This window comes from Achroia grisella, unplaced genomic scaffold (assembly GCF_030625045.1).
Source record: "Achroia grisella isolate CSIRO2021 unplaced genomic scaffold, CSIRO_AGI_Agris_v1 utg1360, whole genome shotgun sequence".
NCBI lineage: Eukaryota > Metazoa > Arthropoda > Insecta > Lepidoptera > Pyralidae > Achroia > Achroia grisella.
Genome location: NW_026712626.1, coordinates 3356794 through 3428882, shown reverse-complemented (window position 1 = coordinate 3428882; position 72089 = coordinate 3356794). Strand labels below are relative to the sequence as shown.

Genomic DNA, 72089 nt, shown 5'->3' with positions numbered 1-72089 from the left:
CTCAAACTGTGAGTTGAGGTAATTAGTAAGTAAGTTAGTAACAAGAAATAGAAAAATGAAAAAAATTAAAAATGGCCTTTTATTTCCTAAAATGATAAGAATAATACATGCAGTTACTAATTAAATAATTTAATTAATAATAATAATAATAATATTTGTTTGAATAAGTGTTTGAATATATTACCCCCGTAAAAAGGGAGATATAATAAATATATATATATATGTAATAATAATAATAATAATCTCAGGACAATTCACACAGCGCCATCTAGACCCAAGTTAAGCTAGCTAAAGCTTGTGTTATGGGTCCTAGACAACTGATACAAATACATAGGTAATTTTTTTTTTTCGTAAATACATACATATTATACGTAGAAAATACCCAGACCGATACAAACAATCATACTCATGAATACAAATGTTTGTGCCGTGCGAGGAATCGAACCCGCGACCATCGGTCGTAAAGCGGTGTGCTAGACCGCTAGACCACCGAGGTCGTCTAATTTAATTATTTATATACATATCATATTATTGATTTACACATTATATTTGTTATTTAATTATATTATATTATTTTATCTACATTAAATATATTATTAATAACATGCAATGATAATAAACATTTCATTTCTTTTATATTATAATTTTTTATTTAGGTATCCATTTAAGGATATAGGCCTCTTAGGAAATAGAAAAATGAAATAATCTTTATTCAAATAAACTCATTACAAGCACTGTTGAATAGTCATATATTTATTTTACCACTCATTCGGAACGTAGATTCATCACAAGAAGAATGAGGAAGAAACTTGTGTGTTGCTCTTTTGGATGGATGTTTTTTTTAAGTACTGGTGAAACATAGACTTATAGAAAACAAATGAGAGTAGCAATTTCTTAACTGGAGCCCCGGTTTTAGAAGATATGCTCTGAAAAGCGAGCACACACTTCGCATTGTGTTTTGTTTTGTATGCGCCAAATAAATATATATTTCTTTCTTTCTTTCTTTCGTTCTTTCTTTCTTTCTTTCTTTCTTTCTTTCTTTCTTTCTTTCTTTCTTTCTTTCTTTCTTTCTTTCTTTCTTTCTTTCTTTCTTTCTTTCTTTCTTTCTTTCTTTCTTTCTTTCTTTCTTTCTTTCTTTCTTTCTTTATTTCTTTCTTTCTTTCTCTCCTTCCCATTGACCAACAGGTTACATAAAGATCTCTTATTACGGCTGGCAACGGCAGTGAATTAGGTAAAATAAATAAAATAACTCACCAAACTTATAGTGATGTATTTAGTGGTAGAATATATGACACAATGTAGCAAAACAATATAGTAAAAAATATATGGCAAAAATTGTGAATAAAAAATGTATGGTTTAAAAATAGAAGTAGTTATAAAAAGTGTAAGCGACGCGTTCTGTGCCTGAAAAAATAAAATAATTAAAATGATGTTTGGTCTATGTTATTGTCTCTGCGTGCTGTGTCTTGGTCGTTTTAAAAAAAAACTTATAACCGGCGCAACGGACGCCGTGAATATATATATATATATATATATATATATATATAGTCTCATGAGTTATAAGTTTTTTTTTTATAAACTAATATTAATAGTAATACTAAAATTGTATGTAAAAGTATTTTTAGGGGTTCGGTTGAGGGGCGAAGTAAAAATGGCGTCACAATATCAATAAGTTGGGGGGAAGGTGATAGTTAGTAATGTGGACTGATGATCCCATTGCTAGCAATGTACCATGTCAGATCGACCACACGGTTACCCCTGGAAACCATCGTGATACATTCCCGGTGAATTTGTCACGTTGAGCTAAGTTATCTGACTTCATGTTCATCCTACAGTAATTTTTGTAGCTGTGACGTGGTCGTGTGGAATGAGTAGTCATGCTCACTAAAATGTCCAGACATGTGGCGGCGTGGTGGGCCGGGTCATTGGGCTCCCTAAAATATGGTCGAGCGCAGTGATGGCTGGCCCATCCGTCATAACGAGTGCTGCTTGTAGGGACTGGTCTGCTCTTATCACTACGACTGATTTAATCTTATTGTGTTTTTATATTTGAGCCTAAATAAATTAGTGCTGGTTGGTAGTTTGTATTCACACGTTTCGACTTGTAAAATGTGAACTTACAAGGATTGTTTAAAAGAGCAACACACAAGTTTCTTGCTTATTCTTCTTGTGATGAGACAGCTTTTCGAATAAGCGATAGATTTAAAAAAATGTTGACTATTCAAAAGTGCTTAAATTAGGTTTATTTGAATAAATGATTTTCTATTCTATTCTATTCTATTCCTATCATCCTCCACTGGTGCTCCGCCAGCGTAAACCGATAGCGCAGGCGGGTGCAACATTCCATTATCATTCTTTAAAAAAAATGTTCATAAGTTTGGGAAGCGCTGGTCTAGGAGATTGATATGTTAACATAATGTATCTAGTGTCAAACATCTGATAAGGACATCTCAGTGGACAGGCTGATAAGCTATCATTGGAACTGATAAGTGAATTGAAATCAATATTATCTTTATTCATAGATACCTGGTATTTGACAGCCGCGGTGGTTTAGCGGTTAAGCGGCAGTGTGCTTTACTTCTGACGGTCCTGGGTTCGATTCCCCGCACGATTTTGTATATAAATGACATAGTGGAGTAACTTGAAACAGTCATTCTCGCTATAAAGTTCAAACTTGTGACGGCATGGTGGGCCGTGATTTTAGGTTACGGTTACTGTTTACCATCATATGGGACGTGTATGTGATTGTTACATCGTGGTATAAATATATCATTATAAATATATCATTACATAGTATAAAACAAAGTCGCTGTCTGTCCCTATGTATGCTTAAATCTTTAAAACTACGCAACGAATTTTGAAGCGATTTTTTTAAATAGATAGAGTGATTTAAGAGGAAGGCGGGGCGAGTAGCTAGCCAAATATATAAAATTCTCGTGTAACAGGTTTTGTGTATATTCCGAAACGGCTTGACCGATTTTGATGAAATTTTATATACATGTTCAGTAGGTCTGAGAATATGTTTATAACAAATTTTTATAAGTTTTAAGGGCGACCCACACCAAATGTTTTTTTTTCATTAATCGCAAAATAATATATGTAGCATTAAACATATCATACAACCCACCATTCACCCTTCTAGCAGCAACCCCTATTTTTTTAATAGCGATACCAATTTATATAGCAAAACGGCCCATCTGATGTCACATTTTTTTGGCAGGTAGCTGATGTCATTACATCAGCTACCTGCCAAAAAAAGACCCGTCAAAATCCGTCCAGCTATTTCAGAGATTTGCCGCAGACAGACAGACAAAAGTTGTAAAAATGTTATTTTGGTGTATGTACCGTAAAAAACGGTTATTTCAATATTACTGAAATATGTGAGACTAATGTACACGTAGAGGCCTTTAAAAAAACGTAAAAAGACCGGATAAAACCGCAGGTCAGCCTAGTATAAATAATTATAATGAAATTAAATACTAAATTCTATCGGAAAGGCTTTGATACCAGTTTGCATGTTTCTGCTCTCTCTGTCCCTAAGTTTTGATAGCTTTTATTAAATATAAGGAATTTAATATAACAGGGAATGGCAGGCAATTATATCCGATGGAGTCGACACGTGCCCCGTAACGAGGAGTCGAACCCACTGCCCTCCTCATTACAACTTGCCTTAGGGCCACTATAGTTTAGGGGTCTTTGTTATTTTTGTTAATCTTAATATATATTATATAAAGATTAACAAAAGTATTATACATATAAACCTTCCTCTTGAATCACTTTATCTATTAAAAGAACTGCTTCAAAATCCGTTGCGTAGTTTTAAAGATTTAAGCATACATAGGGACGGACAGCCAGCGACAGCGACTTTGTTTTATACTATGTAATGATGATGATTATATTTTAATACGATATTGAAACCTTCAAGAAAACTCTTATTCCTTCTTAAAAGGCTGGTAACGTACTTGCAATTCCGCTGGTGTTGCGGTTGCTCATGGGCGGCGGTAATCATTTACCATCAGGTGAGCCGCAAGCTCGTTTATACAAGAAACTGTAGTGGAATAGAATAGAATAGAATAGAAAATAATTTATTCAAATAAACTTAATTTAAGCACTTTTGAATAGTCATAACAATTTATTTTTTATCTACTGAACGGACCAAAAGGACCGAATGCAAATTTGATTTGCACATTGTGTGCAATTTGATCCAACTTGAAAGATAGGATAGCTTACATCTCAATTTATAGTCGCAATATTATTTAACCGTAGCCATAGCAACCCGTGGGCGTGTCAGCTAGTAAATGTGTAATGTGTAGAATAGAATAGAAAATAATTTATTCAAATAAACTTAGATACATTGAAGTATTTTGAATTGTAATAATTTTTTTTTTCAATCTGCCACTCATCACAGGAAAGCTGTCTCATCACAGGAAGAATGACCAAGAAACTTATGTGCTCTTTTCTTATTTGAGCATCATCATCATCTGCTTCTTCCTTATCCTATATCTTGAGCATAATCCTTACTAATATTTTAAATGCGAAAGTAACTCTGTCTGTCTGTCTTGCTTTCACTCCAAAACTGCTGAACCTATTTAAATGAAATTTGGTACAGATAGTTAGTCTAGACCCTGAGAAAGGACATAGGCTACTTGTTAATGCGAAAAAGGGGTTGTAAGGGGTTCAAAGGAAAGTTTGTATGGAAGTATCGTCATTTTTAAAGCTAGAGACTTGAAAGTTAGTTTTTAGGTGTTGATGTTGTTTTTTAGGCTCTAAATAAGTGTACAAAACAAGTATGGACGTGTATGGATGAAAAGGAAGAGGACGCCTTAAAAAAAGATGGATGGATTGTGTGAAGGTGATATGAATAAAAGAAGAGTATGTTCAGATATGACGGCCGATAGAGAGCAGTGGAAGAGAATGACATACTGCGCCGACCACAAATAATAGGTACAATAAATAAATAATAAATGCCAACAATAAATAAGTAAAATTAATTAATTAAATAGAATAGAATAGAAAATCAATTATTCAAATAAACTTACATTGAAGCACTTTTGAATAGTCATCACATTTTTTTTATCTACCGCTCCTTCGGAAAGCTGTCTCATCACAAGGAGAACGAGCAAGAAACTTGTGTGTTGCTCTTTTAAATAATTTTATTCTTACTTTACAATTTAAGTTTAAGTGTGTGAATGCAAACTACAGATTAGCACTAATTCAATTAAATAATCAAAATATCCGGAACCCTACACATGAATGTATGTCGCACTTGACGGATATATCGAGGGGTGCAACATTGGGGCAAGTGGGCCAATGTGTTATAGGGTTCACATCTTAATGGGTCTAGGTTGCAATACTACCCCTCGTCTATGATAATCAGAAGGGGATGCTGACAGGCCGCGTCTTCGATTTCACCGACATTACATTTTTTTTTATTTTGAGTTCGAAGTCAATGTCTATCTTCGTTGGTACACGATTTTAGTGATTTTTGTTCCTTTTTTATAATAATAATAATTTATTTATTTGCCTGCTACATGGTAATTTTGATCTTACAATATAATGTAAGTACACATCATGCAGCAGCGTAGAGGTATGCAAATATTGAAAATGATATCATAATTACAATATGTCATTATATTTCATTAAAACATTATAATAGGTACCGCAATAAAGTAACAAATGTCACAGTATTCCACTAATGTCAATCAATATTATTAAAACTATAATTACATGAAGTCAGAGTTCGTATGTCAAATAATACCTTATACTGTAGAAGTTTATTATAATTAGCCACTCATGTAACCTTGCCCTAAAATGCCTTATATTATATATAAGATAGATATATATATAGTATCAAGATATTACATTGTTTGATAGTTGCAAAATACCAGAGTCTGTTATAAATCTGCCAGAAAAAAGATTTAAATGTCAAATAAAACAGTTCCTTTGCAAAAAAGCTTACTATAAAATTGAAGAATTCGTTAACGATAATAATTTTATAGAAAAACTTTAAATCTATAGCACTGACAATATTATCTGATTACATTAATAATGAGTGCGTAGCGACTTCTATGTTGATTATCGCATGCCTCTTACTTGTTACATTGTAATTATTTATATAAAAAAAAACATCTATTAAAAAGAGCAACACACAAGTTTCTTGCTCATTCTTCTTGTGATGAATCTGCATTCCGAATGAGTGGTAGAATCAAAATATGACTATTCAAAAGTGCTTGTAATCAGTTTATTTGAATAAAGATTATTTCTATTTCTATTTCTATCAGGAACTTTATTATAAATTTTAATAAACATAGCAGTGCTATTATTTTGGTACAGGGATGTTCTCGGGATAATGTCTAAAACTAACCTCTCTGCATTAAGAGTGTTACGTACATATATCCATATATCCTTGGCTTACGTAAAAAGTTCATCAGTATCAATATCAAAAATCAATCTACATTCGCGAGCAACCAAATCGACTTAAGTGCTACCTCTACATTCAGATATTGTTCCAAATAAAAATATGCACCATTTAAATAAAAATTATTTGGTATTTGAAAGTTAGAAACTTCAGCTTTTATGTACATGAATACTTTTTTTACTATTGGTGTCTGAACTTAAATGGGGGTGAAATGGGATTTTGGGTATCGGAGTTGTGTTCAGAATTGACACAAATAAAACTGTTTTTTTATTCTTACGAAGAATAAATTTTTTTGGTTTGTGATGACAGGAGCTGTGGTGAGAGTAAACGCACGCAGTAGGGTGTAACTTGTGTATTAACTGTTACATCTTGAATTACTCTAGCTTAGACTAATTACATAAACTATATATATATGAGGTACTGCGTGACCTACCTGTCGTTATACAAAACTACACTGGCACAATCTTTTACTGAACGTGCTGATTTGCATCACTATACCACAGGTTCAGTATTTGGTTGCTATTGGTAGTATTGCCCCCTAGCATCTAACAATATTTTTTTTATATAGTTTTTGTGTACGAAACAGTGTACGAACTCAAATGTTTATGTATCTTTTGTTCTGGCAATAAATAAATATTTTTATTATTAAGAAAGCATCGTGGTCTAGTGATTTATATCCCAAAGATATATTTAGGTGCTTAAAGGTCGTAGGTTCAAATCCGGCGAGAGAAGAGTTTATTCCTTCTTAAAAGGCCGACAACGCATTTACAATTTTCCCAGTGTTGCGGGTGCTCATGGGCGGCGGTAATCACTTACCATCAAGTGAGCCGCTCGTTTGTCCCCTATACTATAAAAAATAAGAATGACAGAATCCAATATTCTTCTATATGAAGTAATAAACATAAATAATATATATATAGAATGTTATGTCGTGCAGGACACGAATGTGATTGGTTTAAAGCTGGACATATATGATAATGTTGTTGACATTTAATTATGACCCCTCCGATCGATCCCCCGTCCAATTCAAACGGGGAACGATGTTACGACGGCCTGAGCCGAGGTTCGAAGTCCTAGCGGTGCCCATAGACTAAAGTCGTATCCGTCAGGCGGGAGTTGGCCTTCAGACGCTCCATAAGTCCTTCCTTTAGTTTAGAGTGCTATCTGCTCTCGCCCTCTATCGTCCGGTGAAGCTGTAAAGGCCAGCTGCGGCCAACAGCATTAGAGTAGTCCGAAAAAAAATTTTGTTATCAAGAAGAAAATATGTTGTATTATTCTTGATTCAGATATGGTGGAAAATGCAAGAGTATTTTACTAATGCACAAAGTATTTTTTTATTTCTATCAACCTCGGATTTGTTCTTTAGTCCTTCGAGCCGGATAAGTGAAAAAATCTTTTTCCTGTATAAATCTACGTTATATGTGTGCAATATGGACTATAGATAGATAGATAATAAATTTATTTAATAAATTTGAATTTAAATGTATCTGTATTATTGTAAACATGTACAACATTTTTTGAAAAAAATACGAGCTGAGTTTCTTGTTAGTTCTTCTCATCTCGAAATCATTCCGAACTGACGGTATATTTTTGACATATCATAAGAGTCTGTAATAGACCTACATGAATAAAGATATATTGAATTTGAATTTGAATAAAAAGTAAATACACACGTAACTCCGCGGTATATAGCAGGTCGTTAATAACGAGAAAACGTCCACAGATTCTCGTTTATCTGGAGACTTAGTGCTCATTTAGCTCGGGATAGGTCGTTTTGTAGCGAGGGTGCGTGGCGTATCGACGCATTTACATATAACGTATATATACATATATGTATATGTAGGGTTAAGGACCTATTTATTTTTATATGTTCGACGACCTCCGATGCTCGTTGATTAAATATACATCGCGCTGAAAGACTATTTATATTATACTAGCTGTACTCGCGACTTCGTCCGCGTGGAATTTAACTTTATTTTTCTAAAATAAAAGTAGATTAAGTTATTCCTTATTACAGCAGTGTGACAATCTAGCAACAAATTGTGTATGTATATCCCAGCAGTATATTTACTACTAGTATCTTCAATGTAGGTTTATGGGTCAGATATATAAAATTTTAGTAGTCCCAACTCCGTGCATTTTTCAGACGTTGAAAGCCTTTGAAACATTGTTATTAAAATGTAAAATAAATATATAAGAAGAATAGAATAGTATAGAAATCATTTATTCAAATAAACTTACATTGAAGCACTTTTGAATAGTCATTACATTTTTTTAATCTACCGCTCATTTGGAAAGCTGTCTCATCACAAGAAGAACGAGCAAGATACTTGTGTGTTGCTCTTTTAAATAATTTTATTATTACTTTACATTTTAAGCTCAAGTGTGTGAATACAAACCACCAATTAGCAGTAATTCAATTAAATACTCAAATAGAAAAAATATTGAATATATAACCAACTGGTTAAACAATTAATAAGAGGAAATCAGTCATAGTGATTTGAGCAGACCGGTCCCTACAAGCAGCACCCGTTCACGAGTATGACGGATGAGCCAGCCATCACTGCGCTCGACCATATTTTAGGGAGTCCAATGACCCGGCCCACCACACCGCCACAAGTATATAATCCGCGAAGTAACTGGAATACTGTGATATTTATTATTTTATTGTGGTACTTTTATTATATTGTAAGATCAAAATTATCATGTAGCAAGCATGTAATTTTTTTTTAAACTTAAAAGAATTCTCATCTCCCCTCTTAAGGAGAGGAAATGGCAACTTACCCCCGGCAGAAGCACAGTCGGCCGGGGTTCAGGTCGACAGGGAGATTATTATTATTAAAAAAAAACTATATAAAATCCTTATATATAAAAATTACGTGTCACGTTGTTCATCCGCGATGGACTCCTGAACTACTGAACCGATTGCAAATTTGATTTGCACATTCTGTGCAATTTGATCCAACTTGAAAGATAGGATAGCTTACATCTCAATTTATAGTCGCAATATTAATTTATTTAAGAACCTTAGTTATGGCAACGCGGGACCGGGTCTGATAATATATGTATATATAAATATAAATTATACAATTTAAATTCTAATAAACACTTCCGCTGTATGGACTCGTTGCAGAAGTCTTACGAATTAATAAATTCATATATATGTTTTAATAACTTAAAAAAACTGTCATACTCGTGAACGGGTGCTGCTTGTGGGGACTTGTCTGTTCAGGTTGCGAACACTGATTAGATTTTTTGTTTTTTGCAATAGCATATGCATATGGTGGTCACTCTATTCTTCTGAATTTGAATTTTAATGACTGTGTATTATTGTAAACATGTACAACATTTATTTGAAAAGTATACGAGCTGAGTTTCTTGTCAGTTCTTCCCATCTCGAAATCATTCCGAACTGACGGTAGATTTGACATATCATAAGAGTCTGTAATAGACCTACATAAAATGAATATTTTTAATTTTGAATTTTCTGTAAGTTACGTTTAATGTGTATTGTGTTATATTTAAAATTGTCTATTTTTGTTTCAGGTAATTTATATTTATTTGCACCTTTGGTGGGACAGTGCTAGAGTCCATAATACATCTCAATATTCAAAGGTGACTGACGTAGTGATCTATCAATGCACAGCGCAAACCACTGGACGGATCGGGCTGAAATTTGGCATGCAGGTAGATGTTATGACGTAGGCATCTGCTAAGAAAGGATTTTGATTAATTCTACCCCCAAAGGGATAAAATAGGGTATGAAAGTTTATATGAAAGTTTGTTAATTTTAAACCGATCGGGCTGAGACTTTGCATGCATAAAGCTACTATGACGTAGGCATCCCCTAAGAAAGAATTTTGATAAATTCCACCCCTAAGGGGATAAATTAACGCGAGTGAAGTCGCGGGCGGCGGATCGGGCTGAAATTTGGCGTGGAGGTAGCGTTTCCAGGTTGAACCGCGTAGAGGTCAACCTGACACCATGTCATGTACCATGTACCAACATTGCTAGCAATGAAATCATTAATCCACATAAACCGCGGCAATAATCGGATATGCAGTACTAACCGCTAGACTATAGAAGTCGTCGAAATGTGCATCGAACGACATAACTGTCCCCTCCCGCCCCCTGTCGTTCACGGGGTAACTAACGAAGATTCATGGTTGTGAAGTGCCCTAATGAAATATCGAACCGGCACCCCTGATGTCGAAATGTCTTCCGTCTGTCAACACCACTGCTGAGGAACGTAAATAAGACATGTTTAATAATGATGGCGACTTATTTCTTACTTTGTTTTATTTGTTACTGGCTACTCGTCCCGGCTTCGTACGGGTGTACATGTATCTAAATATATAGAACTCAAAGGTGACTGACATAATGATCTATCAACGCACAGCCCAAACCACTAGACGGATCGGGCTGAAATTTGGCATGCAGGTAGATGTTATGACGTAGACATCCACTAAGAAAGGATTTTGATTAATTCTACCCCCAAGGGGATAAAATAGGGGATGAAAGTTTGTACGAAGCTTTGTCAATTTTAAACCGATCGGGCTGGGACTTTGCATGCATAAAGCTACTATGACGTAGGCATCCCCTAAGAAAGGATTTTGGTAAATTCCACCTCTAAGGGGACAAATTAACGCGAGCGAAGCCGCGGACAAAGTTATATATATAAACCTTCCTTTTGAATCGCTCTATTTACTAAAAAAACCGCTACGTAGTTTAAAATTTTTAAGCATACATAGGGACGGACAGACAGCGACAGTTTTGTTTTATACTATGTAATGATAATGAAGAAAAATGTTAAAAAAAATATTTACTTCCTTAAATTGCTTGCCCAAGTTTAGCGAACACTTAATACACTTTAAAAGCGACCCTTTCCATCTAATTTTAAAGCTCATAGTCCTTTGTTTATACATAATTATGCAATTTAAGTGCTAATGATCACTCCCACCTAATCTGTTCTCGAACGCTTCGAGCATAAACGGTTTTATGAGTCGTATTGCGATGGCCGTAAAGGCTGGAATTGCTTGGCGGCGTGCTGTTATGGCCGGATATTGACGGAGTAGGCAATTTTTAACTCGATGCATAATTTATCGGTATTGGAAAAAGGGAGTAAATACGCGTAAATGAGGTAAGGCACGTACGGTGGATATTGAATTTTGATCTGGTGCGGGACGGTTTTTTAGGGGTGCGGTGTTTTGATTTGTTTGTTACGGGTGTTTCCATCAGCAGTGAGTAAGTGTCAAAAATAAAAAATCAGGTCAAGAATGTCCGTGAAATTGGATTACTTTCAGCCTGAAAGAAACTGGAAATGTAACATCGAAATTTGAAGTTTTTATATTCATTTAATTACGTGACCGCGCGTTTGTAGGTAATTTTGATTTTTGTATGTTTGTTTTATACAATGTATGAACTCTAAACCGACTTAACTGTATTAAGACAAAAATAATAAATTTTGGGAAACCTACTTTACGATTTTGCTTTAAGGTCGAATTTCCAAAGATTGTATTAAATTTTTGAAAGTTGACTACGTTTTTTCTTTAAGTTTGTATAGTTAGTCTAAAGTTACAAACTAATACATGGTTGGATGTAGTGAGTGACATAGGCTCCACGAACAGTGCCGCAATATACACCTAGTCACAAATAAAATCGCTAATGGCCTTTAAAAAGTGTATAAAGTTAAATTGAATAATTTTTTACTAAAGATTGATCGACTGGTCCGGACACTTCCGGACACTTTCGGACGGTTCCGGACTGCCCCGGATGTCTCCCCTGCAGTTGACTGGCGCAATTTGTCCCCAGCTGAACTCACAATGTGATTAATTAACTCACAGCATCATGGCGGCTCTGTGTAGGATAGCCAACACTAGTTGTGATTTTTTCGGGATATAATGATTAAAATCGGGACGGAAAAATTGTATTCAAAAATTTTTAAGTGAAATTTCTATATAGACGGTGACTCAGTCGTCTGCTGGTCCCTATGGACCGCCGGGTACGGGCCTCGAGTATACGCTCTTTACCCGGGCGTACTGCTGGGGTGTGCCGCCCCAGCGTCGTTCGTTTAGCCGGCCGGACAGTAAAATAGACGGTGTGTATTAGGATTATTCGGTCACGAAAAAGCGTTACCGTCGCGTGGAGAGCTTGTGGCATCGGAGAGGGGACATGAGCCGCTTTTTTTCGGACTACTCTAATGCTGTTGTCCGCAGCTGGCCTTTACAGCTTCACCGGACGATAGGGGGTGAGTGCAGATGGCACTCCAAACCAAAGGAAGGACTTATGGAGCGGCTGAAGGCCAACTCCTGCCTGACGGATACGACTTTAGTCTGAGGGCACCACTAGGGGTTCGAACTTCGGCTCAGGCCGTCGTAATTTCGATCCCCGTTTGAATTGGACGGGGGATCGATCGGAGGGGCGCCCGAGGGCGTCGGTGTGGAGCGCCCGGGCGCGCGCAGGTGCCCTGGCGGTTACGACTTTAGTATGAGGGTACCGCACCGTAATTTTGATCCCCGTTTGAATTGAACGGGGAATCGATCGGAGGGTGAATATAATGATAAAAGCGGTGCTAAACCGCTAGACCACCATTACGATATCGTTGGGACACGGGACACAGGGACCAACTACGGGACGTCCAGATAAAATCGGAACAGTTGGTAACCCTACATCTTGTCTAATAATAAAACATGATTTCTTGACTAACAGATGGAGAAGAATGGAAACAATTTATTTATTTCTTTATTTTTGTGAGAATGATAAATTACCACACCTGATGGTAAGAGATTGCCATTAGCGAGAAATAAAAAAAAATACCCCACAAAGGGCGTGACACCTTAACTCCCTGCTCGCGGTTTCACCCCCGAGAAATTAATTATTAGGCTATGTGTTATTCTGATGTATAAGCTATGTTATTGTAAAGTTTCCATAAAAACCTTCAGTAGTTTTCGAGTGAGAAAGTAACAAACATCCATCCATTCTTCATACTCGTGAACGGGTGCTGCTTGTGTGGACTGGTCTGCTCTAATCACTATGACTTATTTTCTCTTATTAATTGTTTAACCAGTTGTTGTATATTCAATGTTTTTCTATTTTATTATTTCATTGAATTAGTGCTAATCGGTGGTTTGTATTCACACACTTAAACTTAAATTGTAAGTAAGGATAAATTATTTAAACGAGCAACACACAAGTTTCTTGCTTGTTCTTCTTGTGATGAAAGACCATTCCGAAAGAGCGGTAGATTAAAAAAAAATGTTATGACTATTCAAAAGTGCTTCAATGTAAGTTTATTTGAATAAATGATTTTCTATTCTATTCTATTCTTCTATCCATGGTACATAATAGGTGACCCATGCCATGTTGCCGACCCCTAAGAAACCTGAATATACCCTTCTTGAGAAACTCCATCGGGTGCACCATTTCATTATCATCCATGAAAGAAAAGGTGTCAATGAATGGTGAAATAAATGGTGGTATATTTAACAGTATTTATCCGTCATACTCGTGAACGAGTGCTGCTTGTAGGGACTGGTCTGCTTTTATCACTACGACTGATTTAATCTTATTGTATATTTATATTTGACCCAAAAAAATTTGTGATCGTTGGTAGTTTGTATTCACACGTTTCGACTTGTAAATGTGAACTTACAAGGATTGTTTAAAAGAGCAACACACAAGTTTCTTGCTCGTTCTTCTTGTGATGAGACAGCTTTCCAAACGAGCGGTAGATAAAAAAAATTGTTATGACTATTCAAAAGTGCTTAAATTAAGTTTAATTGAATAAATGATTTTCTATTCTATATTTAACAGTAGTGGAATGCAGACATTACTCCTTAAAGGTTCTTGTTCTAGAAAAATAAAAATGTCTGCTATATAACTAAATGATCTGCGACAATTCAGCGCACGTCGCGCGACAAACTCGAGCGACAATTGTCGCGTGCAATTACATCGGCGATTGCTCCCGTCTAGACAGCGGTAACTGTTCTATTAGCTTTATTTCAGCGGCTATTTGCAGCCGCTTACTTGGGATTACATCTTGAATGACTGCGACGCTGCAGGGATAAAATGAAGCTGAGTTCATCACAACATTTGATGAAAAACAACGTGAAAGTCAATTGTCTATGCTTTATTTCAGCGGTTACTTAGGAGTACATCTTGAAAGACTGCGACGCTGCAGGGATAAAATGAAGCGGAGTTCATCACAACATTTGATGAAAACCAACGTGAAAGTCAATTATCTATGCTTTATTTCAGCGGCTATTTGCAGCCGCTTACTTAGGAGTACATCTTGAAAGACTGCGACGCTGCAGGGATAAAATGAAGCTGAGTTCATCACAACATTTGATGAAAAACAACGTGAAAGTCAATTGTCTATGCTTTATTTCAGCGGCTATTTGCAGCCGCTTCCTTGGGAGTACATCTTGAAAGACTGCGACGCTGCAGGGATAAAATGAAGCTGAGTTCATCAGGATTTTCTGAAACACGACATTTGATGAAAAACAACGTGAAAGTCTCTTTATCTTAGTGAATCTTCATGAATTCTTAGATAATTTGTGATTTACTAATTCCATAATCAAGTGTTCGCCATTTTGCAATGATAATCTTCTTCTATATATATAAAAATGAATTGCTGTTCGTTAGTTTCGCTAAAACTCGAGAACGGCTGAACCGATTTGGCTAATTTTAGCCTTGAAACATTTGTGGAAGTCCAGGGAAGGTTTAAACGGTGATAAAATATGAAGAAATTGTAAATAGTATATTATTTTCCCATACAAACTGATGATACCCGTCAAACACGGTGCGTCCGGAAATTAATTGTGTAACTATACTGCAAAACAGCGTTGACATGGTTAATTTAGAGGAGGAATGGAGATCCCGGGGTCAGCTAGTGAGTAATAAAAAGGCGCGAAACATCGCGGAATTCGCGATATGGCGGCGCGAGAGGTCTTCCTAGTTCTCTTTGTTTACCTTCACATGCACACTCGCGTGGAAGCGCATTCGTGAATGAAAGCATGTATGTATAGAAGTACTAGGTCCAGGATTTGGTCTCGTATCCGCCAGACAGGAGTTGGCCTTCAGCCGCTTCATAGGTCCTATCGTTGGTTTGGAGTGTCATCTGCACTCGTCCCCATCGTTCGGTGAAGCTGTGCCAAAAGCTTTAGAATAGTTCGGAAAAATACGGTGTTTGGTCTGGCCCAGGATTTGGTCTCATATTCGCCAGACAGGAGTTGGCCTTCGGCCGCTTCATAAGTACTATCGTTGGTTTGGTGTGTCATCTGCACTCGCCCCCATCGTTCGGTGAAGCTGTGACAAAAGCTTTAGAATAGTTCGGAAAAATACGGTATTTGGTCTGGCCCAGGATTTGGTCTCGTATTCGCCAGACAGGAGTTGGCCTTCAGCCGCTTCATAGGTCCTATCGCGGAGTGTCAGCGTCACCCGTTCAGTTATTAGAAGTTCGAAGAAATTCAGTATTTGGCCCATCAATCCAAGTGCGATTTCTAAATACATATAATCTAAAATACAAACGTCGTCATTATCAAATAAAAGATTAGGGAATAACTCTCTCAGAACGTCCCTTACTGTATGAAAGTGTGTTGAAAACCACACAATTTGCGGCGGTGGCAGCATCCTCATCTCATCTCACGGTGCGGAAACGCAATGTGTCGCTCGCAGGAAATTGTCGCCCGCATGACCGTTTGACCCCATTCATCTGTCGGACTTTCAGATGTGGAAAGATCTAATGGACTATGCTATCGGCCCGGGTTCATATTTTATAGGACCTGTAATAGATAGTTAGATAAAAATCTTTATTTTTCAATTTTATCTATTTTATTATCCTGTAAAACTCCCGTCGGTGTTTGTCTGCACGTAGTTCGCTCTTATCTAAAAACAATACATGGCGAGGGGATTGTTAGTAATGTGGATAAATCTTCTTAATTGAATCTGTATATTGAACTAGACGGTAGGGAAAAATTACTACAAAACATTTTGACGTTCATAAGCCGCTAAAATGTTCTACATGAATAGTTTTTATTTGTATGTTTATTTGTTTTTATTTGTGTGTTTATATATATATATATATAGAAAACACCCAGACCGATACAAACAATCATATTCATGAATACAAATGTTTGTGCCGTGCGGGGAATATAACCCGCGACCACGGAAAGTAAGGCGGTGTGCTAAGCCGCTAGACCACCGAGGCGGTTAAATTTTGCTATTTCATCATCATCATCTGCTTCTTCCTTATCCTATTTATTTGGGGTCGGCGTAATATCTATATAACAGTCTGTATTCTCGCAAAATCTTAAAAATGTATTCATCGTCTATCACAATACAGTGTTTGTTGGAAGAAGAAATTGAGAAGATGAATAGTTGCTATGTTTAAGTTGTTATAATATTGAAACAAAATGATTAGAATTTACTGTACACTGAATTTAATAGTGACGTCACGGAATATTCGAAAAGAAGTGAAGAAATGTTTATAAAGTTCAACGAAACATCGGTGTGCGTGTTGTGTATTTTTATACTAGCTGTTCCCGCGACTTCGTTCCCGTGGAATTTAATTTTAGTTTTTTAAAAAAATATATTTTTTTTAAATGAAAGTAGCCTTAGTTACTCCTTATTACCGTACATCAGCTATCTGCCAAAAAAAGTCACGTCAAAATCGGTCCTGCCATATCAGAGATTAGCCGGAACAAACAGACAGATAGACAAAAATTGTAAAAAATGTTATTTTGGTGTATGTACCGTATTTATATTCCTATGCATGCAAAAAACTGTTATTACGATAAATAAACGTCTGTTTGTAATATTGTAGTAACAGTTATTTTCAATTTTATTTATATGTGTAGATGTATTATGTGGCTATTTACAATCGCAAACGGACAGTAATGATTTTTTTTTTTATGTTTTTTTAAGTTACTAATCAACGTAATTTTTTTAATTTAGGGTTGTCCAAGTCATGTGGTGGTAATAGCCCTAAGTTTTCTGCCCTCGGCGTAAAACCGCGAGATCGACAGGTATTTCAGTCACCTGCCCCTACGCCAGGGGAGCGGCCGGTAATTTAATAACATTCCACTGGCGCAAGTTTGTACGTCGTCACGTATTTGTGGTTATTTGCTATCGACTGCGTTTTAAAAGGCCTCCATGGTGTAGGGGGTTTAGCACACCGTCTTACTTCAGATGGTCACGGGTTCGATTCCTCTTTGTATTCATGAGTTTGATTGCTTGTTGTTTGTATTGATGTGGGTGTTTTGTATGTACGAGTATATTATGTATTAAACACATATTCCTGCACTAACGGTTTACACCAGTGGAGAATGATAAGATGAGTATGAGGCCAGGTCAGTTAGCACATCGTGACAAATTCACTAGGAATTTATCACGATGGTTTCCAGAAGGAACCGCGTGGAGGTCGACCTGACATGGTACATTGCTAGTAATGGAGACTAGTTTCTATTACTAACAAATCTCATCCGCATGTAAAAGCTTTTAATTATTTATATCAGTTGTTTAGTACTGCACACAAGCTCTGCTTAGCTAGCCACTAGATGGCGCTGTGTATATACAAACAGACAATATTGTCCTGGGATGTTATTGTTATTAGGTGGGTGTGCTGTTTGATTCTTTGTCAGTCCAGTTATACAAACGTTGAAACTGAAATTTAGAAAAGCCTTCTTTCGTTTCATCGGCAACTAAATATATTTTCCCGAGAACGTTGCGACGACTTTTGCGCATTCTGTCGCACCTCTTAGATCTATCTTTGTGCAGGATGTGGGCACAAAGGATAGGCCAATAGATGGGCCATAGTCTGGGATGGCGCTCCGCAGTCACAGACTTCCTTTGAAGCGACACCCCATTTTACCAAGTTGTACCTGCAGCGGCCCATCTGGGTTCGCAGTCTGCTAAGCGATTTCCAAGTGGGCCATTGCAGGTGCTTTGCGCTACCTGGGGGCAGGTGTTCGGCTGGTTGAATCCATAGCACTGACAATACTATCTAACTACACTAATAATGAGTGCGTAGAGATTTCTATGTTGATTATCGCATGCCTCTTACTTGTAATACTGTAATTATTTATACAAAAAAACATCTATCAAAAAGAGCAACACACAAGTTTCTTGCTCATTCTTCTTGTGATGAATCTGCATTCCGAATGAGTGGTAGAATCAAAATATGACTATTCAAAAGTGCTTGTAATGAGTTTATTTGAATAAAGATTATTTCTATTTCTATTTCTATTGAAATAGAATCGAGTGGTAGATAAAAAACAAATTGTTATGACTATTCAAAAGTGCTTAAATTAAGTTTATTTGAATAAATGATTTTCTATTCTATTCTATTCTATTGAATAAAGTCCAAAGGAGCAGGATGATTTAACTTCCATAAGTCTACTTTGGCTTTATGTGGGTCGTTGGTCAAAGCTCTTGTTCTTAAACTCTTCCTGTTTTTTAAGCGGACATCGAGAATAGAGTGGTTATGAAGTGGATGGCGGGAATCGGTTTCTGGTCTCATTTTTTCTATCTCGCACAGCATCTGTTGAGTAAAAACTATAACTAAGGCTTTTTTAATTTAAACACAAAAGTATTTTGTGCATTTCTACTTTAACAGTAAACCTCAGTAAGTTTCGTTTAAAATACGTAAGTACACTCAGACGTGCTCATGGCTACAAATGATTATATTGTGCGGGCATCGAACCCGCGACCATTTGAAGGTGACACAGTCTATTAAACTGTTGCAGTCGTCAAACGTCTCGACTCACATGTCATGATCATATAGTCTAATATCACAACAACAAATTCAAATTCAAAATATCTATATTCATGTAGGTCTATTACAGACTCTTATGATATGTCAAATCTACCGTCAGTGCGCAATGATTTCGAGATGAGAACTGACAAGAAACTCAGCTCGTATTCTTTTTCAAATTAACTTGTCCTAGATTACAGAACTAAATATTCATAAGAGTCTGTAATACATGATCTACATGATTAAATATATTTTGATTTGATTTGATTTGATAATAAAACCATAAATTGTCGAGTCATTTCTGTATATTAAATATTTTCTTTTCCAATGTTGACATATTATTCGACGTGGGAGGGTGTTGCGAACTATTTTTTTTGATGCCTTTTTTATTATCTATGTTTTTAATAACATTATATTGTTTTACACGTTTTTTTTATATTAGGACAATTCACACAGCGCCATCTAAACCCAAGTTAAGCTAGCTAAAGCTTGTGTCATGGACACTAGAGAACTGATACAAGTACATAGATATTTTTTTTCGTAAATACATATATATTATACATAGAGAACACCCAGACCGATACAGACAATCATATTTATTTTCATGAATACAAATATTTGTGCCGTGCGAGGAATCGAACCCATGACCATCGGACGTAAAGCGGTGTTATAGACCGCTAGACCACCAAGGTCATCTAATGTGACATAAGTCAATATATTCTGCGACTAAATCGGTGCCGTTGTCTTTGCTCGTCTCGTCTTGATCTCCTTCGTACACAGAGGGCTATTGTAAAACAATTTCAAATTTGTCAAAAAGACACATAAAGCTGTCAAATTCACCATCCCGCGTCGTTGCAAGCTTCCGTCCCGACGCGAGTCAGCCATTATTGGACCCTTGTCAATCAGAGGTACATTTGTGTCTATTTATTAGGGTCCTAATCTGATTTATAAAGGAGCGAGCGACCTCAGTAACTAGGTTAAAAGGTGAAATGTTCCTTGGCCGGAAACTGTTGTATTGTAGTCGACGGCCGCGGTGGCTCAGTGGTTTAACACGCCGATGGTCGTGGGTTCTATTCTCGTATGATTTGTATATCGGTTTAACACTTATTAGTGGGGGGGGGAGGGGATTGTTAGTAATGTGGTCTAATGCTCCCATTGTTGGCAATGTACCATGTCAGGTCGACCTCCACGCGGTTCCCCCGGGAAACCATCGTGATAAATTCTTGGTGAATTTGTCACGATGTGCTAACTGACCTGACCTCATGCTCATCTTATCATCCTCCACTGGTGCCCCGCCAGTGTATACCGTTAGCGCAGGCGGGTGCACCATTCCATTATTACCCATAAAAAAATAACACTTATTAGCGATCGTCGAACCCGCGTCCTCATAAGTGTTGTTTTTTTCGGTCTCGTATTTATTGTATTATTTATTTATTTAATTAACACAATATAAACTTACAGCTAATTGCCAACACGTTTATATTTTAAAACTATTTATACTGCTTAAAATTATACGATGATAAATATATTCTTATTTTAGTAATTATGGAAGGCTAGTATTTATATGATTTGTACTTGTGAGTATGGTTGATTGTATCTGTCTGAGTGTTTTCCCGTACATGTTGTTCCATCTTTATAAAAATATCAGAATAAATACAAATGTTTCAGGTACGTATATAAAGTGATTTGATGGTCTCGGTGGTCTACCGGTTTAGCGCACCGCCTTACTGCCGATAGTGGCGGTTCAATTCCTTGTATTCATGAGTATGATTGTTTGTATAATCTGCAAGTTTTCTATGTATAATATGTATATATTTACAAAAAAAAAAATCTATGTATATGTATCAGTTATCTAGTACCCATAACACAAGATTTCGTTAGCTTAACTTGGGTCTAGATGGCGCTGTGTGAATTGTCCTGAGATTATTATTATAAGAGTCTGTAATACATGAATAAAGATATTTTGAATTTGGAATTTCATATAATATATTTTATTAAACCTTTTGTTTAACAAACGTAAAGTTGTAAGTAGTGATATCCCTATAAAATTACCAATTTTTTTATAAACCATCCCTGCATCTCAGTGTCAAATGCTAAGTAACATTTATTATAAACGATTAAGTGATTACTAAGTTTTATTTACCTAAAATTAATTACATTAATACATACAATAAAAAAAAAAAGATAAAAAAAAAAGCACCTAAAAGTTAATTGCTATGATTGTCCCGTATCGTACCCGGCTTAAAGGTTCCCATAACGCTCGCAGCATTTCCACGTTGAATTGCTAGGGAATTTGGAATTGAATTTGAATACAAAGTCAAATCCATACTCGGTGTATATTTCAAATGCGCTTTGTGAAATTCGCACTGTCATCTTTACCCGCGCTCTACCGCACAGATATTGGCGGGCTTTGACGCCATGTTCCAATTCTATTTTCAAATATTTCAATTTCAAATTGAGAACAATACGCGGATTATACACCATTGTCACAGATAATAAAACTCTTTTTTTTTTAAACGAATATCATAAAAGCATAAACAATTCGTTTTTTTTAAGTAACTTGGGAATACAATTCCAAATTCAAAATATATTCATGTGGGTCTATTACAGACTCTTATAATAATAATAATAATAATCTTATAACGGTCTTATCCCAACCAGTTGCCATCTCCTCTCCATAAGAGGGGAGATGAGATTTTTTTTTTGAAGAGTAGAAATAATAATCTCAGGACAATTCGCACAGCGCCATCTAGACCCAAGTTAAGCTAACAAAAGCTTGTGTTATGACTACATAACTGATACATATACATAGATACTTCTTTTTTATAAATACATATATATTATACATAGAATACACCCAGACCGATACAAACAATCATACTCATGAATACAAATGTTTGTGCTTTGCGAGGAATCGAACCCGCGACCATCGGTCGTAAAGCGGTGTGCTAGACCGCTAGACCATCGTCGATGTGTGTCTTATGATACGTCAAATCTACCGGAAGTTCGGAATGATTTCGAGATAGAACTGAAAAGAAACTCAGCTCGTATACTTTTCAAATAAATGTTGTACATGTTTGCAATCATCATCATCATCATCATCATCGTCACAGCCCGGAAGACGTCCACTGCTGCACATAGGCCTCCCCCAAAGATGTTTACAATAATACTAATTATTTTTTAAATTCAAATTTGGGAGTATATAGTGACCACCAGCATATGCTATTGCAATTTGTCAAAAGGTGATAGTATAATCAGCGTCTGATATCGAAATAAATGCTGTAAATCGAATAATATTAGTGTAATTGTATTTTCCTTTCTGAAACAAAACTATTGACTATTCTAAGTAGAAAAACCTCAGTCCGCGTTCTTTTCAAATTACAAATGAATCTCAAACGGAGCGTTACTATGTCGTGATTGCAAAATGGCGGCCGGAAGTGGAGCAGCCGTACTGGGAGCGCAGGTTTTACAGTTCACCGCACAATAGACTATTTCAGGGATTTCTAAGCTTTGTTTTTTGACGACCTCGGTGGTCTAGCGGTCTAGCACACCGCTTTGCGACCGATGGTCGCGGGTTCGATTCCTCGCACGGCACAAACATTTGTATTCATGAGTATGATTGTTTGTATCGGTCTGGGTGTTTTCTATGTATAATATGTATGTATTTATGAAAAAAAAATCTATGTGTATGTATCAGTTATCTAGTACCCATAACACAAGCATTAGCTAGCTTAACTTGGGTCTGGATGGCGCTGTGTGAATTGTCCTGAGATTATTATTATTATTATTAAAGAGGTAATTTCTTAGTAGTAAAGGGAGGGAATTAGGATATCCGCAGAAGAACCAGAGTGACCGAAGAATTGTAACACTGAAGTGTCAATAGGGAGGGTACATAGCTTGTAGAACAGATAGCCGTTGGGGCAGTAAAGTCCTCGAGTGGCGACTGCGGACCGGAAGACGCAGCGTGGGAATACCTCCAGCAAGGTGGACCGACGATCTGGTCAAGATCGCTGGAAGGCGAAATAGGAAACACCCAGATCGATACAAACAATCGTACTCATGAATACAAATCTCTGTGACGTGCGAGGAATCGAACCCGCCACTATCAGAAATAAAGCGGTGTGGTAAACCGCTACACCTCGGCCGTCTAGTTTATTTGAATAAAGATTATTTCTATTTCTCATACGAAACCAACATATTCTCCTCCGATCGATCCCCCGTCCAATTGAAACGGGGATGGAAATTACGATCGCTTGAGTCGAGGTTCGAACCCCTAGCGGTGCCCTCAGACTAAAGTCGTATCCGTCAGGCGGGAATTGGCCTTCAGCCGCTCCATAAGTCCTTCCTTTGGTTTTGAGTGCCATCTACACTCACACATACACACATAATATACTCTTATTAATTGTTAAAGTCTGTGTTTAAATTGAAAATAGATAAATATTAATTGTCTGTCATCATCATCATCATCGCAGCCCGGAAGACGTCCACTGCTGGACATAGGCCTCCATAAGTAAGCATACAGACATAATTGTCTGTATGCTTACTTAATGTTAAATTAATTATGGTCAAATTTCGACCACTCGGTACCCCTCCGATCGATCCCCCGTCCAATTCAAACGGGGATCGAAATTATGACGGCCTGTGTCGAGGTTCGAAACCCTAGCGGTGCCCTCAGACTAAAGTCGTATCCGTCAGGCGGGAGGTGGCCTTCAGCCGCTCCATAAGTCCTTCCTTTGGTTTTGAATGCCATCTACACTCGCCTGCTATCGTCCGGTGAAGATATGATACAATGATAATGACATAATGTAAATTTAATATTGTAATGGGTGAAAACTGTGATCGGTACAGCCTATGCTGTAAATAATATAATTGACGTAGTGGAGTAACCTGAAACGGTCATGCTCGCTATAAAGTTCAAACTTGTGGCGGCGTGGTGGGCCGGGTCGATGTGCTCCCTCAAATATGGTTGAGTACAATGATGGCTGGCTCATACGTCATACTCGTGAACGGGTGCTGCTTGTGGGGACTGGTCTGTTCAGGTTGTGAACACTGATTAAATTTTTTGTTCTTTGCGATAGCATATGCTGGTGGTCACTCTATTCTTCCAAATTTGAATTTTAATAACTTTATCATAAACATGTTCCACTATTATTTGAAAAAATACGAGCTAAGTTTCTTGTCAGTTCTTCTCATCTCGATATCATTCTGAACTGACGGTAGATTTGACATATCATAAGAGTCTGTAATAGACCTACATGAATAAAGATATTTTGAATTTGAAATTGAATTTGAAGCTGTAAAGGCCAGCTGCGGCCAACAGCATTAGAGTAGTCCGAAAAGAAATCGAGAGCACCAATGAACTCCCTGAAGGAAGCTTAAAAATAAAGACAAAGAGAGACAAATTGGACTTGAAAAATACATTACCTTGAAGTGGGCGTCAGTAGTGGAGTGCGGCGGTGACAAATGGACGGACAAATTGGATTTTATTTTCACTCTTAATTATTTCACATTCAGACGTAATAACGTTGTCGACCACCCTATTGTTTACATTTTAATCTTGTCAGAAACGGATGCTGGGATGGATTTTTTTGTAGGTGGGTTTGTAGGAATTTAGTTGATACATATACCTGATGATACGTAGTAACCGTCGTTGGAGGGTCGTTCCGTCGAATGAGATGAACAGGGGCTAAAGGGGATTGGTGGACTGTTGATCCTATTTTTTTTATGGATGATAATGTTACGCTGGCGGGGCACCAGTGGAGGATGACAAGATGAGCATGAAGTGGAATTGTTCTTCTGCTTATGACATATTTGACATTATTTTACCATATATGATAGCTTTATGCTTGAAAGAAAGAAAAATATTCTATTCAGTGCAATGTAAAAAATACAATATAAACAAGAAAACAAGATAATATGAACATGAGGTCAGGTCAGTTAGCACATCGTGACAAATTCACCAAGAATTTATCACGATGGTTTCCAGGGTGAAACGCGTGGAGGTCAACCTAACATGGTACATTGCTAGCAATGGGGTCATAAGTCCACATTATTAACAATCTCCTTTCCCCCCTGTTGATCTTATTTTTTATAAACTAATATATATATGAATCTTCTAAATATATATAACTCAAAGGGGACTGACTGACATAGTGATCTATCAACGCACAGCCCAAACCACTGGACGGATCGGGCTGAAATTAGGCATGCAGGTAGATTATGACGTAGGCATCCGCTAAGAAAGGATTTTGATTAATTCTACCCCAAGGGGATAAAATAGGGGATGAAAATTTGTCAATTTAAAACTGATTGCGCTGAGACTTTGCATACATAAAGCTACTATGACGTAGTCATTCCCTAAGAAAGGATTTTGATAAGTTCCACCCCTAAGGGGATAAAATAGGTGATGAAAGTACTGTAAAGCCGCAAAAACTATACCTATTAATAATACTTCTTAACGCGAGCAAAGCCGCGGGCAAGAGCTAGTTAATATTATAAAACTAATATATTGTTATTGTCTGTATGGTCACGGTACTGGCGACGGCAGTCTGCCACGGTAGCGCCGATATACCACACCCTTCGGCCAGTAGTCCTCCTTCATGAGAGTCATCATGTTGGTGGGGACCCGGAACACAAACGTCTTGGAATTTAGTAATAATAATTAAATTTATATGGCAAAATAACGTTAGGTGGATGAGCTAGTTACTTAATAAAGTTAAATTCACGGGCAAAATAACGTTAGGTGGGATGAGCTAGTTACTTAATAAAGTTAAATTCACGGGCAAAATAACGTTAGGTGGGATGAGCTAGTTACTTAATAAAGTTAAATTCACGGGCAAAATAACGTTAGGTGGGATGAGCTAGTTACTTAATAAAGTTAAATTCACGGGCAAAATAACGTTAGGTGGGATGAGCTAGTTACTTAATAAAGTTAAATTCACGGGCAAAATAACGTTAGGTGGATGAGCTAGATACTTAATAAAGTTAAATTCACGGGCAAAATAACGTTAGGTGGATGAGCTAGTTACTTAATAAAGTTAAATTCACGGGCAAAATAACGTTAGGTGGATGCGCTAGTTACTTAATAAAGTTAAATTCACGGGCAAAATAACGTTAGGTGGATGAGCTAGTTACTTAATAAAGTTAAATTCACGGGCAAAATAACGTTAGGTGGATGAGCTAGTTACTTAATAAAGTTAAATTCACGGGCAAAATAACGTTAGGTGGATGAGCTAGATACTTAATAAAGTTAAATTCACGGGCAAAATAACGTTAGGTGGATGAGCTAGTTACTTAATAAAGTTAAATTCACGGGCAAAATAACGTTAGGTGGATGAGCTAGTTACTTAATAAAGTTAAATTCACGGGCAAAATAACGTTAGGTGGATGAGCTAGTTACTTAATAAAGTTAAATTCACGGGCAAAATAACGTTAGGTGTGGATGAGTAGTTACTTAATAAAGTTAAATTCACGGGCAAAATAACGTTAGGTGGATGAGCTAGTTACTTAATAAAGTTAAATTCACGGGCAAAATAACGATAGGTGGATGAGCTAGAAACTTAATAAAGTTAAATTCACGGGCAAAATAACGTTAGGTGGATGAGCTAGTTACTTAATAAAGTTAAATTCACGCACGTAGTCGTAGCTAATAGCTAGCACATAATAATCTTACAAATTCACAAATCTTAAGCCCCTTATCTTAACCATGAGCAGATATTATCGAGAAATGTGTACAAAATTTCCCTTGAGCACGATAAATGATGTTAAAAGGTCGAACGAGGTTTGAACCGGCGTGGGTGAGGTCGAGAAGCCACCCCCTCGTTTAGCTGCCCACTTAGTACTATTAAATTCAAATTCAAAATATCTTTATTCGTGTAGGTCTATTACAGACTCTTATGATATGTCAAATATACTGTCAGTTCGGAATGATTTCGAGATGAGAACTGACGAGAAATTCAGCTCGTATTCTTTTCAAATAAATGTTGTACATGTTTGCAATCATCATCATCATCATCATCATCGTCACAGCCCTTGACGTCCACTGCTGCACATAGGCCTCCCCCAAAGATGTTTACAATAATACAGATTCATTTTTAAATTCAAATTTGTGACAATAGAGTGACCACCAGCATATGCTATTGCAAAAGCAAATAGTCTAATCAGTGTTCGTAACCGGAACAGACCAGTCCCCACAAGCAGCACCCGTTCACGAGTATGACGGATGAGCCAGCCGTCATTGCACTCAATCATATTAGAGGGAGCACATTGTCCCGAATGAAGTTAATTTACTTCCATCCATAATGACGAATAAAATGAATAAATAATGAATAAAAAAAACTTGACGTTCATAAGCGGCTAAAATGTCCTATAGGAATAAATGATTTTTTTATTTGAATGTATGTATGTATGGTGTTCTGGCGCAATTCGGCGTCTCGTGGCGGTATCCGTCAAGATCCGCATATTTATCCGAGATAACTTGGATGGTCTAAGTTCGATGCGGTTGTTCGGAAGTTTGATGTATTCACTGGGACGAGACATCCACTCGACGACTCGACGTCCAAGGAGTAGTAAATATATGCAGAGTGGAAACTTGAGCACTAGAACAGTTTAGGAAGTGGATAATTAAACAGTAATATAAGTTAAATATATCTCAGGACAATTCACACAGTGCCATCTAGACCCAAGTTAAGCTAGCTAAAACTTGTGTTATGGGTACTAGATAACTGATACAAATACATAGATTTTTTTTTTTAAATACATACATATTATACATAGAAAACACCCAGACCGATACAAACAGTCATACTCATGAATACAAATGTTTGTTGCGTGTGAGGAATCGAACCCGCTACCATCGGACGTAAAGCGGTGTGCTAGACAGCTAGACCACCGAGGTCGTCACTCGTATAGAATGGTGTAGAATCGTATACCAGTTTTGTATTGCTGTAGCACACACTTGCAGGTTTACCCTTATTGAATTGTTATATTATAGGTGTGCACTAAGATACAAACAAAAACTTTTATCTATCTATCTATGTATTGAGAAGCAACCCTCCGGTGATGACAACCCTCTCCATTTTGAAATCTGCTCAAAAAAACTTCATACGTCCAACAATACATATGAAATCAATACAAATCAAAATTAACGATTTCCATTAAATGCCACACAATTTGTAGCAATAAATAATTGTAAAGGACACTATTGACACTATTGTAAGCCCGCATGCGCGCGCGCAACACAAGTAGTTCAGCAGATGAGGGTGGGACAGACGGTAAATATTGTGGATAGCTGGACAAACAGCAGATGTTCTGTTTAATTGATGAATTTAGGATGCAACTGTTTTAATGGCCTGTGGTAATGGACCACGCTGGGGTCTGGATGATGGTGGGATCAGTGGATGATGCAGTCAGGTCAGTTAGGAGTTTATCGGCTAAGTGACATCCCTGAAATATATTATATACTAGCTGTACCCGCGAATCGTGGAATTAACTTTATTTTTTTTAAATAAAAGTAGCCTAAGTTACTCCGTATTACATCAGCTACCTGCCAAAAAAAGTCCCGTCAAAATCGGTCCAGCCATTTCAGAGATTAGCCGGAACAAACAGCAAGACAGACAAAAATTGTAAAAAATGTTATTTTGGTGTATGTACCGTATTTATATTCATATGCATGTAGTAAAAAACGGCTATTTCAAAATTACAAACAGACACTGCAATTTTATTTATATGTATAGACTAGCTGTGCCCGTGGTTTCACTCGCGTGAAATTTAACGCCTATGTGTTAATCTGATGTATAAGCTATATCACTGTTAAGTTTCAACAAAATCAGTTCTGTAGTTTTTGCGTGAAAGAGTAACAAACATCCATCCATACTCACAAACTTTCGCGTTTATAATATTATAAATACTATTAAATAAATTGATTAAATTATTATATAGGTTGTAAGTTAGTTATACTGTAAAAATTCACATGCCACAAATAATATTCTTTTATGAGGTCGGTTAAAAATAAAGTGAAAACATCGTAGTATACAAGAGCGCAGTGGGCGCACTCGAGTGAATGAGTCAGCAGATGTTGCTATTAGGTCAATTGGTAAACCACTCGCCGGAGTTACCGTCTACCGTCTACCGTCCGCCGTCCGCCGTCGCTCTTCAATTAACTCCACACGAGTTATGTTTGGTATAGTAATTAATTAATTATTGAGTAATACATTAAAAGTGTTATGTTTATTTATAGTTATGCATTTAGATTTGAAGGTAACCCAAGGTTTTGAAGATAATTTCATTTTATAGATAGATAGTACTACTTTACAGCTTCACCGGATGATAGGGGACGAGGCACTCTTTTGATAGATGCATGTTATTTTTCTGTTTTAATAAAATTTTCAATATTTCTATTATAATAATAATAATCTCAGGACTATTCACACACACAGCGCCCTCTAGACCCAAGTTAAGTTGTGTTATGGGTACTAGATAACTGATACAAATACATAGATTTTTTTTGGTAAATACATAGAAAACACGCAGACCGATACAATCATAGACATGAATATAAATGTATGTGTGCCGTGCGAGGAAACGAACCCGTGGTCATCGGAAGTAATTCGGTGTGCTAGACCGCTAGACCACCGAGGTCTAGCGTCAATTTTTTTTTTCGTTTGTTGTTTATGTTGTATTTTTTACATTGCACAGAATAAAATATTTCTTTTGTTTCTTTCTTTCTTCTTCAAATATAGGTTGTTATCTATTTTTTTGTAGCCGACGTGATAAGCGTGGCCCACCCATAAGTACGTTTTTTATAATAATAATAATTACCCCATCTAAGGGAGAATATATATATATATACCTTAATATACCCTTCTTGAAAAACCCCATGCTGTAGTCTCGTGAGAAAACCTCAGTATTGATGTCGGTTAAGAATGTGTACTGACGGAAAAGCTGCATGTAATTTTCAGTGTTTATTGCTAGGACTGGGGGCTGATAAAACTACAATGTTACAGATATTACAAGTGTACAGTTAGGGGTTGGAACCCCCGCGGCGTTCCGGAAACAGCTGATTCGCAGGGAGCATAAATCTAACTTTACGATTGTACACCCCCGCCAAAGTATCGTGTTTTATTGCGTCGTCTTAAATAAAAATGTTGCCCCGAATATGGAAGTTATGGTTTTGGCGCCAAGGATGAGGTCTAGGAAGAATGAACAGTAATAGCCCAGGACAATTCACACAGCGCCATCTATAAATGAAAATGTTGCAGCAAATATTGTAGTCAGTGAAGCAGTTATTTTTGGCGCCAAGGATGATGTCTAGAAAGAATGAACAGTAACATTATCATCATCGCAGCTCGGAAGACGTCCACTGCTGGACATAGGCGGGAGGCCTATGTCCAGCAGTGGACGACAAGATCTCCACCACGATCGGTCCTGCGCTGCTCGCATCCAATGCCTTCCAGCGATCTTGACCAGATCGTCGGTCCACCTTTCTGGACGCCTTCCCACGCTGCGTCTTCCGATCCGTGGTCGCCACTCGAGGACTTTATTACCCCAACGGCCATCTGTCCTACGAGCTATGTGCCCTGTACAGTAATAACCCAGGATAATTCACAAAGCGCCATCTATAAATAAAAATGTTGCCTCGAATAAGGAAGTTATGGTTTTGGCGCCAAGGATGGGGTCTAAGAAGAAAGAACAGTAATAGCCCAGGACAATTCCCACAGCGCCATCTATAAATAAGCATGTTGCAGCGAATATTGAAGTTATGGTTTTGGCGCCAAGGATGAGGTCTAGGAAGAATGAACAGTAATAGCCCAGGACAAATAATAAATTCACACAGCGCCATCTATAAATGAAAATGTTGCAGCAAATATTGTAGTCGGTGAGGCAGTTATTTTTGGCGCCAAGGATGATGTCTAGAAAGAATGAGCAGTAATATCATCATCATCGCAGCTCGGAAGACGTCCACTGCTGGACATAGGCGGGAGGCGTGTGTCCAGCAGTGGACGACAAGATCTCCACGACGATCGGTCCTGCGCTGCTCGCATCCAATGCCTTCCAGCGATCTTGACCAGATCGTCGGTCCACCTTTCTGGACGCCTTCCCACGCTGTATCTTCCGATCCGTGGTCGCCACTCGAGGACTTTATTACTCCAACGGCCATCTGTCCTACGAGCTATGTGCCCTGTACAGTAATAACCCAGGACAATTCACAAAGCGCCATCTATAAATAAAAATGTTGCCTCGAATATGGAAGTTATGGTTTTGGCGCCAAGGATGAGGTCTAGGAAGAATGAACAGTAATAGCCCAGGACATTTCACACAGCGCCATCTATAAATGAAAATGTTGCCCCGAATATGGAAGTTATGGTTTTGGCGCCAAGGATGAGGTCTAGGAAGAATGAACAGTAAAAGCCCAGGACAATTCACACAGCGCCATCTATAAATGAAAATGTTGCCCCGAATATGGAAGTTATGGTTTTGGCGCCAAGGATGAGGTCTAGGAAGAATGAACAGTAATAGCCCAGGACAATTCACACAGCGCCATCTATAAATGAAAATGTTGCAGCAAATATTGTAGTCGGTGAAGCAGTTATTTATTGGCGCCAAGGATGATGTCTAGAAAGAATGAACAGTAACATCATCATCATCGCAGCTCGGAAGACGTCCACTGCTGGACATAGGCGGGAGGCCTATGACCAGCAGTGGACGACAAGATCTCCACGACGATCGGTCCTGCGCTGCTCGCATCCAATGCCTTCCAGCGATCTTGACCAGATCGTCGGTCCACCTTTCTGGACGCCTTCTCACGCTGCGTCTTCCATCGTCGCCACTTGAGGACTTTATTACCCCAACGGCCATCTGTCCTATGAGCTATATGCCCTGTACAGTAATAACCCAGGTAATTCACAAAGCGCCATCTATAAATAAAAATGTTGCCTCGAATATGGAAGTTATGGTTTTGGCGCCAAGGATGAGGTCTAGGAAGAATGAACAGTAATAGCCCAGGACAATTCACACAGCGCCATCTATAAATGAAAATGTTGCCCCGAATATGGAAGACATGTTTTTGGCGTGTGGCAACACAGCCACTAAGAAAATCTTTAGACTTTACTTTAGCTGATACTTCCGACAGCGGCCGTCACCAAAAGGAATAGAAGTTTTCCCGCGAACCGTAAAAAACGAGACTGTATCAGAGATCATTTTCCCAATAGATATATATCGTCCAAAGGCGCCAAAGATGTAGTCTAAGGAGAATGAACAGTAATAACTCTGGACAATTCACACAGCGCCATCTATAAAAGAAAATGTTGCAGCGAATATTGTAGTCGGTGAAGCAGTTATTTGGTGCCAAAGATGAGGTCTAGAAAGAATGAACAGTAACATTATCATCATCGCAGCTGGAAAGACGTCCACTGCTGGACATAGGCCTCCCCCAAAGATCTCCACGACGATCGGTCCTGCGCTGCTCGCATCCAATGCCTTCCAGCGATCTTGACCAGATCGTCGGTCCACCTTGCTGGTGGCCTCCCAACGCTGCGTCTTCCGATCCGTGGTCGCCATTCGAGGACTTTATTACCCCAACTGTCAACTGTCCTACGAGCTATATGTCCTGTACAGTAATAACCCAGGATAATTCACAAAGCGCCATCTATAAATAAGCATGTTGCAGCGAATATTGAAGTTATGGTTTTGGCGCCAAGGATGAGGTCTAAGAAGAAAGAACAGTAATAACCCTGGATAATTCACACAGCGCCATCTAGTGCCAAACTAAGCAGAGCTTGTGTTATGGGTCCTAGACCAGTTAAGAAGTAAGGCGGTGTGCTAAACACGCTAGAACACCGATGCTGTAAAATAATGAAATAAAGAAAGAAGATACCTTCATACTTATAAACATATATATACATACATATAGTATAAATACTTAGTACTACTGAGATTAATAATATATAATAATCTCAGGACAATTCACACAGCGACATCTAGACCCAAGTTAAGCTAGCTAAAGCTTGTGTTATGGGTACTAGACAACTGATACATATACATAGATAAATTTTTTTTCGTAAATACATACATATTATACATAGAAAATACCCAGACAGATACAAACAATCATACTCATGAATACAAATGTTTGTGCCGTGCGAAGAATCGAACCCGTGACCATCGGACATAAAGCGGTGTGCTAGACCGCTAGACCACCGAGGTCGTCAAACAATATATGTATATAAGTATATATTTAACACAAATATATTATATGTACCTATAGAGACAAAATTTTTGTTTCTTGTATACTTGTAAGTATATTTTCTTTATTACTTATAATTTAACTTTATTTAGAAATTTGTACATTTACAAACTAAATATACAAATTAAATTAAAGATTTTGTACTCTTTTATACAAAAATTACGCAGATGAAAGAATGTTTGTCTTTTTATTGTTTTCTCACGACTAAACGGTACCATAATGTCTGTTTTTTTTCGGACTACTCTAATGCTGTTGGCCGCAGCTGGCCTTTACAGCTTCCTGACCTTTACCAGACGATAGGGTGCCAGTGCAGATGGCACTACAAACCCGGGGAAGGACTTATGAAGCGGCTAAAGGCCGACATACGACTTTAGTATGAGGGCACCGCTAGGGGTTCGAACCTAAGCTCAGGCCGCGTAATTTCGATCCTCGTTTGAATTGGACGGGGGATCGTAGGGTAGATATCTGATGTGAAGACGAATTGTTACACGGTCGGATATATCATTAGGATTTTTATTTCAATAAAAGTAGACGAAGTCGCGGGTATCACGTTGTTTAAAATGAACCGCTTTCTCAAGTTTCGAAAGTAATCGATAATTCCAAGTAATCTTTAAACGTACATTAAAGTTAATTATTAAGTGGTAGAACGTTCCAGAAATCGCGCTACCTCTAATGGCTCTCCAGATATTTCCTGGTAATTTAAATGCCGGGTTCCAAGTTCCGGAGCGTTGTGATTCAACCGTGCCCTGTTGATGTCATTACGTTTGTTTATTATAGCTTTACGACTGAAATTAAAGGTAGGGTAGATAGAGTAATTACTAACGTAATTATAATAGTAACATTGACCAATTCCATACCGTCATTTAGTATGTATTGTATTGTGTGAGCTTGTGATATATGTACTACAGAATTAATAGCAAGACTAAGTATTTTATCTTTTTTTTTTTACTACTAAAACGTTTACATATAAGCCAAATAATAGAATTAAATAAAGTTGAAGTGTCTGCTTGTAATTTTAAATTAACAGCTTTTCACTAAATGTATATGAAAGTATATACGCCACTACCATATGTTAATTTTTGTAACGGATAGACCGATTTTGATGTGACTTTAAATCGCAGATAGCTAATGTTATAAGGAGTAACTTTGGCTAATTTTGTAATAATGAAGAAAAAGATAGCTGTGCACGCGGTTCCACCCGTATGAAATGTGATATTCTGATGTCTAAATTTTTTTTGTTAAAGTATTAACATAATATACGTAGAAAACATAGAGACCAATACAAACTATCATAATTTATATTTGTCTTTCTGACTATATAATAGTTTAAGTTTTTGAAATTTTCTATGTATACGAGTGATGATGAAATATCCCATGAATATAAATTATTGAGTGGTGTGCGAATAGAACCCGCGACCATTGGAATTAAAGCGGTATGTTAAACTGCTGGACTAAAGGAAACGCCACTACACATCCTATGTGGTTGTAGTCCACTCATGCATAAACGAAATATCTCCTTTGGAAAGTTGTATCTGTATCCCGAGGAGATAAAAACCATCGCTCCTAAGAATATCCTTCAATTCTCGTCCCTGACGTGTCTAGGTAGCGAAATTTGAAAAAGGGCACGCACAATAGATCTATGTAGGTCGCAGTGATACAGGTGCTACAAATATCTGACAATAGCCCAAACAACCCCATAAAAAAAACCGCTGGACAACAAAAAAAGACCAACAATATTCTCAAAATTTTGATACTAAAACTTGTCTTCAAGTGTCGTTCATATTTCCCACACTATGGGTCGCGACCCTAAGTTGTTAAAGTTTTACGTAACTGATAGCCGAAGAAAGTTTACCTTGTGCCCAACATTGCTAACAACGGGACCTCAAAGTCCCAAAGTTTTTTTCCCCAAAGGAATAAAACTTTTCTAAATACTAATGTGTCAAGCCATTGTCATGTTGCACCCGCCTGCGTCAACGGTATACGCTAGCGGGGAATCTGTACAGGATCATAGGACGAGGATGAGGTCCCATCACTTAGCACATCTTGCTGAATTTAATACGAATTATTCACTATGGTTTCCATAGTTTTTGCAAAGAGAGTTTAGCTTTGGGTATATTGCCAACAACGGGACATCTAGGTCCCAATAAGGAACAAAAAGTTCTTGGTACTAATCGAGTTCTTTGAAAAACCAACGTGTCAAGCCATCGACATGGTACACCCACCACAATTGGGCACCAGTGGAGGATGATAGAATGACTATGCAGTCGAGGCAGTTAGCACAGTGTGGCGCATTTGCTAGGAATTAAACACGAAGATTTCCTAAAATATCCGAATGAATGTTTACCTGATTGGGCACATTGCTAGCAACGGGACCTCTAGGTCCCAATAAGGAAAAATAACTTCTTGGTAATAACAAAGTTTTTGGAAAACCAACGTGTCATCAAGCCATGATCATGGTACACTCACCACAATTGGGCACCAGTGGAGGATGATAGAGTGACCATGCAGTCGAGGCAGTTAGCACAGCGTGGCGCTTTTGCTAGGAATTAGACACGAAGATTTCCGAAAATATCCGAATGAATGTTTACCTGATTGGGCACATTGCTAGCTACGGGACCTCTAGGTCCCAATAAGGACAAAAAGGTATAGGTAATTTAAAAGGCATACAAGCTGACCAATAGTCGTATTCGTCGCCTATATATATATAAACACTACTACGGACATTGCGTTATCATCTCGCTTGATACCACTCATACGCTGCAATTCCAAAGGATTAAGATGTCAAGCCTCCAGATGCTGTAATATCTCATCTCTAAACCAAGACACATCTTACAAAGCAGGCCTTTGTTACACTGGTAACGATGTAGCCAACTTACGACGGCCTTGGTGGTCTAGCGGTTTAGCACACCGCTTTACTTCCAACGGTCGCGGGTTCGATTCCTCTCACGATGTAAACATTTGTATTCATGAGTATATTTGTAGCGATCTGGGTGTTTTCTATGTTATGTATTTACAAAAAACATATATTTTATTTACATGTATTTTCATAACATAAGTTCTGCTTACCGTGGGACTAGATGGCGCTGTGTTAATTTTTTTTTTGATGATAATGGAATGGTGCACCCGCCTGCGCTAACGGTTTACGATGGCAGGGCACCAGTAGAAGATGATAAGATGAGCATGAGGTCAAGTCAGTTAGCCCATCGTGACAAATTCAACAAGATTTTATCACGATGGTTTCCAGGGGGAACCGCGTGGAGATCAACATGGCATGGTACATTGCTAGCAATCCCCTTTCCCACCGCGCTGTAGTAATTGTCCAAGGTTATTTATGACTAGCTGACCTCCCAAACGTTGTTTTGTCATATAAATTAAAATCGCTTAAATATAGGGGTTGATGATAGAAGGGCGAAAATTTAGGGTTGTATGCATTTTTAATGCCACATACAAATAAATAAATAATAAAATTGTTGTTAGTAGACAACCCTTATCACTTAGTGGTATGAAAAATAGATAGTACCCGATTCTCAGACCTACGGAACATGCATATAAAATCTCATAAAAATTGGTCTAGTCGTTTCGGAGGAGTATGGTAACTAACATTGTGACACGAGAATTTTATATATAAAACTAGCTCGCCACGTTGTTTTACTATATAAGCTAAAATCGCTATTAAAAAATAAGATTTGATAGATACATAGATAGATAAGTTCCTTATTCAACAATTACAAACACAGCATACATGAGATACATTTTATAAATAGAAATAAAGTTTACAAATTAAATAGTACAGAAATATAATGTTGCAAATTAAAATAAAAATGGAGGTGGCTTTATGTGTCGCAATGATGAAGAGGCAACCAACTCAGCATAAAGCTACAGATAAGTCTGCAGCGCTGATATTCTGTTGGCTCCTATAATTAAATACATACTTACATACATATATACGTGAATGTTTATATATTACACTTCGAGCTCTTAAACAATTATACAATTACAAAACATTATACAATATATAAATAGATTAAAAATGATGTGATGTGTTATGTTATACATATATTGTTAAGCTATACATACTACGTACATATATAATAGGTGTTAGCATATATAAGGTCGCTGGCTAAACGCGCCGTGAGTCAGATATTATTGTTCCTGACCATGCTTACAGACTTCGGTCGTTGAAAAAGACTCGTCAGATAAAGGACCTCCTATTTAAAGTCAGTTGTTCAGACAATAAGTGTTTTTTTAAAAGGTTTTTAAAATTCACTTTAGTTTTTATATAGCGAATGGGAGGAGGTAAGTTATTCCAACACTTGGAGGCCAAATATCTGAAACTGCCTCTGAAGGCAGTAGTCCGATAGTGATGGTGATAGAAGAGTGAAAACTTAGGGTTGTATATATTTTATAACGTCACATTATAAAAATATTAAAATTGTCAAAAAAACAAATGTTGGACAGGGGTGGACAACCCTTATCACTTAGGGATATGAAAAATAGACACGCTATTTTTCATTATATAAAATTTCATAAAAATCGGTCAAGTTTCGGAGAAGAATGGTAACTAACATTGAGACACGAGAATTTTATATATAAGATTATTATTTACCACTGTAGCCGATTCTCAGACCTACTGAATATGCATATAAAATTTCATAAAAATCGATCAAGCCGTTTCGGAGGAGTATGGCAACTAACATTGTGATATGACACAATTCCTAGACCTACTGACAGCCTCGGTGGTATAGTGGTTTAGCACACCGCTTTACTATCCATTGGTCGTGGGTTTGATTCCGCGCACGGTACAAACATTTGTATTCATGAGTATGATTGTTTGTATCGGTCTGGGTGTTTTCTATGTATAATATGTATTTATTTACAAAAAAAATGTATCCATGTATTTATATCAGTTGTCTAGTACCCATAACACAAGCTCGTCTTAGCTTGGGACTAGATGGCGCTGTGTGAATTGTCCTGAGATATTATTATTATTACTGAATATGCATATAAAATCTCATAAAAATCGCTCAAGCCGTTTCGGAATATGGTAACATTGTGACACGAGAATTTTATATATAAGATTATTATTTACCACTGGTCTAATTTTAACATGACTAAGCTTTGGGTTAAATTGGAAAAACTTTGTACAAGATAACGAGTTTTGTTCAGTTTGCAAACTAACGAAGATAGACAAGTCTCTTGTAGGGCTGATGTAATTATAACAGGATGCCTGCGCAGCCATATCGTTAAATATATTTACGTCATTATTCTGAGGATATTACTTGTAGAGTGGGTTATGGTCGAGCGCAGTGATAGCTGGCTCATCTGTCATACTCGTGAACGGGTGCTGCTTATAGGGACTGATCTGCTCTAATCACTACGACTGATTTCCTCTTATTTAGTTGTTTAACCAGTTGGTTGTATACTTAATATTTTTTCTATTTGAGTGTTTAATTGAATTAGTGCTAATTGGTGGTTTGCATTCACACACTTAAACTTAAAATGTAAAGTAATAATAAAATTATTTAAAAGAGCAACACGCAAGTTTCTTACTCGTTCTTCTTGTGATGAGTCAGCTTTCCGAATGAGCGGTAGATTAAAAAATAATGTGATGACTATTCAAAAGTGCTTAAATGTATAATAAAATATTCTTATTATTTTAATAATTAACCTTGACACTTAGGGATATAAAAATAGATAACCTATTTTCAGAACTACCGAGTATACAGATAAAATTTCATCAAAATTGGTTAAACGAATTCAGAAATTCAATAGAGTTTCCGGTTCAGTTCGATCTATATACTGAACTGGAAATTGACGGTAGGGAAAAAAAATATAATATAATACAAAAAAACTCGCCGTTCATATGCGGCTAAAATGAATAAATGATTTTTAAATTTTAATTTGATTTTGCGGTTTCGAAGTATGACAACTAACGTTGAGACACGAGAATTTTATATATACACTAGCTATTGCTCGCGGCTTCGTTCGCGTTGATTTATCCCCTTAGGGGTGGAATTTATCAAAATGCTTTCTTTGGGGATGCCTACGTCATAGTAGCTTTATGCATGCAAAGTCTCAGCGCGATCAGTTTAAAATTGACAAAGTTTCATACAAACTTTCATCCCCTATTTAATTCTACCCCCAAGGGGGTAGAATTAATCAAAATCCTTTCTTAGCGGATGCCTACATCATAACATCTACCTGCATGTCAAATTTCAGTCCGATCCGTCCAGTAGTTTGGGCTGTGCGTTGATAGATCACTACGTCAGTCACCTTTGAGTTATATATATTTAGATATAGATAAGGTAGCAAGGATTTCACTACAAGTACTAAAAAGAAAGTGTTTGAATAAATCAGACGAAATAAATAAGTAATGGTTCTTGAAACGGCGTACAAAGTTGTAAAACAAGCAAATCCACCAGTATTTATAAATGAACGACGCTGTTTGATCTAGTCTTCAAGAGACACTTGAGACCTGAGAGAGGTTCTCGACGAAATGTAAAAAGACACGACTTTTACGACAGACTTTTATTGTTATAAAATACTAGCTTTTGCCCGCGACTTCGCTCGCGTTAATTTATCCCCTTAGGGGTGGAATTTATCAAAATTCTTTCTTAGGGGATGCCTACGTCATAGTAGCTTTATGCATGCAAAGTCTCAGCCCGATCGGTTTAAAATTAACAAACTTTCATATAAACTTTCATACCCTATTTTATCCCTTTGGGGGTAGAATTAATCAAAATCCTTAGCGGATGCCTACGTCATAACATCTACCTGCATGCCAAATTTCCATCCAGTGGTTTGGGCTGTTATGTGTTTAGATATGTTATGATATTTAGATATCACTTCACTGTGACTGTGACCTTATGACGTAGGCATCCGCTAAGAAAGGTTTTTGATTAATTCTACCCCCAAGGGGATGAAAGTTTGTATGAAACTATGTCAATTTTAAACTGATCGCGCTGAGACTTTGCATGCATAAAGCTACTATGACGTAGGCATCCCCTAAGAAAGGAAACAAAAGTAAAGCCGCAAAAACCATACCTAATTAATAATAATACTTCTTAACGCGAGCGAAACTGCAGGCAAAAGCTAGTCTATGTATATATCTAACTTGTTTCCATCAATCGCGTTGATCCTTGAGCTTAAATTGATTTACTTTTGTTGAGCCATTGTACAGAAACTCCATCAAAACTGTGTCGCTTGAATTATGTACACAATAGAGCCGGTGGTTGCAGTGAACTTGTGATGAATCTGCATTGTTTACTGCATCCGCAGCCGACAATCTGCATTTGCAATGTGCATTTGAAAAACTAATAAACTCGCTCACGTTGGAAGGTATTGCATTTTAGTTTTTAAACATGTAGAAAGACGAATAGGTGAGACGATACTATGGTATACTGTGTGGATTTAAACTTGACAAGTCCTGAGTTTGATTCTGGCGATTGGGAAAAAATGTTAAGCTACAAAAGCAAACTTATCTTAGGGTAATTACAGTATCCACCGAGCATAAAAAAAAAAATTATAAATATAAAAAAACATATATGTTTTTTGTTCACCCTTTATATATATGTACATATATGTTTCTTATTCAGACAGGGAATTCATCTCCACACACTGGGACCTAAATTGTCTCGGACAGTGCGGTTTCAGAGGAGCTTCCCCCCGCGTACACTTAGATTGTGGAATGAACTACCTGCCGAGGTTTACTATAGAGACTACAGCATGGGGTTTATCAAGAAGGCTTTATTGAGGTTTCTTAATGGTTAGCCACGCGCACGTGTCACTCCTGGTGTTTCAGGCGTCCATAGGCTACGGTAACCGTTTACCATCAGATGGCCGTATGCTATAAAATTTTAAAGATTCCTTAAAAGGACTAAAAGATCTCGTTTAGTCATAATACCCTTATTTTTCAGGTGGAGACGAACAGTTAGACCCAGGAGTACGATTCCTATCAGAACCTCAAGATGCGGTGGTGGTGGAGGGAGACAGCACGATTCTGGCGTGTTCAGCAGCCTCACACCACACCACGAGGCTCTCCTGGCGGCACAGTACTTCAGCGCCCCCTACGAGGGACCATACCCTCTCCGGCACTGACAAATACAGGTAATGTTCAAGTAATATGGCTGGCTCATCGTTATACTCGTGAAAGGGTGCAGCCTGTAGAGACTGGTCTAGTCTGATAACTATGACTGATTTATGCTTTATGGACTGATATGAGATTTTAAGCAATACAGCAATAATTTTTATCCCCATTATGTATCTTAAATACATTGTCCATTTAATATAGATCAATATGGCCCGATGTATAATTTACAGCAGGTAATTTCCGAAGATATTACAGATTAAAAATGCAGGGACATAGCGATGCAGCGGTACCGGCCCGGCCGGCGGCGCGTGTCTATAAAGCATTGCACCCGCGCGAAGCCAGGGCGGGTCTCTAGTTATGTAACGCTTTATCCAATATGTATTTATAGCAGGTATCCAGTCACCTCAACATCCGCTGTGTTAGGTTGACTGGATGAGATCTCTGCTAGGGATAAGTCCATATATGCTCATCATCATCGCAGCACGGAAGACGTCCGCTGCTGGACATAGGCCTCCCCCAAAGATCTCCACCACGATCGGTCCTGCGCTGCTCGCATCCAATGCCTTCCCGCGATCCTGACCAGATCGTCGGTCCACCTTGCTGGATGCCTTCCCACGATGCGTCTTTGCTCATATAGTCTCCGAATTAGTCAATACTGCACTGTAATAAATATATTATAAATATTAATATGGATTTTGTGCATCAAAGTGTACAACAATCTTCCAAGAGAGATTAAAGAACTGGGGTCTCATACGTTTTTCAAACGCAAAACTAAAGAATTGGCTGTCACTTGGTAATTTTTACAGTGTCCAAGAATATTTAAGTAACACAAACACCTTCACGTAATTTGCATGCCTGTATGGTAAATATTGCTGATCAATCAATTTCATGTAACATCATATTAATTATAATTCGCAAATAAATTATTTCATTTCATATTTCATTTCATATTTCATTTCATATTTCATTTCATTTCATTTCAGAAAGCAACAAACAAACGGATCGCTGGTCATTGAGAAGATGTCAGCGGCAGTGGCGGGGCAGTACCAGTGCGTGGCGACGGTGGACGGCGTCGGCACCATCGTGTCCAGAGTCGCCACAGTTTTTTTAGCTGGTAATTGTAACCTTAAGAATAACATAACATTTACCAAAAAATTAAAGTACAGTAAGACTCCGCTTAACGAAACAGCGTCTTATTCACCTTTCTTTTCTTCAGAATAACTACTATCAATATTTTTGTTTTCTTCTTAGAAATAGAAATAATCTTTATTCAAATAAAATCATTAGAAGCACTTTTGAATAGTCATATTTTGATTCCACCACTCATTCGGAATGCAGATTCATCACAAGAAGAATGAGCAAGAAACTTGTGTGTTGCTCTTTTGTTTCATCTTCCAGAGCTGCCAATTCTGACGTCTTTACTAAGGGAATTAAACAAAATAATAATAATTGTTGTCTTAAATTCCAGAGCTGCCAATCCTGACCCCTGGGCCCAGGTCAGTGCTGGGTGCTCTAGGTGGTATGGCACTCCTCACGTGCACTATGAGGTCGACACAGGAGGCGCGCGTGGCGCTGCGAGTGCTCCTTCCAGCGACCTCGACGCCAGATCGAAGGGTGTACGGAATTGCTCGACCCCACACTGCTCCGCCAACACTTAAAGTCAATGTGAGTACAGAAGGGGCTTTTCAAGAAGGGTATATTAAGGTTTCTTAAGGGTTGGCAACGCGTACGTAACATATCCGTTGCTTCAGACGTCCATAGGCTACGGTATCGATTTACCATCAGATGGGCCGTATGCTTGTTTGCCACCATCGTAGTATAAAAAAAAGTGTTTGAATAAGCGTAATTGTCCACTTGTAGCGCGGTGCTTATGACCTCACCACTGTACTAGGTCACCACAAACTAAACTAGGTCAAAATTTTTCGTTATCATATTGATTTTACTTATTTTTGTTGACTTTGGTAAATTCAAATTCAAATGCAAAAATCATTATTATTTCTTTTTGTCCTTACCGTCCAGTTCGGTATATAGATCCAATTGAGAAGAACTGGCAAGAAACTCAATTGAGTTACTTTGATTTTAAAAGCCAGTTTATTTACAATGTATAGGTATTTATATAGGTGACTATTTCTAACATTAAATGAAAATACCGTGCATGAACAACTATTGCCATGCACGCTCGTCATTCAAGTAATCGATTTGCTCAGTAAATATGATTTAACAGATGTTTTGAAGTTATTTAAGGGTAATTCCAATATATGGTATCTTATTGTAAATTTTTATACCTATTCCCATAAAAGACCTATTGCATTTTTCTAAACGATACTTGGGGACAGTAAGTCTGTCTTTAAATCTAGTATTAATATTATGAATATTGCTGTTTTTTTGGAAATAAGTGAAGATCTTTGTGAACATATAGAATATTTAAGTATAGAAATTGTGTCATACTTTCATTCGTCCTACATACTATTATACATCATTCTGTGGTACTTGCAGGTGACTTGGTTGAAGAACGGCTCCCCAGTACGGCTAGAAGAAGGACGGGTATCAGTGACGGTGAGTGGTGCCCTCGAGGTGGACACGCTACGGCTCGACGACCAAGCTTCGTACTCCTGCCGGGTCGCTCTACAGAACAGGCCGGATCGATACATGTAAATACATTATTTATCATATAGCAACATCAAGTATTTTCTACACGTGCCACCTTTAGTCCTCTTAACTGTATTTCGGAGAAGTCATATCGCACGGCACGTGTAACTCATTAGCAGCGTGCAGCGGCGTGTGTATTACACGTGTAAATTAGTATCCAAAACCCAAACATTGCAATTAAATGCAGCCTGATCGAGGCCCATCCAATTCAAACGGGGATCGAAATTACGACGGCCTGAGCCGAGGTTCGAACCCCTAATGATGCCCTCAGACTAAAGTCGTATCCGTCAGGCGGGAGTTGGCCATCAGCCGCTCCATAAGTCCTTCCTTCGGTTTGGAGTGTCATCTCTACTCGCCTCCTATCGTTCGGTGAAGCTGTATATGCCAGCTGCGGCCATCATAAGAGTAGTCCGAAAAAAATATTAATCAAGTCGAGAGACAGATTAGAAATATGTATTTCTAATCTTTAGAAATATGTTTGTTAACTAACGTTATTATATTGTTTATGTTCATTGTTATTGTGGTCGCGCTGGGTCACCCGTAAGCCTGTTTACGAGCTGCTAATGGATTGATGCCAATGCAATTCATTCATATTTTGTACAAGTTGAAATGTAAATCTACCCTTTTTTGTTCGGACTACTCTAATGCTGTACGCCGCAGCTGGCCTTTACAGCTTCACAGTTAGGGGGCGAGTGCAGATGACACTCCAAACCAAAGGAAGGACTTATGGAGCGGCTGAAGGCCAACTCCCGCCTGACGGATACGACTTTAGTCTGAGGGCACCACTAGGGGTTCGATGTTTTTATAATCTAATGTTTTTATAGAAAAACTTTAAATCTATAGCACTGACAATATTATCTGATTACATTAATAATGAGTGCGTAGCGATTATCGCACGCCGTTACTTGTTGTTCTGTAATTATTTATATAAAAGAACATCTATTAAAAAAAGCAACACACAAGTTTCTTGCTCATTCTTCTTGTGATGAATCTGCATTCCGAATGAGTGGTAGAATCAAAATATGGCTATTCAAAAGTGCTTGTAATGAGTTTATTTGAATAAAGATTATTTCTATTTCTATTTCTATAAATTCTTGGTGAATTTGTCGCGATGTGCTAATTGACCTGACCTCATGTTCTTATCATCCTCCACTGGTGCCCCGCCAGCGTAAACCGTTAGCGCAGGCGGGTGCACCATTCCATTATCATCTACAAAAAAAAAACCACGTAACACCAAGCTCTGCTTACCGTGGGACTAGATGGGGCAGTGTTAATTATTTATTTATTTATTGTCATTTCAGCACGGGCAAGCCCACAGAGCTGGTGGTGAGTGCAGAAGCTGGTAACGCGGAGTCACCACCGCGGTTCATCGCCACGCCGCAGCCAGTTACCGTCATGGAAGGTCACCATCCCTACCTCACTCTCTACTAACCGCTTACATAATAATAATCTCAGGACAATTCACACAGCGCCATCTAGACCCAAGTTAAGCTAGCTAAAGCTTGTGTGAATTGTCCTGAGTTGTTTATTTATATATGAATTTGATTGTTTGTATTGATCTGCATGTTTTCTGTATAATATGTTATCTAGTATCATAACACAAGCTCTGTTGTAGCTTGGGACTAGATGGCGCTATGTAAATTGTCCCGACAGATCTGCTTGTTCCTTATCCCATTTATTTGTGGTCGTCGTAATATGTTTTTCTCTTCCATTCATCCCTGTTCGCAGTCATCTCGTTATTTACTTCCTTTCTCACCATATCATCTTTCACACAGTCCATCCATCTCTTTTTCGGTCTTCCTCTACCCTTATAACCTTCCACATCATATGTAACACCGTCCTTAGGATATGATAAATTGTCCCAATATATTATTATTATTATTATTATTAATGTTGTAGGTGCATCTGCAACATTCGACTGTGCGGCAACTGGCAACCCTAAACCGGAGATCACTTGGCTTAACAACGGCATCGCTATAGACCTCAAGTGAGTCAATTTTTTTAACTACTCTAAGGCTGTTATCCGCAGCTGGCCTTTACAGCTTCGCCGGACGATAAGGGGCGAGTGCAGATGGCACTCCAAACCAAAGGAGGGACTTATAGAGCGGCTAAAGGTTAACTCCCGCCTGACGGATACGATTTTAGTCTGAGGGCACCGCTAGAGATTCGAACCTCGGCTCAAGCCGTCGTAAAAATAATTTATTCATGTAGGACATTTTAGCCGCTTATGAACGTCAAGTTTTTACATTATATTTTATTTCCCTACCGTCCAGTTCGGTATATAGATCCAATTGAGAAGAACTGGCAAGAAACTCAATTGAATTACTTTTTTTTTTAAAGCCAGTTTATTTACAATGTATAGGTATTTATATAGGTGTCTATGTCTAACATTAAATGAAAATTCCGAACATGAAAACTATTGCCATGCACGCTCGTCGTTTAAGTAATCGTTTAAAAAAAAAAGTAATTCAATTGAGTTTCTTGCCAGTTCTTCTCAATTGGATCTATATACCGAACTGGACGGTAGGGAAAAAAATTATAATGTAAAAACTTGACGTTAATAAGCGGCTAAAATGTCCTACATGAATAAATGATTTTTGAATTTGAATTTGTAATTTCAAGCCCCATTTGAATTGATGGGGGAACGATCCTAGGGGTTATATTATTGATAATGTAATGGTGCACCTGATGCTGATGGTTTACGCTGGCGGGGCACCAGCGGACGATGATAAGATGAGCATGAGGTCAGGTCAGTTAGTCCATCAAAGTAAATTCAACATGAATTTATCACGATGGTTTCCAGGGGGAACCGCATGGAGGTCAACCTGACATGGTACATTGGTAGTAATGGGGTTATTAGTCCACATTACTAACAATCTTAACCTCGGTGGTCTAGCGGTCTAGCACACCGCTTTACGACCGATGGTCGCGGGTTCGATTCCTCGCACGGCACAAACAATTTGTATTCATGAGTATAATAGTTTATATCGATCTGGGTGTTTTCTATGTATAATATGTATATATTTACAAAAAAAAATATCTATGTATATGTATCAGTTATCTAGTACCTATAATACAAGCTTAACTTGGGTCTAGATGGCGCTGTGTGAATTGTCCTGGAAAAAAAATCTTCCTGTTTTAAACTTGACGCGGTCATTATTCTCGTGAGTACGGTTTGCCGAGATGAATATCGAGCGAGTTCCAGTAGTAGCAACAAACGAAGACGTGTGAAGGTAGACGCATATGTCTGCCCATAAAAAGATTTCATTTTCCATCTACCCGCTGCTCTTCAGTTTACCCGTGATCATGGTGGTTGAAAGACTACCGAAATATCGGTAACTCAGCAAATAAATATAAAACGTGGTAAGATCCCATGATTTTTACTAATTATACGTATAAAAATCTTCCTGCCTTCCCTTTCAGTTGCGGCCCGGGGCATGTATTTTAAACATGGTTGAGAATTAAATAATGTTTGTTTGTTCGTAGCGACCTGGACTCCCGCTTCTACCTGGTGGGGTGGGGCTCGTTGCGCGTGCAGTCTGCACGTGCTCTAGACGCGGGCGTGTACACGTGCCGCGCGCACTCCAGGCTGGACTCCACAGACTTCAACACGCAGCTGCACGTGTTGGTCAGTATTGTTTTTTTTTTTTTTATGTATTTGGCAAAGGAAACGAGCTTATGCTGTAGTTCAGGGTAGGCGAACCAATGGCACGCGACATAATCTTTTGGGCACGTCGTCGATCATAAAACTGTTTGAAGAATCTGCCTCATGCTATTTTAACAATATTTCCACCTACCTATGCCTGCGAGTCATTATTTTCAGAGATGAATAACATTAAAAACTCGGTTAGAAACCGTTTGACAGATGAATCCAGTTCAGCATGCATTTTGCTAAAAGTAACATCGTACAAGCCTGATATAAATTATTTGTCATCTAACCTGCAGCAACAGAAGTCACACTAATGTTACAGTAATTTAATTTATGCGTGTAATGAAAACAATCCAAAATGTACCTCTTTTGTTTACTTTATTTCATAGAGAGTTTTGATAGTATTATTTTCCAAATAATCAGAAAGTCAAAATTATTTGATGGCACGTCAATGACCCCATTAAACATTTTTTGGAAAAAATTGCCTATATACATGAATAGCGTTTCGTAGTCTCGATAACATGTGGTTTGGTTGACGCGTATTTTTTTATATATTTTTTTTATTGGGTTGTTTGGGCTATTGTCAGGTTTTTGTAGCACCTGTAGCACTGCGACCTACATAGATCTATTGTGCTCGCCCTTTTTCAGAGTTCGCTACCTAGACCCATCAGGGACAAGAATTGAAGGATATTCTTAGGAGCAATGGTTGGCGAGCTCCTCAGGAAAGAGTGTATACTTTCCAAAGGAGATATTTCGTTTATGCATGAGTGGGCTAGGTTACTCAGTCATTTGGCGCGTGGGACAGTTGAGAGGAGAGTGAGAGAGTGAGGTTAATGAAAGTTGTGGCAATCACTACAAACAGTGCCACCACTGTAGGAACAGGCCGACCAATTCGGGACACTCGCGGCCGCCCGCACGCTCGCTATTTTATAAATATCTCAACTGTACCAATAGGATAACTAGTGTATTCCTTGCAGTTAGTTAACACACACACAGTTCCATCGGCATAAAGTTTTGTGTAGTTTACCAAATGAAACAGCTTTCGATAAGAGGGCCTTTAGAGTAGCACCATAAAAAACCCTGAGATCCTCAGGTCCATACAGATTTAATACATGATGAGATATGTAATATTAATATTAATATTAATATTAAGATATGTAATATTTCAGTTAGTATGGCATTTTAATTTATATTTAGTTTATTCTATTTAACTTTAAAATTATGTATGTAGTTTATGTAAGTGTATCTAGTTTAATATATGAATATTATTGTGTACATAAATTTTAATTCATATAATATTTATTATTATTTTTCTTTATTATCATTATATATTTGTTACCTTTTAGTTTTCTCCTGTTCATGTCATTTTACCTACCTGTTCGATGTTTCAATCCGTTTCCCTAAGGTTGCCTTGAAAAGATTGCTTTTAGCAATAAGGCCGCCTTATTGTAACGATACATGTGTCTTTTGTTATATTGTTTGTGCTTCTTCTTTACTGTACGTTGCAAATAAAGTATATTCTATCTATCTATCTCTATCTAATATTAAATGTAGGATCCACTAATTATGATGACGACTTAGGTCGGATTTCACCAAAGAAACTGATCACGTTTAGTTCGTACTGAACGCCATTAATTTATTATTACATATTATTTTGTAGCTGTGACGTGGTCGTGTGGAATGAGTAGTCATGCTCACTAAAATGTCCAGACATGTGGCGGCGTGGTGGGCCGGGTCATTGGGCTCCCTAAAATATGATAGAGCGCAGTGATGGCTGGCTCATCCGTCATACTCGTGAAACGAGTGCTGCTTGTAGGGACTGGTCTGCTCTTATCACTACGACTGATTTAATCTTATTGCATATTTATATTTGACCCGAAAATTAGTGCTTGTTGGTAGTTTGTATTCACACGTTTCGACTTGTAAATGTAAACTTACAAGGATTATTTAAAAGAGCAACACACAAGTTTCTTGCTCGTTCTTCTTGTGATGAGACAGCTTTCCGAACGAGTGGTAGATAAAAAACAAATTGTTATAACTAATCAAAAGTGCTTAAATTAAGTTTATTTGAATAAATGATTTTCTATTCTATTCTATTCTATTCTTAACATGTTAAACGTGTTCAAAGCTTCATTTTGCATTTCGCCACTACAAATTCCGCTAAACACGTTTATAAATTCTGAACGCCTGATTTCCTACAGTTAACTCTTTAAATTTATTTAAAGCAGCTGTCAGTTGTCAAACAGTCATCAATCAAATTTTTGACAATACAATATCGGGCATAAAAAGAAAATTGCCAGTAATATAAAAAAAAATCCTCAATAAAATATTTTTTTACTAGTTTATAGGTAAAGGTTGTTGTTTTATACTTTGTAGTCGACGGTACTTATTAAATTAAAAATTAAAAAACTTATCCTAATTATCACATGATTGAATTATAAATATTTCTTAGAATTATTTTATTTAAATTACCCATTGCATCGAATATTATTTTATGAGCGTGTAACACTGTGAACGAATGAAAATCTAAACTTCATTTTGATAAACGCGATCTGTATAACGCTGGTGAATTTCATTTAAAGTAAAACGAGATCAACGTCGTTCTTTTTTTCGAGTTCACGCTGAACTCCGTTTCCTTGAACGTATTTATGCTATGATTTGTGAAATCCGACCTTAGACTTTGAAGCCGGATACCGGAAGAGACACCCCAAGTAGCGGATGTGACTTGTGACACGGGTGTAGGTTGATAAAGCCAATTGGTCGTAGCGTAATGTTATATAGCTTAAAGCTATCGACAAATGGACTATTCAACACAAAAATAATTTTTCAATTCGAACCAATCATTTCTGAGATTACCCCGTTCAAACAAACAAACTCTTCAACTTTATAATATTACTATCTACTCGCCCCGGCTTCGCACGGGTGTACATGTATTATACATATAAACCATCCTCTTGAATCACTCTATGTATTAAGAAAATCGCTACAAAATCCGTTGCGTAGTTTTAAAGATTTAAGCATACTGATGGTGACAGGACTATGTACTAGGATCCCTGGTCGTATGGTCGGACGGCGAAGTAAAAATGCTCGGTTGTTTGCACTTAGTAGGAAGGCACCTATCGGGTCGCTGTCTCGCCAGTGAATTTTTTTTTTTTTCGGACTACTCTAATGCTGTTGGCCGTAGCTGGCCTTTACAGCTTCACCGGACGTTATGGGGCGAGTGCAGATGGCACTCCAAACCCGCGGAAGGACTTATGGAGCGGCTGAAGGCCAACTCCTGCCCGACGGATACGACTTTAGTCTGAGGGCACCACTAGGGGTTCGAACCTCGGCTCAGGCCGTCGTAATTTCGATCCCCGTTTGAATTGGACGGGGGATCGATCGGAGAGGACCGCCAGTGAATGCGGACCGCGCTCTTTATATAGACGCCCGACGGGTGGCCTTCCCTACTGCAACTGTACGTTGCGCTTGATTTATTATTATTAACAAAAATGATCTTACTTATATACAAATTTTGCTTATACTAATTATTTATATCTAGGGGAATAAAAGACACTATATTATATATTTTATTGATGATAACTTATTATACTAATTACTTTCTAATTGATTCCGTCGTGTACACATTCATAGAACGGACAGACAGCGACAGCGACTTTGTTTTATGCTATGTAAGAATGTCACTTTTATATCTCAGGAATTTTTCTTATGTCAACGTGTAAATATTATCATTTTAATTCATTTTAATATTCTATTTACTGCTGAATTGGTTCGAATTGAAAAATTCTAAAATGTAATAGACCTACATGAATGAAGATACCTTCAATTTTGAATTTGGATATTGTTTTACAGACCCCACCTCGAGTGCACCTACCATCTGCTCCAGTGGTTACGGCGTACACGCGTGGCGACGTACTGCTACGGTGTGAGGTTCGAGGCCGGCCAACTCCTACAATTACGTGGCTGAAGGACGGGGAGCCGCTCACGCCAAACAACCACGATATATCTATTGTCGATGGGTAATTATTCATTTAATTGATTGCTTGGGGACTGATCTGTTCAAGTTACGAACACTGAATAATTTTTTTTGTTGTTTGTGATAGCATATGCTATATCACTATATTCTCCCAAATTTGAATTTAAATCAATCTGTATTATTGTAAACATGTACAACATTTATTTGAAAAGAATACGAGCTGAGTTTCTTGTCAGTTCTTCTCATCTCGAAATCATTCCGAACTGACTGATTTTCGCATATTCGTCAGATTATGTTATCAATAAAATGATTATGCGTTCCAGAAGTCCTTTCGCGGCTTTAAAGTGCTATTTCTACTCGCCCTTTAAAGTTCGATGAAGCTTTCAAGGCTAGCTGCGCCCAAAAACATTAGATTTGTTCGAAAAAATAAAAAAAAATTCCAGGTAACTCGAGTCAACTCGAGTCATGTTTATTACGAGTTAGCACATCTCTACTGTCTTTCGTGTTGACCTTGTCTACATTTTAATTGCACTGCCCACATACATCTCTGTTTGACGAATGGTTGACTGGGAGAAAATATCTCATGGTGTTAAGTCTGCCATATGCATCTATATGTATTTAATAATAATAAAAACTCTTTATTGCGCATAAAAAAAAATAACAAATAATTACAAAAAATAAAGAAAGAAAAATATGCGAACAAAAGGCGGCCGTATCGCTCAAAGCGATCTCTTACAGACAACCAGGGAGATAAAAGTATTGGAGGGAGAGGTAGGTGGCGCACTAAAGAAGAGAGTTAAATATTATATGAATACTAAATACATATACATATTAAGGTATATATATATAGCCTTGGCCAAAAGTATTAGGCACCCCAGAAAAATGCACAATTCATGTTTACCAATTAAACAATGAATAAATGTTTATCTTAGATGGCACATCGGGGTCATAAATACCTTCTTATAAAAGCAAACATCTATTTTTTATGGTCTTAAAAGACCTGGTGACTGAAAAGAAAGGATTCGATTTTTTGCGTTATTTATTAGTCAATGTTTGGTCACTTGTATTCAAGACTCTAACGAGTAAACAAGTTTTTATTTCTAACTCAGTGATTAAATTGACGCCTAATTTACTTAAAAATACAGAAAATAAGTGAAATTAGTTTGGAAAATCGAGTAAAAATATAAGTTCTCCATGAACAGGGGAAGTCGCAAAAAGAAATTACTAAGTTAGTGAAATGTTCGCGTTGCGCCGTGCAATTTGCCATCATACGGTTTGCTCAGGCTATATAGTATAAAGTATAATTTTATTATAATTTTTATTATTTCAGGCTGTATAATTTAAGTAATATAAATAGTTTTAAAATATAAACGTGTTGGCAGTTAGCTGTAAGTTTATATTGTGTTAATTAAATAAATTAAAAAAAAAAATATATATATATACATATATATATATATAGAGGATAGAGATATAAATATAGAGATATATCTGTTAATAGAGTGTCGGTGTGTGGGTTGCAGGTCGCTGCGCATCCAGGGCGTGCTGGGCGTGGACGCGGGCATGGTGGGGTGCTCCGGGCGCTCCGCGGCCGGGGCGGCGGCGGCGGCGCTGCGGCTAGTGGTGCGTCCGCCCGCACACGGTCAGTACCAGACATACACACATACATTCATTCATTCATTCATGAAAAGTTTTGTTTTAAATTCGCACGGGACTACATGCATTATACATATAAACCTTTCTCTTGAATCGCTCTATCTATTGCTGAAAACTATATTAAAATCCGTTGTATAAATAATTTACATCTATTAAAAAGAGCAACACACAAGTTTCTTGCTCATTCTTCTTGTGATGAATCTGCATTCCGAATGAGTGGTGGAATCAAAATATGACTATTCAAAAGTGCTTGTAATGAATTTATTTGAATAAAGATTATTTCTATTTCTGTTGGGTACTTAAAAAGTTATAAGCTAACAGACAGCGGCGGAGACTGTTTTCACTACATAGTATAAAACAAAGTCGCTGTCGCTGTCTGTCCGTCCCTATGTATGCTTAAATCTTTATAACTACGCAACGGATTTTGAAGCGGTTTATTTTAATAAATAGAGTGATTCAAGAGGAAAGTTTATATGTATAATACATGTACACACGGACGAAGCCGGGGCGAGTAGCTAGTATACTCTGTAAAGTTTTTTTTTTTTAAATATATTTGACTGTTAAATCAAAGACGTAATTTTTTTTTGATTATGTTTTTTTTTTACATTATTTTTATTTCTTTTTTATTTGTTTTTCTCCCTAACCCATATAGAGACCGTCCTCCCAAAACCCACCCAAAAACTTAATACCACCCACATACTAAAAACCCTGATCACCGTCGACGTGGACACCACCGATCCCACCCTCGACTCCAATTTCCTTGGAGAGACCTCCTCAGCCTACACCCCAGTTCCAGACATGTATTATGACGAGGATGTATTTCATGCTGCTGAAGATTTGGATCTGGATGCGTTGAAGAGTAACGCCAGTGTTCTGTCGGAGCCGAGGAACTTCAAAGCGGTGCTGGTGAAGCATAGATTCGTGACGCTGAGCTGGGAGGAGCCGGAACATATAGGGGCGGAGCTGGTCGGTTATGCTGTGATGTACAAAGTGAAAGGCAGCGATCGGTAAGGCATATTCATTTTCTTCATCTCAAATCTTTCTTCATCATCATCACCTGCTTCTTCCTTATCCCATTTATTTGTGGTCGGCGTAGTATGTTTTTCTCTTCTATTCATCCCTGTTCGCAGTCATCTCGTTATTAAATTATTATTTATATGGGAGTAAATTCACTTGGGTGCATATTGCCGTAATCGCCAATTGGTATACGTTTGGGCACATAGCTTGTAGGATAGAAGGCCGTTGAGGCAGTAAAGTCCTCGAGTGGCGACCGCGGATCGGAAGACGCAGCGTGGGATGGCCTCCAGCAAGGTGGACCGACGATCTGGTCAAGATCGCTTTAAATGGTTGATTGCGAGCAGCACACGACCTATCGTCGTGAAAATTTTGTGGGAGGGGGGGTTTGTTCAGCACTGGACGTCTTCCGGGCTGAAATGATGATGATCATTTATTTCAGGCAACTTAATATTACTTAAAAGAATGTTATATATAAAATTCTCGTGTCACAATGTTAGATACCATACTCCTCCGAAACGACTAGACCGATTTTTGTGAAATTGAATGTTTGTATTGTATCGTTATTGTATAACTGCGGTGTGTCAGGGAGCGCGTGTGGCGCGGCGCCGCGAGCCGTCACGAGACCAACGTGCCGGTGCAGCCCGCCACCACCTACCAGTTCGAGCTGCGCGCCGCCGCCGCCGCCGCGCTGTCGCCGCCCACGCAGGTACACCACCAAACAAAAACTGGGCCTAACTTTATCCCCTGTGGAACGCCCTCTTAATATTAGCTCCCTCATACTTTAAACCATAATTATCAAATTCAAATTCAAAAATGATTTATTCATCTAGGACATTTTAGCCGCTTATGAACGTTAATTTATTTATATTATATTTTTTTCCCTACCGTCCTGTTCAGTATATAGATCTAATTGAAGAACTGGCAAGAAACTCAATTGATATTCTTTATTGTAAAACCAGCCTAACATTATGTAAATGAAAATTCCGTGCATGATCAACTATTGCCATGCACGCTCGTCATAGTAATGTTTTAGTGAGTAGAGAAAAAGAGAAATAGGTCTAAGATTGACCCTTGTGGAACGCCCTTCTTAATATTAGCTCTCTCAGACTTTAAACCATCAATATCTACGTCTAGATAAGTTTTCATTGAATTTAGGTCATATCTTATATCATAATGATCGACCGTGTACAACAGTGTTTTATGGTACACGCAATCAAATGCCTTTGATAGATCACAAAGAATTCCGAGTGCATCCTGTGACTTCTATGATTTGAATATATGTGTCAGTAATAGACTAGCCGGCAGTGAAACTATATTGTTGACTGTGAAGCAATCTGTTATCCCTGAAGAGTTGTAAAATTTTATTAAATATAATCTTTTGCACCTTGCTAAGATATTCGCACTTCACATATTCCAGCCTGAACATTTTGATCCTTAGAGCCGGATAAAAAATCTACTCCAATCTGATTATCTCTTGAAGCCTTTAACGGTATTCTTTGGGTGTTCGGCAGACGATAGAAGTGCGGACCCCCGAGGAGGAGTTGGTGTACGGTCCGCCGACGGGGTTCCGCGTGGAGGTGGTGGGGCCGCACTCGCTGCGGGCCGCGTGGGGGCCGCCCGCACCCCTCCCGCACGCCGCGGCCGCTCCCCCGCCGCTTAATTATCACCTGTATTACACTGAGGTATGTTTATTTGATCTTAACGTGCAGAATTAAATAGTCTTGTGTGTACATATTGTTGTTTGAAACTTTATATTTTAGATTTTTTTAAATTAAATACTACGATATAAAATATAAATATTATCTACACAGCAATTGAAATAGTTGTAATTTAAAAGTATACATTAATTCAAAATTGTGTATTTATTGTTTGTCAGAATTTAATATGGTCAACTAGACAAAACATTCTTAGTCCTTCCGAGCCGGATATTTTACTCGTGTCATTTAAAACCATAAATTAGGTAATTCAAAATCGTGAATTTGCTCTCTTTCAGAATTTCATATGGTAAATTAGACAAAAATTTTTTTGGTCCTTCCGAGCCGATTTAATTTTAGGAATAATTTGTATTTTTTTTCTATATTCGTAAATTCCTCGCGGATGTGCAGGTGGACAGCAACCGCGAGCAGGTGCAGGTGGTGGAGGCCGCGGGCGCGGGCCCGGTGACGGCCACTGTGGGCGGCCTGCGCGCCGCCACCGAGTACTGGGTGCGCGCCGCCGCCGTCGGGGGAGCCCCCGCCCGCGACCTGCGCGCGCGCACCGCCGGGGACGTCCCCGCCGCGCCGCCCGCCAACGTCAGCGCCGCGCCCGCCGCCGGGGAGGTCAGTACACACACCACACACCACACACCACACACCACAACCGGGACCTGCGCGCGCGATAGTACCGGCTCTATTTTCAACAACCTTCCACCAACCCATGGCCATTCCAACCTCTCGGTTATACTGGTCGAATCTACGGGGAATTTGCGTTAAAAAGCGCGCACTCTCTTGACTCCTACAATTATATCTATTCCAGTCCCTTGTCGCACTCTTCCCCTTCTGAGGCAGCGGACGAAACTATAATGGCTTCGGTACCGGACAGCACGCCATCTTCAGCAGCATCCTCTCTTCTTGAACGCGTCCCACCCTCAGTCCTCTCGTACTCTGTTTTCAACAGTATTTTAACAGTGGTTGTGGTCGTAGACGATCGTGGTCCGGTGGGAGGCCCCGCCCGCCCGCACGCACCGCGGCCCCCTGACGGGCTACAAGCTGCGCTACCGGCCGCTGGGGGCGGGCCCCGGGGGCGCGGCGGGGGGCGCGGGGGGCGCGGCGGGGCGGCGCCGCGCGGGGTCACTGACCACGCCGGCAGACGCGCGCCGCGCCGAGCTGCGTGACCTCGACACCGGTACCACTTACCAGGTAACCATCTTTTTTATTTAGGGACAATTGTATCATGCCAAACCCGTATCGGTGACTTTAAACCTTCGTATTCGCAAGTTGAAGTGGCAGTGGACTGGTCATATCTGTCGCAGAACTGATGTTCGCTGGAGTAGACCTGTTCTAGAGTGGAGATCGCGAATTGGCAAACGCCGTAGTAGTGTAGGACGCCCCGCAGTTAGGTGGAGCGACCACAAACGTAGGGTTGCCGGTAGTAACTGGCTGAACATCGTGCCCAGTGGCGTGCCTTGGGAGACGCCTATGTCCAGCAGTGGACTGCAGTGGGCTGATGATGAAGGTATATAAGTTTAAGTTACGTTTTTAAAAAGTTTTGTTCACACAAACTTACAGATTCGTGTGTGCGCGATCAACGCGAACGGTTCAGGGCCGTTCAGTGAGTGGGTGACGGCCACCACCTTACAGCAGCTCCTCGACGAGACCAGGGTGCCTGGCAAGCCGCCGCCTCTCACCAGTAAGAATTTTTTTATATAATAGTAATAATATCTCCGGACAATTCACACAGCGCCATCTAGTCCCAACCTAAGTGGAGCTCGTGTTATGGGTACTAAACAACTGGTATAAATATAGATATACTTTTGTGAATCCAACTTCACTGGTTGTTTCATTTATTTAATTTCAAAGGCGCTGTGGTAGTCCTGAGTTTAGTGTCGGACTGATTTTTGGTCCTTCGAGCCGGATGCCGATCTACTCAAGTATTGGTGGTAAAATGGTTGAAGATAGAACCTAGTAGATAGACCTCTAAAAATTTTGGTTAGTTATGTAACGGCTTTATTTCCTAGCTCGCGCGGGCCGCGACTGCAGAGTTTAGTGTCGGACTGATTTTTGGTCCTTCGAGCCGGATGCCGATCTACTCAAGTATTGGTGGTAAAATGGTTGAAGATAGAACCTAGTAGATAGACCTCTAAAAGATTTTAGTTATTTATGTAACGGTTTTGTTTGGTAGCTCGCGCGGGCCGCGACTGGATCTCTGTGTGGTGGTCGGAGGAGGGCGAGGACGGCGGCGGGGGTGGCGGGGGTGGCGGGGGCGGCGGGGGCGTGGTGGTGCGCAGCTACTGGCTCGGCTGGGGGCTCGGGGTCCCCGACGACCACTCGCGGCAGCTCGCCGCGCACCACCGCTCGCACGTTATACGCGGACTAGGTGAGTCAGGCGGATACTTATCATCTACTCTCACTGCATTTTATTGCATTTGGACTGAAAACAAACTGACCAATTGGCTTATGATAAATGGTTATTCTCGCCTATCCGATACACATTTTACAGAGTAATCTTTTCGGCAGCAGACTTTGGTGGTCACACTATATTTGTACAGAGCACTTTGTACAGCACACGTTGTATTTTTGATACTTTTCTAAGAAGCAGAAGAAAATGGTTTTGGCTATGACCGCAATATCACTCGTATGAAGTTTATAGTCTACTAGCTACTCGCCCGGCTTCACCCGGGTGTACATGTATTATACATATAAACCTTCCTCTAGAATCACTCTATCTATTAAAAAATAACCGCTTCAAAATCCATTGCGTAGTTTTAAAGATTTAAGCATACATAGGGACGGATAGACAGCGACAGCGACTTTGTTTTACACTATGTAATGATGAGTGATTCTGATATATAAGCTAACGTTTCATTAAAATCCACTCAAGAGTTTTTGTGTCCGTGTTTATAATATTTGTAAGACTTCGTGACAAGTGGAATGGGATGGTGTATGATACATGATACACACGGGATGTGATTTGCTCCTTAGAACCGAACTCAGAGTACGTGATATCGCTGCGCGCTGGCAACGCACTGGGCCTAGGCCCGCTGGTGTATGCGACTGTACGCACGCGGCCCGCCGCCGCCGAGGGCGACGACCCCGGCCTGGGGGACGACGACGGGGGCGACGGGGGCGACGGGGACGGGGACGGGGACGGGGACGACGAGGACGAGCCCCCGCCGCTCATACCGCCCGTCGGGCTCAAGGTATACAATTCAAAATTCAAAAGTCATTTATTCATGTAGGTTATTTTAGCCGCTTAGGAACGTTAAATTTTTTATATTATATGTTTTTCTCTACCGTCCAATTCAGTATATAGATCCAATTGAGAAGAACTGGCAAGAAACTCAATTGAATTACTTATTTTTTTAATACTCGATTTTATGAGCTCAAAGGCTCGAAGGACCAATTTTCTTTAACCGACGATAGTTACTAAACATACAGCGTATCTGATGGTAAACGGTTACCGTAGTCTATTGAAACACGAGGTGTCGATGCTCTAATAAATTTTATTGGATCAGGAACTAGAAGGCTCGAAGGACCAATTTTTGGATTGTTTTAGTTTTTCTAATAAACTAAATCTTGTAAAACCCGGAGTTTCGTTAGTTCATGGTATTTTTTTTTTATTGTATTACAGGCTATAATGTTGAGTGGTACTACTGCTGTTCTGTATTGGACGGACCCCACGCTAGCTAAGGGACAGGTCTGTATCTTACTAATATTATTGTTAATCTTATAAGTTTGATACTAAAGAATACAGCCGAGATGTAATTGTTGATACATAATGCGCTTTTAGTTGCTTTTACATAAATCTATATTTTCTATTTTTTTTTTCATCATTACTTATACTATTTGATATGTTTGAGAAATTATTTTTTACTAGCTGGGCCCGCGGTTTTACCCGTTACACATTACATATACATTACATTTCAATAAAAAGTATAGCCGATGTGTTATTCTGATGCAAAAGGTATATTACTGTAAAGTTTCATCAAAATCCGTTTAAAAGTTTTTGCGTGAAAGAGTAAGAAACAACAACTTATAAACTTTCGCGTCTATAATATTATTAAGATGTGTATCTCTGTCTCCCTATTACTTTCTTTGGAAGCTGCAGTAAGCTTTTCAGAATGTAGAGTGCTATAAAGCAGAGAAATTACATGCTACAACGGCACCGTAGTCTTCAGGAGTTGACGAGAGAATATTAGCAGTTCACTTCATGTGCGATTAGCTGGCTTGTGTAGAGATGAGAGGTCAATATACGTGTGGTGCATTGTCAGACGGCGACGGACGGTCGACGGTACGTGGTGCGGTGGGCGGCGGCGGGCGCAAGGCCGCGGTACTTCAACGCTTCAGACCTCAACTGCATGCTGGACGACCTGAGGCCCTACACCACCTATGAGTTCGCCGTCAAGCTCATCAGAGGTATTACAGGTTTCTCCTTCGACGGCTCAGACCTCGACTGCATGCTGGATGATCTGGGGCTCTACACCACCTAAGAGTTCACCGTCAAGCTCATCAGAAGTTTTCGAGGTCTCCAACTATCCGTCCCTAATACCACTGATTTTTTTAAAATTGTTTAAAATGTTCTAAAAAGATCTACCAAAGAGTGGTACTTCCTTCTAAATAATTTTGTGTGAAATTTTTACCTATTAACTACAACCATTCGCCATTAACTGTCGTGGGATCCCATTTTTATAAGTAACTCGTCTTAGTCCCAATCTAATTACGAGTCCGTTAAATTTGTATATAAACAAAAATGTTGTATTGTATGTAGAAGTTTTTCCAAAGTGATGTATGATTGATTGTGTGCGTGGCGGCGTGCAGGCGGGCGCGAGTCGTCGTGGTCGATGTTGGCGAGCAACACGTCGCTGGAGGCCGCGCCCGCGTCCCCCCCGCGGGACGTGCGCGCCGCCCCCGCGCCGCCCCCCGCCGCCCCCGCGCGCGCCCTCGACCTCTCCTGGGGGCCGCCCGCGCGCCCCAACGGACGCATCACCGGCGAGTCTCACTCTCACACTCTCACACTGCTCCGGCTCGACGGACCATTGCACGCTGGTCCTTCGAACCGGATACACAATTTTCAATTTTAGTTGTTATCTATTCATTTTAATGTAGATTACATGTCGCTGAATTCTGTCAGTAAAGTATTCGCATGAGAGATTGTTTTGGTCACTTTATTCTATTGACTGAAATATGACGCAAGTTATAGTTATGCATAACTGACGTATGATCAGTGTTTGACCTTGTATATGTTTTGTGTACGTCTGGTGGTATGATTCAAAGAATTAATAATTATCAGTTCTTCCAGCTTCACATACAATGGATTAATTACACTAGACGAACGTTATTTATATGTCTGTCGGTTTGTGGTACAAAAAAATATTGTGGTATAATAATTAACTGGTCCTCCGAGCCGGATTGAAAACAGTATCTAGATTCTGTCCGTCGATCTGTGTTATAATATTGATCCTTCGAGCCGGATTTTGACCAATATCATAACAGTGTGTGTATGGTGTGACAGGATACGTGGTGACGTTCGCGGTGCAGCGCGGCGGCGGCGAGGAGTGGGCGGCGCTGGCGGCGGCGGGGGAGCGCGCGCGGCTCGACAGGCTGCGGCCCCGCACCGCCTACCTGCTGCGGGTGCAGGCCCGCACCGCGCGGGGGCTCGGCCCGCCCTCCGCGCCGCTGCTGTACACCACGCCGCCAGGTCAGGGCACCACTCCCACCTCCACAGTACTCGCTCCTCACCGCCTACCTGCTGCGGGTGCAGGCCCGCACCGCGCGGGGGCTCGGCCCGCCCTCCGCGCCGCTGCTGTACACCACGCCGCCAGGTCAGGGCACCACTCCCACCTCCACAGTACTCGCTCCTCACCGCCTACCTGCTGCGGGTGCAGGCCCGCACCGCGCGGGGGCTCGGCCCGCCCTCCGCGCCGCTGCTGTACACCACGCCGCCAGGTCAGGGCACCACTCCCACCTCCACAGTACTCGCTCCTCACCGCCTACCTGCTGCGGGTGCAGGCCCGCACCGCGCGGGGGCTCGGCCCGCCCTCCGCGCCGCTGCTGTACACCACGCCGCCAGGTCAGGGCACCACTCCCACCTCCACAGTACTCGCTCCTCACCGCCTACCTGCTGCGGGTGCAGGCCCGCACCGCGCGGGGGCTCGGCCCGCCCTCCGCGCCGCTGCTGTACACCACGCCGCCAGGTCAGGGCACCACTCCCACCTCCACAGTACTCGCTCCTCACCGCCTACCTGCTGCGGGTGCAGGCCCGCACCGCGCGGGGGCTCGGCCCGCCCTCCGCGCCGCTGCTGTACACCACGCCGCCAGGTCAGGGCACCACTCCCACCTCCACAGTACTCGCTCCTCACCGCCTACCTGCTGCGGGTGCAGGCCCGCACCGCGCGGGGGCTCGGCCCGCCCTCCGCGCCGCTGCTGTACACCACGCCGCCAGGTCAGGGCACCACTCCCACCTCCACAGTACTCGCTCCTCACCGCCTACCTGCTGCGGGTGCAGGCCCGCACCGCGCGGGGGCTCGGCCCGCCCTCCGCGCCGCTGCTGTACACCACGCCGCCAGGTCAGGGCACCACTCCCACCTCCACAGTACTCGCTCCTCACCGCCTACCTGCTGCGGGTGCAGGCCCGCACCGCGCGGGGGCTCGGCCCGCCCTCCGCGCCGCTGCTGTACACCACGCCGCCAGGTCAGGGCACCACTCCCACCTCCACAGTACTCGCTCCTCACCGCCTACCTGCTGCGGGTGCAGGCCCGCACCGCGCGGGGGCTCGGCCCGCCCTCCGCGCCGCTGCTGTACACCACGCCGCCAGGTCAGGGCACCACTCCCACCTCCACAGTACTCGCTCCTCACCGCCTACCTGCTGCGGGTGCAGGCCCGCACCGCGCGGGGGCTCGGCCCGCCCTCCGCGCCGCTGCTGTACACCACGCCGCCAGGTCAGGGCACCACTCCCACCTCCACAGTACTCGCTCCTCACCGCCTACCTGCTGCGGGTGCAGGCCCGCACCGCGCGGGGGCTCGGCCCGCCCTCCGCGCCGCTGCTGTACACCACGCCGCCAGGTCAGGGCACCACTCCCACCTCCACAGTACTCGCTGCCTCACCGCCTACCTGCTGCGGGTGCAGGCCCGCACCGCGCGGGGGCTCGGCCCGCCCTCCGCGCCGCTGCTGTACACCACGCCGCCAGGTCAGGGCACCACTCCCACCTCCACAGTACTCGCTCCTCACCGCCTACCTGCTGCGGGTGCAGGCCCGCACCGCGCGGGGGCTCGGCCCGCCCTCCGCGCCGCTGCTGTACACCACGCCGCCAGGTCAGTGTCAGAATTTCGACTCGCTCTTCACTGCAGGCCTCCGCTAAGGCCCCACTGCGCCCGCGCATCACCTACCGCCGCCAGTACAGGCTTGACCCGCTCTCCGCGCCCTTGTTCCAAAAAGATTATTTTAACCTTTAAACTTACGACTATCACAAATTTATCGAGTTCATTACTTTTAGCACATTAATCTCGTCACTCTCCTTATCCTTGAAAACTAATTCAGATCTTTAATTTGTACATCCTTCCATTTTCCGTCAATAGATTTGATATCTACTCAACTGGCAATATTGCTAAAGTAATATTATATAAAAAATGATGAATGATTGTACATCCCGCTCCCAAACTCCACCAAAATTAAGAATTAAGTATTAACGTCATGGATAATTTTCAGTCGTGTAGCTGCTCTAAATCGATCTGAATGTATATGTCGTATGTTGTGGCAGACTCCGGCGAGGGCGGTGGGCTGGCGAGCGCGACGTCGGCGTGGCTGTGGGCGAGCGCGGGCGGCGCGTGCGCGGTGCTGGCGCTGGCGGCCGCGCTGGCGCTGTCGCTGTGCTGCCGCCGCTCGCAGCCGCCGCTCTCACCCGACACCAGGTACCCTCACACCCTCACACCCTCACACCCTCACCAGCACACCAGGCTGCCGTCACTGTCATATACCTGCATTGGACTGCCGTCACATTTTTGTTTAATCTTTTTTTTTCAGCACGTACCAGAAATCGTCAGCATCGGCGGCTATCAAACCTCCAGACCTTTGGATACACCACGACCAGATGGAATTGAAACACATGGACAAAAGTCTGCACAGCTCCGCTAGTAAGAGTACGGCTTTGTTATTTATATGTTATTCATATGTTGTTATATATATGTAACTTTGCGTATAGTTTATTGATTTGATAAAAAAAAATTTAATGTTAGAGAAAATAAAGTATACATTAAAAATTTTGTATTTTAGAAGAACAAAAACAATTAGCGTAAAAATTAAAAATAAACATTAACATATGGTCTTAATATAAAGATTTGCACCCTTGTATGTGCACTGAATAACATAATATTTAATATTGCTAAAATTTATACATACTGTATTCTACAAATAAAGTATTTGATTGGATTTAAAAATTTAAGATATACCTTTGATAACTTTTAAAATTTCTAAGAACGATTGCAAGCTTGAATCAAACGAAGCGTATAATCAATTTTTTATTTTTATTTAACAACAGTTAAGCTGTAAAATGTATAAGAACTGCTATAGCAAGATTAGATGCAAAAAAAAACAAATCAGATTCCCATTTATACGATACTAGCTACTCGCCTCGACTTCGCCCGGGTGTACATGTATTATACATATAAACCTTCTTGAATCACTCTATGTATTAAAAAAACCGCTTAAAAATCCGTAGCGTAGTTTTAAAGATTTAAGCATACATAGGGACGGACAGGCAGCGACAGCGACTTTGTTTTGTACTATGTAATGATTAAACGTTCGGTGGTGATATAAAAGTATTGTTCGCGCAGTGTCGGCCGGCAGCACTGAGGGCAGCGCGCTGGCAGCCTCCACGCTGACTCTAGGCCGCTCGGGGGGCGGCGGAGGCGGCATGGGGGGCGGAGGGGGGCTGGGGGGCGGGGCGGCGGAGTACGAGCCCGCGCGGCACCCCCCGCCCGCGTCGCTGGCCTCGCTGGCCTCGCTCGACCGCCGCCACTACGTACCCACATATGTCGGTCAGTCCATGTCGCTCACTCGGCACGAACGATTCGTTCACTGTTCGGTCATTCGTTCAATTCGTCGTTCTTTTTATTTTTTATTTATTAATGATTTTTATTTCATGATGATGAATATATATATATATATCTTAATTTGAAGGAATAGAATAGAAAATCCTTTATTCAAATAAACATAATTTAAGCACTTTTGAATAGTCATAACAATTTTTTTTAATTTATCTCTCGTTTGGAAAGCTGTCTCATTAAAAGAAGAACGAGCAAGAAACTTGTGTGTTGCTCTTTTAAATAATCCTTGCTTTTAATTATTTTTAAACTTTCGTGTTTAATATGCATTATTTAAATTTTTCACCGGCTCTTAACACGAACTAATTTATAGCAAATAAAAGTATTTACCTATGGGGCACTAATTTATTAGGGTCAAATATAAAGACACAATAAAATTAAATCAGCCGCAGACCAGTTCCTACAAGCGGTTATCGACCACGAGTATGACGGATGAAGGAAACGCTCTTATGACATTTCATATATATTATCATTAATTACCGAATTTAGTTTTATTGACAATATTGTTTTTGTTTGTTAGTTTACGTTTGTTTTATTTATTATTTATTTGTTTTATTATTTTGAGTTGTATTTGGTTGCGTAAAGACTCCCGGCGGTCGCCGTCTCGCGCGGACAGCGAGGAGAGTGCGGTCCGCTCGTCTGCGACGCGGTGCGAGCGGTACGAGCGGTACGAGCGGTGCGAGCGCTCGGACCGCTCAGACCGCTCGGACCGCTCGGACCGCTGCGAGCGGTGCGAGCGCTACGACTACAGACGTGAGACACCGGTTTTCTTTTTCTTGATTTTTTTTTATTTATTTGGTCCCATTTTCATATTTGTGTTTTTATTTTAAAGGTGTAAATTAGAGGTAGCTTTGTAATTGCCTTGAGTTGTGTTTTGGTTTCAGTTTGGAAGATAATCTATTAAAGAGAATAAAATTTAGCTGTTCGGTATGTTATCGTACAACCGGCAACATTTTAAACCTCTCCACATCTATATAACACCCTAACATACGGTTTTTCCTTCAGTATACACAAGCGAGCATCAGTCCCCACAATCAATAATCAGTCCAAACACAAACATACGTGTACTCAATAAATCAAGTTATCAAGTAATACGAAACATCATAGCATTGTATGTGTCAAACTCATACATTTTTATGGTCCTTCGAGCCGGATTGATACAATATATTGTTTAGGGAAAACATTAGTTTCAAATATCAGAATTAAATATTAATTTCGCCGAAGTATACTTTATAAAAATAATATGCCTCTACTTTTTTTTACCGGCAAACAATGCTCTATTTCGATATTTAGCAGTGAAATTACAAGTTGATAGAGAAAACATGTTACTCCTCCAGAATGACAAGTTCTACATTATTTATATAACAAGACTTTCTAGTTTGTTATACATAAAAAATATATAATAAAACTCCACTTGTCCAATATCCTACTCCAAAACTACAATGTCATATCTCTCTCTCCCTCTCCCCCCCTTCTCTAACCCTCTCTCTCTCTACCTCTCAGTGTGAATGATAGAGGAGCATGGAGACATGACACATGATAGCATAACTGTCCCTACCTGAGGGGAAAGGAGATTGTTAGGAATATGGACTTATTACCAGATTTCTAGCTTTGAAGTAAGGTTAGGTTAAGATACCTTAATAAAAAATTCCTTTTGTATTTGTCATGGTCATGGTCATTAACCTGACCTCATGTTCATCTTATCATCCTTCATTGGTGCCCCACCAGAGTAAACAATACATTGTCGTTCATAAAAAAAATCTGTCTACAGCAATGACGGGCGTGGGCGCAGGCTGCGCGGCCACCTGCGAGCGACGCCCGAGGCACGCGCTAGTCGACCAGGTACGTGTTCTATTGACTACCCTTCATACTGACTCCCAAAAATTATGGGTCACTTTCATATGGCTCCCAGATAGAGATACATTTTATTTTGTTATGTATTGGACAATAGAAAATAGACGAAGAAAAATGTTAGGACACTTGATACGGCACAATGGATTTATGAAAATTTTTATTAAGGGAAATATAGAAGGAAAGAGGAAGAGGGTAAAGACCAAGGTATTCATACTTTAAGCAAATTAAAGACAAAATTGAAGTCGACTTATCAACATTGAAAAAGTATGGTTCTTACATAGATAATACTTTTATTTTTGTATTAAAAGCATACACACTATTTATAAAATTTTTACTTAAAAGTAAATCTGTAGGAAATATTGGCACCTCCAGTTAGAAGTAATGTTTGGTATGAAAGACCTATTAGTAACTAGTGTATGTGAGCTACCTTTAGTTACCTTTGCAGAGCACCCCGCTGCTGGCGGGCGTGGCGCCGCTAGGGTCCCCGCAGTCGTCTCTACACCAACAGCATCCGCTGCATCCGCATTCGCATCCGCAACATCCGCCGCCCGCGCCCTGTGAGTCTCGAACACTATCATTTATTATATTTAGTGTTAAAATAACTTAAAATAGGTCGCTGGTTCAAATCCGGCTCGAAGGACCAAAATGTGAAAGAGACCAAGACGAGACGAGGAAAGAAGAAGGTACCGGTCTAATACCGGTCTGCAGAATATTATATTGATTTATGTCACAAGTAAAATTATATAGTATCGCAACTCTCGAGGATATATGAAATGGATGATGTCAGTATATAATTAATAATAATTGTAATAACTTATTCGTCTCCAGTCTCAACGTTTTCAGCCTCTAAGATGTTTGCTCTGTAAGATGTGTACTCGTTTTTAGGAGATTAGATAGGCAGATTCATTTTGGAAATACATACATACAAAAATTTACATAGAAATCACCCATACCAATATAAAGAATCATACTTATGAATAGAAATGTTTGTACCGCACGAGGAATCCAACCTGAGAGCATCGGAAGTAAAGCGCTGTGCTACTAGCTAACCGCTAGACTACTGAGATAGTATGTAAATTAAAAAGTATAAATCTGATAAGTGAAAAAAAAAAACTTTACAATGCAATAACGTATGATAAAGGAGGTTAAGAATGATTACTGTTTTGCAGGCGGGTCGGGGTCGTGTCCGCTGGGGGCGGCGTGCGCGGCGGCGGGCCCCGGGGGCCCCGCGGGTCCCGGGGGCCCCGGGGGTCCGCCGGGTCCGCCCGGGGGCGCGGGCCCCGGCGGGGACATCTACGCGTGCGCGGCGCGCGAGCGCGGACACTACGTCGCCTACGAGCCCCTCGGACACTACACGCAGTCAGTACCACCACCATTCACCACCCTCTACACTCCGCATTCCTCATACACTCCAGCATTTAAAATTGAGCTTTCGTACCTTGTGTTTCGGACTAATTCTGCTTTATTACTGTTCATCACAGTTAGGTTTTATAAGTTTAATAGATGGAAATGTAATGGAGTGCAGTAGATAATTCAAACTCCCAGAATTAGTATAGATATGATAAGATTGTCGTAGTTACACTTTGTGTACAAAAATTCCAGAAAAAATATAGAGAAAAAAATTAACTAACTAACTTCTGACTGACGGATACGACTCTATTCTAAGGTTAGTGGTTCGAACCTCGATTCAGGCCGTCGTAATTTCGATCCCCCGCCTAATTCAAATCAGAGAGATAAACTACGACGTGAAGTGGCCGATGTCTGCCGGAACTCAAATGTAAAGTTTTAATGAGAGTGTGTGTGCATTGCAGCCGCGAGTCCGTGAGCAGCGAGGCGGGCGCGGGGGGCGCGGGCGGTGTGGGGGGTGTGGGGGGCGGCGCGGGGGGCGGGGGCGCGGGGAGCGGCGGCAGCTCGCTGCAGCGCGCGCGCGGCCTGCACAGCTTCGCGCTGCACGACGCCTCGCTGCACTCCTCGCCGGCGCACTCGCGCGGTACGTACCCCCCGGCACGTTCTAGAACCTTCTACAACCTTCTAGAACCGCTCCACTCTATCGCCGCGGCCTGCACAGCTTCGCGCTGCACGACGCCTCGCTGCACTCCTCGCCGGCGCACTCGCGCGGTACGTACCCCCCGGCACGTTCTAGAACCTTCTACAACCTTCTAGAACCGCTCCACTCTGCACGACGCCTCGCTGCACTCCTCTATAACTTTCTAGAAAGTTCCAGAACCCTAACTGACAGTATGGAGTGTGAACGGATAGTGTATTAATTAAGATAGTATGCAGCGGTTCTAGAACGTTCTAGAACCTTCCAGAACTGCTCCGCACTATTCTGCACACTTATCATTAAGCTGTGATTGCGTTTAACAGAATGGCTTCGATTTAACAGATCTGCAGGTCTGTGGTAAAAACCTAACTTAACTTATATACAATTGAGTTTCTAGTAACTTCTTCTCAACTGAAGTAACTATGCGACCTGGACGATAGGGAAAGTAATCTATACATATAAATAAAATTGGAGTGTCTGTTTGTAATATTGAAATAACCGTTTTTTACTACATGCATATGAATATAAATACACCAAAATAACATTTTTTGTCTGTCTGTCTGTCTGTCTGTCTGTCTGTCTGTTTGTTTCGGCTAATCTCCGAAATGGCTGGACCGATTTTAACGGAACTTTTTTTGGCAGGTAGCTGATGTAATAAAAAGTAACTTAGGCTACTTTTATTTTAGAAAAATAAAGATAAAAAATGTCGCCAGTACAGCTAGTAGAATATATTTATTAGAACTATCCATATACATGCATAAATGTAATTTGAATTTTGAAAATCACCAGCAGGTAGCGTGAGAGAGACGTCCCCGTACAAGAAGAGTGCCAGTTCATCTCCCGGACACATACCCAATAGACTGCAGCTCGGTAAGTATGATTATGAGTAACCATTGTTCATTCCCTCATTTTTTTTTTGTAACAAACATATATCCATATAATATTAATAAGATTCAGTTATACTTTCAATGATTCAATCATTTTATAAGTCAAACATCATTGGTAGTTCTTTCTAATCCGTTACAACTCATTTGTTACCTATATTCAGTTTGAAAGGTGGAATATGTATGACGGTCTACTTCCGATGGTCGCGGGTTCGATTCCTCGCACTTGACTTCAGCTACTCATATTTCGAATCGTACACTTACGATTGAATATCTAAATATATATAACTCAAAGGTGACTGACATAGTGATCTATCAACGCACAGCCCAAACCACTGGACGGATCGGGCTAAAATTTGGCATGCAGGTAGATGTTATGACGTAGGCATTCGCTAAGAAAGGATTTTGATTAATTCTACCCCCAAGGGCATAAAATAGGGGATGAAAGTTTGTATGAAACTTTGTCAATTTTAAACCGATAGGGCTGAGACTTTGCCTGCATAAAGCTACTATGACGTAGGCATCCCCTAAGAAAGGATTTTGATAAATTATACCCCTAAGGGGATAAAATAGGGGATGAAAGTTTGTACAAATCTTTGATTTTCGAATGATTGAACTGAAATTAAACATTGGAGCAACTATGATTGGAGACATTCGCTTAAATAGGATTTTGATAAATTGAACCCCCATGGGGATAAAATAAGGGATGATGCAGGATGTAAATGTATTAGTTTGAACCTATCAGTACCTTTTTTTTTTTACTTGGAGAAAATCCGTCATGGAGACCCGCCGGCCCCGGGGGAAGCCCGCGGGTACTGTGAGACTCCTACTCACTAAAAACTAGTACCTAATGGAACGAATAAATTAAGACGAATAAAATAATCTTTAGGGTACTTTTATTTTAGAAAAATAAAGTTAAATTCCACGCGGACGAAGTCGCGGTAACAGCTAGAGATATCATATAATATGAAAAAAAAAATCTATGTATGTGTATAGATGAATCGTCACCTATACACATATAAATAAAATAAATCATTTATGGATGGCTGGATGGAAGGTCCATCAGGTGGGCCGTTAGCTCATTTGTCATTACTGATTAATGAAATTTAATAAATTCCATCAGGTGGCGGCGTACCGCACTGCGCTGAAGAATTAGAACCCCTGACCCCGTCGCGGTCCACCGAGCGGCTGCACCGCGAGATGCAAAACCTCGAGGGTCTCATGAAGGATTTGTCGGCCATCACGCAGCAGCAGTTCCATTGCTAGTGCCACCTGAAGCCTCGCCAGCCGTGTGTGAACGAGGTGACGCAAACAGACAATCGGGTGACGCAGGCGGACCAGTGGTACCAAAGTCGTATGCGGGCAATTCAGCAAGAATACCGTAAGATGGATCGTAGTAATGCAGTAACGCGGGATCGTCTAGTAAATCCGGTTAATCAAGTGACGCAACAGGAACAAAGAGTGACACAGCAGGAACAAAGAGTGACGCAGCAGGAACATAGAGTGACGCAGCAGGAACATAGAGTGACGCAGCCGGAGCAGTGGTTACCAGCGTCCGACTGCCAAGCGTGTATATGTGAGTGCATGTCAGAATTCACGGTGAACTATACCGGGTACAGCCAGGCGAGCGTACTTGACTATCGTAACGAAACGGACCAGTACTCGTGCGAGTACTGTTCAAGTGCGTACCAGTCGGACATGTCCTACAGCGGCGCCAGCACGTCCGATTATATTATGAACATGTCCGAACACGTCAGTGACCAAGTTAAGTGCAATTGTGCTGTTACGCTTAGGATATAAAATGTACGAACGATTATATACTAAAAGATTAGAACAAAATAGTTAAATATACGCATTTGTGATGAAATTTATGACTTAATGACAACTTAACCATGTTTTTTAATGGGTGGTAATGGATATAGTGTTTTTTAAATGCACGCAGCGTTTATATTTGTAAAAAATAAACGTTTTTTTCATATGTTCCTTATATATTAAACTAAAGTGTTTTGACACGTTGAAGACCGATTCAAAAATCTTATTTATCACATAGGGACTGGCATTTTTTTT

At 39.9% G+C, this 72089-nt stretch overlaps 1 protein-coding gene across 1 annotated transcript; it reads left to right on the top strand.

Moving 5' to 3' along the window:
* Positions 1–41136: 41136 nt before the first annotated feature.
* On the top strand, positions 41137–71290 carry LOC131855251 (neogenin). The gene is made up of 32 exons (XM_059206494.1): positions 41137–41176; positions 41328–41517; positions 42484–42614; positions 42969–43165; positions 43997–44151; positions 45451–45551; positions 46049–46136; positions 47636–47777; positions 51651–51817; positions 53295–53413; positions 54080–54434; positions 55030–55150; positions 55956–56126; positions 56550–56762; positions 57126–57341; positions 57711–57831; positions 58324–58518; positions 59124–59341; positions 59773–59838; positions 60413–60557; positions 60960–61130; positions 61654–61839; positions 63899–64049; positions 64162–64271; positions 64971–65174; positions 65826–65993; positions 67012–67082; positions 67540–67651; positions 68264–68453; positions 68906–69084; positions 69931–70008; positions 71146–71290. The coding sequence occupies exons 1-32, from the start codon at positions 41137–41139 to the stop codon at positions 71286–71288; spliced, it is 4914 nt and encodes a 1637-aa protein (XP_059062477.1). The 3' UTR covers positions 71289–71290.
* The last annotated feature ends 799 nt before the right edge of the window (positions 71291–72089 follow it).

What these genes read in the sequence shown, in the direction of transcription:
- LOC131855251 (XM_059206494.1), top strand. Translation starts at nt 41,137, where the DNA reads ATGGGGTTTATCAAGAAGGCTTTATTGAGGTTTCTTAATG. An exon ending in ACACGCAGCTGCACGTGTTG is followed by an intron (nt 47,778 to 51,650) that starts GTCAGTATTGTT and finishes ATTGTTTTACAG; the next exon opens with ACCCCACCTCGAGTGCACCT. An exon ending in TACCGCCCGTCGGGCTCAAG is followed by an intron (nt 59,342 to 59,772) that starts GTATACAATTCA and finishes ATTGTATTACAG; the next exon opens with GCTATAATGTTGAGTGGTAC.